The 71,797-nt window shown below is 44.3% G+C and overlaps 4 protein-coding genes across 6 annotated transcripts; all 4 read left to right on the top strand.

Annotated features, from left to right (window-relative positions):
• The first annotated feature begins 29,729 nt into the window (after positions 1–29,729).
• On the top strand, positions 29,730–37,472 carry HOXD11 (homeobox D11). Of its 2 annotated transcripts, XM_069616130.1 has the most exons (3): positions 29,730–30,159; positions 32,513–33,420; positions 34,115–37,472. In XM_069616130.1, exons 2-3 carry the CDS (start codon positions 32,823–32,825, stop codon positions 34,345–34,347), a joined length of 831 nt encoding a protein of 276 aa, XP_069472231.1. In that variant the 5' UTR covers positions 29,730–30,159; positions 32,513–32,822; the 3' UTR covers positions 34,348–37,472. The 2 variants fall into 2 exon arrangements, with proteins under 2 accessions (XP_069472231.1, XP_069472232.1); XM_069616131.1 differs by lacking the exon at positions 29,730–30,159 and having other exon boundaries at positions 31,158–33,420.
• A 4,286-nt stretch (positions 37,473–41,758) lies between these two features.
• Positions 41,759–45,965, top strand: HOXD10 (homeobox D10). The gene is made up of 2 exons (XM_069616129.1): positions 41,759–43,487; positions 44,922–45,965. The coding sequence occupies exons 1-2, from the start codon at positions 42,728–42,730 to the stop codon at positions 45,197–45,199; spliced, it is 1,038 nt and encodes a 345-aa protein (XP_069472230.1). The 5' UTR covers positions 41,759–42,727; the 3' UTR covers positions 45,200–45,965.
• A 108-nt stretch (positions 45,966–46,073) lies between these two features.
• On the top strand, positions 46,074–53,475 carry HOXD9 (homeobox D9). Its single transcript, XM_069616132.1, has 2 exons — positions 46,074–49,601; positions 49,954–53,475. The coding sequence occupies exons 1-2, from the start codon at positions 49,013–49,015 to the stop codon at positions 50,193–50,195; spliced, it is 831 nt and encodes a 276-aa protein (XP_069472233.1). The 5' UTR covers positions 46,074–49,012; the 3' UTR covers positions 50,196–53,475.
• A 343-nt stretch (positions 53,476–53,818) lies between these two features.
• On the top strand, positions 53,819–58,135 carry HOXD8 (homeobox D8). 2 transcript variants are annotated; one of them, XM_069616133.1, is made up of 2 exons: positions 53,819–56,408; positions 56,817–58,135. In XM_069616133.1, the coding sequence occupies exons 1-2, from the start codon at positions 55,898–55,900 to the stop codon at positions 57,107–57,109; spliced, it is 804 nt and encodes a 267-aa protein (XP_069472234.1). In that variant the 5' UTR covers positions 53,819–55,897; the 3' UTR covers positions 57,110–58,135. The 2 variants fall into 2 exon arrangements, with proteins under 2 accessions (XP_069472234.1, XP_069472235.1); XM_069616134.1 differs by having other exon boundaries at positions 54,671–56,408; positions 56,814–58,135.
• The last annotated feature ends 13,662 nt before the right edge of the window (positions 58,136–71,797 follow it).

The raw sequence follows: 71,797 nt of genomic DNA, 5'->3' as shown, positions 1-71,797 counted from the left end.
GGAGGAGTTTGGGGGGGGTGGTGTCCGATGAGGCGGGGTTTAGAGGGGGCGGAGCTGGCAGTTGACCTCCGATCAATGGAAATGTCCAAAATAATAGTTTAAAACGGCAATGTCAAACATTCTGGCATAAAAGGAATGAATGGCCACGTGCAAGTGTGGGCCACTTTTGCATTGGAGACGAGACAATTTTACTCCCCTGTCCGACCCTGGCAGCCAGTATGCAGACGCATAACATTTGCCCACAGCATCACTCAGAATTAGGGGTGTCACGGTATCAGTTTTATGGCGGTACAATGACCTTCTTGCTAAATGACGGTATATCATGGTTATCGCGGTATAGCAAGTAGCGTTAACTAATCTTAACAAATATTTTCTAAAAGGTCATAAATTGTCAGATTTATCATCACAAACAAAACCAGGCACCCAGGGCCAGAATTGGGCTTTTCAACATACTTTCCACTGAAATGCCACCCCTTGCTTCCACCAAACACAAACACATGTGTGGAGAGGAGGAGGGGGTGGGAGGGAGCCCTACTGCGACTGGCAAATCAAACTGAATAGCTTTTCTTAAGTGGTCATTTAGGCTTTTAGCTCCCCCACTGGCTACTGGTGACAATGAACATGTTGCCCTCTTGATAACCTGTATGCCACAGATCAATGGAGGCTGATGGTAGTATACGCTTGTGCGCATACACACACACATACACACACATAAACACTCTCTCTTTATGTTGCAGCCTTTAGTTTACTTGCGGGCCAAAAGGTGTTCAGTAATCACGGACATGTTACCCTTTGGTACGGCAGCAGGGAATACCCACAGAGATAAGTACATTTCACAGTGTGACTTATTACATGTAAATTCAATGATAGAACCAGGAAAATCCCCCGTTGTCATATGTTTAGAAAACATTATCCATTATAAATATATAAACCCCAAAGCCGCCAACCCAAAGTAAACCCTTTTCCTTCTTGACACTGTATTTATTCTTGCTATTGCTAACATATTGATTTTATGTCAGGCACGTGTGGTTTATGGAATGGCATTAAAAACTGCTCCAACTGAAACTACTTGGCAGACGGCACATCCAACAGTGCAAGACCAAGACTGTGCAGCACTTGCTTACTGCAGCCTTTCCAAATCAGATTGAAAAGCATACTTAACGGTATGAACGTTATACCGGTATAAACAATGTGACGGTTATTATTGTTCAATTAAGTGGTTCACGGTATCTTTAACCCCGTTACATCCCTACTCAGAATCCCCACTTTTACTCTGTGCATGAACCAAGACAAGACACATTACACAGGGTCATCAGCACACATTAAAATGTGGCCTCTTAAAATGCAGCACATCACATAATATATAACATATCTGATGTGCTGCATTTTTTAGAGGTCAGATTTTAATGTTTGCTGGGTCCGTGTCTCTCTGTGTTTGTTCTTAGTTGGTTATACAAATAAGTATAACCAACTAAGAATAAACACCAGAGAGACAAAGGAAACGGGTGCACAATGAAAATGAAAGCACCCGAGGGGAGCGTACAATATAACAAAAATGCTCTTTGCACTGTGCACAGTCTGCTTGCACCATGGGGGAGATTAGACTCCGAGATCTCTGCCCTGTGCCAGCACTGTGCACAAAGAGTACAGGGCAGATTAGATTGCGGGCTCTGCAAGGAGCTGCTCCACCCACCCCCCACCCCCGCTGTCGCGGGTGCTTAAGTAACCCAGAACAGAGCATGGGTTTGGGGGCTGACTCTGGCTGGATCCCAAGATCCAGCTACACATCTGGTGCCGGATCTCAGATCCGGCGAGAGCTGGCCCAATGAACTTCGCTGGATCCAAGACAATGTTGAAGCGGTGTGAATTCTGAAGGGCTTGTGTATATACTGTTACTATTCACAACAACTGTGTGGGCAAGCAACATTGATACCATGTATATAAAGGTGACATATGTCATAAAAATATATAGCTTTGCATTTTATCTTGGGGAAGTATACTTCCACTAGACTTGCATTTTAACATCTGTCTTGATTGGTACATATGAAGATTTCGTGATAACTGCTAAAGTACCCCCACACACAGCACATGCACACTACACCTCTATACAGGAATTCACTATTGTGAAGTGTTTCAAAGCCTGTGTTGCTGGTTAAATACAGATTGTAGCTGCGGGCACCTTGTCTTATATTTGGACCATACATAATACTACCCCTTGGTTTAAGGTGCTCTGGGCTTTTCATTACTTCACCCTGTCACGTCTTGCGAAACCATGTGTTCTGCTGCTTTTTCAGGGCGTTCACGTGTCTTTTGTTCCTTGCTACACACGAGTAGTTTATTATAATGCTCACGTGGCAAGCTTACGAATACCATCTTCATCCTTGTCATTTTAGGCATGTGTCTCCCTATTGAAATCTGCCGACCCTTCTCTCATACCCACACACACAAACATGGTTTGTCGTTCCCCTCTCACATAAACACACATGGGCCCTGATTTAAAAAAAGCGTTTTATAATGGTGCACTCCCATTGAAAAACGTTTTGCAAATCAGACCACACGTTTCCTCCCACTGTCTCTATATATTTGCCTTTCTCCTTGTCTGTCTCGCTCTCTCGCGCTCTCTCTCTCTCTCTCTCTCTCCAACTCTCCGCCCCGCCCCCACACCCTCTCTCTCTCTGGTTCTGGCCTGGCTCCCTCCTACTCCTCCGCCTTTCACTAAAAGTTCAGGGCAGTGCACAGCCCATGCCTGGCTCTGTCTTTCTGCACCCCCTCTTTTGCTCTCCCCAACACACAGAGCCTACATTAATTTCCAGTTTACTGGCATTGTTCATAAGAGAAGCATGCCCTCCCGTGAGACAGAAGGGAAGTAACCATTCCAAAAAAATATTCAAATATACATATTTTACTATGGACAAGGTTCACCTAAGAATCTGAGAAAAAAAGAGTATGCGGTTCAGTGAGTTATCAAAAATTAAATCTCTGAAAAGCAGGTACTGCCTTACAATAGCACTTGGTGATGTCATGCCAAAGTTGCGCTGTGGAATACCACTTTCCATCATACATTATTATTAATGACATATTTGCCTCTCTTTTTGGTGTATCGAAGCCCGCTTTAAGGTTACGTTTTTTTTTCTATAATTGTGTATTTCACTTTAAATACTGAGTTTGACATCTACGGTTGTACATATATTTTTACTGTGTTTCTATCACGATATATTCATAATAGAGGATATGAAATAAATAAACCACATATAATTGCATAGGGTAAGCCTACAGCGGTCGAGGGAGCAAGAATGATCAAAACAGAATGCAAAAGTTCCCTAGGAGACGAGAATGCGGAAGGTTGCACGCGTATCAGCGAAGTTTTCTCAATCCTGCACAAACATTCCTACAGTACTCGGATACATTTAATCTATCCCATCTAAAATGTACGAATTTCTCCCCACTCCTATAACAATCACCGACTCTAGTGTGTGTGCAATTATTCGCGATAGGAAGTCCATCCTCCACTCTCACGACATTTGATCCTCTCAATAATCTGAAATTTGTCATCGCTCTTATAAATATTGGTTATGGACAGCTGTTTAAACGTGTCTGAAAACTAAAACGGAGAGGTAGAATTCCGCACGATACAGCAATGTGTGACGGGTTATCAAGTGGAAGTATCGGATAAATAAATCAACTATCGAACGGTACCTAGACTAATTATGTCTGTGTATAGCTCAATTCACGAGAAATGTGTAAAAATAAACCCGTAACACCCAGATGTAGTGAATTAGCGTGCTGCCCGCAGTACTGGGGCTGGGGTGACAAACGTAGATAATCAGCAAACTGTAGCGGTAATGGCGAGAAATAAAGAGCTATTCAGAAACAAACTTTACTTTTTTGGATAGTATTTGCCCGCTGGATTATGCATTTTAAAGAAGCAGCTTGGGTACGGCTTTTGATTCCTGCTTTACACATGCGCTACGTGTGCAGATACCGCCACCATATACTCGCTAAATTAATGGTACAGCGAAATGGAACCGCTGTCAAGTATCTGCCTTCAATCGCCTAAGGTGCATCCTCGCGGTTCCTTTAATCTCACTTAAAGCGCTCGAGGCTTCTTAGGTTTATTGGCATTAGAGTTCTGCTGGTCTCCTCAGAAGCCCTAAGAGATACGGACACGCACTTCGCGTAATTTCCTTCGACCAGAAAACATTGTTTAATAAATATATATATATATATATATATATATGTGTGTGTGTGTGTATTTTCTTTACGACAGCAGCTTCTTTCCGTCGGTTGTGATTGTGTCTCTCGAGTTGTTGGCTTGTGTCGCGAGGAAGTGCGAGTTATTGTTAGATGCGTCACAGCCGCGCGGCACCGGGCCGCCGCCGCCGCCGCCTCGCGCCCACACGCGGCCCTACGCAGTTATGGGCCAACGGCAACGGCCGTAACCCGGAAGCGGCCGGCGCGTGACGCAGTTGCCGGCTCGTCGCGCTTGTGGTGTTCTGTGTGACTGGAACCTTTTCCCGGCGTCACCTGTGCCTGGATTCGTTTCGTTGGGGGTTCCTGTGGTAAAATAACAAAACCTCCACGGCATCTTCGATTGGTCGAGTTCGTTTTTTTTTTCTTCCGTACGGCGTGCCCACGGTAATGTAAGAGCAAGGAACAACACTTCCATCCGCTCGAGTTGTGCGCATCTTGTGAGAGGTGAGGAGTCGCACACGTCCGAGCATACCATAAATATTGAGAAATGTAGATAAAGCATCCATTACAATTTCAGACGCAAGAGATCTTTCACATGGGTGTACTTATTAGCAAGTAGGTAACTTTGAATCCACACAGGTGGGCCGTGATAAATACATACGTTTGCAGAAGCGCACCCACACAGACAAACGCAGACATCAATGTGGACCCTTTTCAATTTTTAAATAGGTGTGTACCAGCCCGCTTTCGAGTTTATGTCTGTTGGGAGCAAGTATTGTAAGCTGGAAGAGAGGGAGAGGGAGAGTATCTATAGGGCTCCGCAGGCGTTAAAAACACATATTTAAAGTTACCTAACATCACTACCTAGAAAAATGTGAAGTTTGCAAATGTTGGGAATACAAAAATAAAACATTAGAATTGACAATGTTAAGTGTTAAAGTCCCAAAACTCAGTCCAAGTGAACTGATTTTGTAATATAAAGCAAGCTACGGATTTAGCCTCAGTTCACTCTATACCACTACGTCACAAACCGGCTTTCACTGTATCCTCAACACTTGTACACTTCACCTTTTATGTGAGTAGTAATCTTAAATCTTTTAAAAACAGATTTCCAAAACAATCTGTAAGACATGAACATGAGTAAAATGTAGAGCATAAGAGTTTAATGTTGTCAAATGCTATGTTGTATTTGCTTATATGCCTTCGAACTAAAAATAAACATGGTTAAAAAAAACAGATTTCACTGCTATACATACATGCTGCAGATGAATCAGTCTATTGCCTTTTGTAACATACACGCATTGGAGACTTCGAAACTCTAGCAGATCAATTTGTAGACGACTTTTTCATGAGCAAAATCAGTGTTGTTAACTCCAAATCTAGTTTCCACATGCAAATTTATTGAACCATTGTTTTTTTCTTCAAAGGTTAATATCTGAGTGTCCGTGGAGTGTGTCTCCCTGCAGTCGTTCCATGCTTATGCTTCAAGAATATTGTTGCCCATAAACATGTATGGTGGGTGCATACGTTTTTCCATGTGCAGTATTTATTGGTTATGATGTCTGTTTTTGTGGAAAAGCCTAATCCCCGATGCACGTATTGGTGACTCCAGACCACCTATGCATATAGAAAAATATAAATACAATTCTTCTTGAAAGTACATATTTCGAGTTTGGCTCATCCAATTCTGTGAATTTGTGTGCCCTTTACCAGTTCAAGGTAAACGCCAGGTGTGTGCCAAAAAGTCTCAAACATCAAAAGTCGAATTTTGAGATTTACACCCCGAAACTGTGCATTTTTGGAGGTGTATGTTAAATCCAATGTCAAAAAACACCTTTTACTACATTACTTTCTCTACGTGAATACTTTAATGAAATGTCACCAAATTTGCCACTAGCTTTTGTATGAATTACATGCCAGATTTGGTGAACCTTCTTGGGTGAGTTAAATAGTTGCAGAGGAATATGATTTTGTGTTTTCCTATGTGAACTGTCAATTGCCCTTAACAACAGTGTTACTACAGCATCACTATAACCAATTTTAGGCACAACTTCTATGGGCCTGATTTACAAAAATCTTTTCAACTGAACTTTCCCATGTTAAAACATTTGTGTAAATCAAGCCCTATGTCTGTGGACCTTGAGGCAGGTCACAGTGTGTGTAAATATAGTCCAAGGCCGCAGGCTGAGGATTATATATTCACAGTGACCTCTTGGGTCAAGCACAGACCTAGAACAAATGCCAAAATCACTGTCATTAATTCATTAATGAAACCCCTTAAGTTATTAATAAAAAAGGGCAATTCTTTTCCTATGATACCTTTTCTACATACACTAAACTTAAACAGCACAATACATTGACACAGCCATTCTTCTCCCATTTATGCCCATTGTTTTGATCCCATTATAATATCCCAGGTCACACCCCTGCTACATGTCCATACCTGCCACAACGGACATTCCTTCTCTGATGGCGATCCTTTCATGAGGCCTACTCCTGCCCTGGGCATCAATCTTTAACAGAGGCCATCTCTGCTCCTATGCCTATTTCCGCGAAAGGCCCATACCTGCTCTGATTTGCATCCCTTCTTCAATGCACATACCTGCCCAATCCCTTTGCATGCCCTGAAGCCCATGCCTGCTCTGAGGCTCACGCCTAGCCCTTCTGCGTACCCAAATTGAACTGGTAGTGATGGAGTATAAAAGTGGGTGTGATGAAATCACTACTGCATTGCAGTAGTACAGGTATGCATAGTGGCTAAAGGGCTGACTCATCCCCACACTTCTACTAAACCAACAGGGATCCCAATCATAAAGGTGAAACAGGCACAGCACAATAGATATACCTCCTTTGCCTCTTTTGGTAATGTAGGCAAAGGGCAGGCTGTACTCACCAGGAGGGGTGTGAGCTGGCGCAGTAGCAGCCTAAAAAACAATAGAACAGTAATGCCAAATAAAAGGAATGCCCACTCCAAAGTTCTATAAAAAATAGAGGCCTTTCATTAGAGTAAACATTCATCAACTAATAAAAACATGAATAACCCACTCCTATAATGAAAAACACAGAAAATGCACATTTTTTAATAAAGAGGAGCTCTGAGTTCAAAGACAGGGGAGCACACATGCAGGAATGTCAATAGCAAAGGTACAATGAAGAAGTCTTTTTAACATAGCAGGTGGGGGTTAACAAGTCATTGGGCTCCTTTAAGGCAGGCCATGGAACCGGAGCACTTCAAATATCTTTAGTTCTTTATCTGGGGGCTCCGGCCCCACAGCGGTTCTTTGACATTTGGGTGTCCAGAGTCTTTGGGGCCAAGGGTAGACCTTGTTCTGCACTTCCAGTGCAGGAAAAGTTACCTCAGAGCACCTTCAGGAACACTCGTTCCAGTGATCAGGATCCTGGTTCAAATGGTCCGGCCATGTAGGTAGGTAGGCCAGGCCTTAGTTCGCCAAGCAGCTTCACCCCCAATATGCCTCTGGAATGGTTGGAGACAAGAGCTTGGCTCTTTCTTAAAAGTCTGTGGTCTTCACCTCTTTGATAGAGTACTTTGGAACAGGTACTGCTACCACCCAGTTTTCAGGTGAACCCCTCTTCTTCAGTAGCCAAAGATGAATCCCACTGAGGGAAGGGCTTACATCAAAAGGTCCCAGTAATCAGCACCCTGCTGTGAAGTAGCAATTGTATTGACATCACTTTCTCTGAAGCACCGATTCCCGGGGACCTCCCAAGGAGTGTTCCTTTTCACTGGAAGATGGTGTCAAACTTTCTCGGGCTGGTGAGGAGCTGGGGAGGGTAAAAAAGAGGGCTGCCTGGGCTAGACCCAAGAGGGTTCCTATGAGCAAAATCAGCAGTGTTTAATTTGCAGCAGCCCCTGTGTCACTGCTCACCAATCTGACAAATAACCAGGCCCGGCTCCAGCAGGGGGGCCAGGGGGGCCAGGCCCCCCCAGAGCCAGCCCCTGCCCCCCCCTACAAAGGAGGTCATGTCAGTGGTGTAATACACCATTAGTAACCAAGGTAGTGGAGGGTGGATGTCACTCTAAACATTCATCAGCAACCTCAGAGACATCATTCTGAGAGGCTAACTGCAGGAGGCCCAGCCAGGATTTGTTTTCTTGCCCTAAACAATGATTTATGCCCCACAGCTATGAAAGTACAAATGACCTGGGAGATGGAGGGCCATTCACATAGCACACATATTCAAGCAGGCTGCCTACAACTATTTTCTCGAACCTAAAATCACAATTTTGGTTTCTGTAATTTAAAGTATGTTTATTTTTTGTGGGAACATAGTGGTTTTTCACATCATGCTTAATAAAATGGTTAGTTATATCAAAAAATATAAATGACAGTTAAAGTTGCTTGAACACAGATTTCTGCAGAAGGTGTGTCAACTGACTGGTGGCTCTTACAAATTAAATTCAAAGTATATATTCTGCTGTATTAACTACTTAAGTACAGGTGAAAAGATAAGATTTGTAGTAACACACATTTAATTCTGGAGGGGAAGAGTGTAGTAAAATTAAAAAGTGATAGATGCAAGGCTTTGAATTAAACATTACCACTACCGTTTCTCTGCGCAACATTCCATTTCATAATTCTGTAGTATGTATGTGCCATTACAGAAGGGGACAAGCCATTCGCAAATTACTTTTGGTGCTGCCACCAAAATGTGCAGTTCAATATCAATTGCTAGGCTGTGTTCCATCTGCACTGGAACACAAGTAACCACATGTATTTTTAGGCCCTGTGGTCTAGCAGTTTGGGACGGGCTTCTGATATTAGTGACAGGGCCAAGTCTGATATGCAAACAATGGTATGGAAGGCTGGCCAGAGCAATGACAGTGGTTCTAATTGATTCAGAGACCTTTTACCTGTTAGGTGCAATCAGAACACATGCTGTGAAACACAGATAGGATTGCAATAAAATGTGAGGAGAAACGCACGCTCTATGGGGGTGTCTGGTCATTTACTCACCTAATGACTAGCCATGTTAATGCCTCATCAACAAAACCCAACCTTTCTAGAACTCTTTGAGCAAGCTCTATCACAAACTAACACCAAATGTGTTGCTGTATAGGGCCTGCCAGTGTTATATCTAAGCATTCTTTTGAGTGTTTAATTACTTAATTGCCTCTGTAAATGAACTCCTGGTTCTCTTAATGCATGTCTTCAGCCAGTTGATTTTCAATATATTTGTCAATGCCTCAGTGACAGTGCACTAAAGTCCTATCTTAAACAAGCAATCACTTCCATCAGTTTTTGCTTGTGCATAGGTATTAGCCGACATTTGCCAGGCAATGCAATCATATGCCCAGTTACTGGCACCATTTTCCAGCTGTTGCCATTTATGGCCATTTGGTACCCGCATGTGGTACCCTTATGGCAGTGCCTGGCAAATGCCTATCCATGCCTAATCAAAATCCCAAGCTGTTGGCTTTGCCAATGCATGTGGCTTCCATTTGTCTCCCTAAGTGAATGTGTATATGCCCAGATGTGGGTGTCTTGCTTGCTATGCCTAGGGAATCAAGCTGCACCGCACTGTGCTGGTCCAACAAGGCCCTACCTGAAAATGATAAGGCTAGATTGGCAAGTATTGACCAGTTTCAGATATTCTCATGCATACTTATCAGTGGGGCTGCGACTTAAATAGAATGTATCTTTGTTTGGAAGCCTAGTCTATTCTGCCAGAGCGTTTCGTGATTCAAACTGATAGGTACTGACTTCATAACCTCATTCTGTAATCTGTTTGAGTAACTTTACAGAATTTGCATGCAAACAGAATATGTAATGCTTGTTGTGGGATTTGTTTGAAAAGCATGATGTAAATCCTGGGTGCTAGGTGTTTATGCAGTGCCGGAAATGAAACATGAACACCCGTAAAATAACATAAAAGACGAGCGTTTTCTATAATGTTGCGGGCAAAGTATAAAAGGTCTTTATAACTAAAGAGCAGTATTTCAATATTTTCTAAAGAGTGCCATCAGAGGTGAATTTAACCTCTGGACAAGGTTAAAATGCCAATGCCCCCCACCCCCTGATCCACCCTCTCCCCTTAAATGCAAATAGCATGGATGAACAGGCCCTACCATTGAGATTGTTTCTTTTTAACGTGCCTCAGAGGCAGATTATTTACAACAGGAAGTGCTATGATATGCTGATGATACTGTGCCTTTTCCCTTTATCAGATGACCACTCCAAAGACACTGAGGTCATTAATGCCACATACAGCTAAAATCCAGCTGATGCTGTATAATGGCCTAGCCCTGAATAACTCAAAAACTGAGGGGTAGGCAAAGGAGAATTCAATTGTCTGCAAGTTGTGCAGAACAACGCAGTGAGGGTCGTTATTGGTGTGCGTAAAACAGATCATATTTCAACAGCACGCAGAGCATTACATTGGCTCCCCATTAGAAAGAGAATCAAGTTTCATACCCTTTGCATTGCACATGCTTGCATGTATGGACTAAGCCCTTCTTATATGGCAGCACATTTGAAGTGGCTATCTAACAGGCGTAATCTAAGATCCAATAACACTGGGTTGCTTTTCACCCCAAAGGCCAAGCTTGTACAGGTGCAAAATGGATGCTTCCCAGCCGCAATTCCTCACTTGTGGAATACTCTTCTGCCTGATTTGAGGCTGTTTGCCAGTCTTCCCAGGTTCAAACGTGTCCTGAACACCTTTCTTTTCAAATACATTGATCCTTGGCCTCCACTAGTTTCCCTCAGGTTTCTCCTGTGGCCTCTCTGAGCTCTGTTTTTATTGTATGTAATGTCAGCGCTCTTATGCCTCCGGGGCCACTGTCCTAGCGCTTTAGAAATAAATGAAAGATGAAAAAAAGGTAAAAAGGCAGGGATCATTGCTGTGGCACATTAAACAAAAAAAATTATATAGGGTTTTAAGAAGCTGTTTGGGTGATTAGTAATTAAGGGGATACAGAACAAGCTGTGTGAAACAATAATCTTGTTATTTCATTTCACTTTGTGGCTGTATCAGACTTTTGTACATTCTCATTAATTGCTATGCTGGAGCTTATAGGCTTCCATTCAGGATGGGGAAAATAAAGCTACAGTCATAGGGGATTATTTTCCAGGTCAAGCGGAGTGGAAGAAGTGGCACTAAATGCATTTAGCTCCACTTTTTATAAGCTGTAGGATTTTGTATGATTTGATAGGTGAAGGTGGAGAGCAGATCAAGCTTAACAAGGTCCCCCTACCAAATCCGATTGGTATTCCACCAGCATATATTTTTATGTTGGCAGAAAACCAATGGATTCCTATGGGATCTGCCTGACTTTTACACCAGGCAAAAGTGGACAGAGTCAAAAGGAATCCATTGTGGATGGCTCCCACAATTGTTAATTGTGGAAGTGATTTACACTTTTCCAGACACGTAGTGGTAAAGTAAAGAGCAAAGGCGATTTTCGCCTGTGTTTTACTCTTTACTTTTCCAGTACTTGGTGGAAACAATTAAAATTAATGAATGGCCCCTTTTGCAAAAAAGTGCAAACAGGAGAATTCTGCTCTATGCAATTTATAATTCAAAACAAAATGCCCCCCTTAATCTTTTCATCAACATGTTTCTACAATGATGAATACATTGTCAGGTTGTTTTATCATGTGAGTTGTGCATTTTTAAAGTAATCTGTATATAATTGAGCATTATTTTAGGTATTCAAAGCTAAAATTCAACATATATTTGTACCAACTTGAGCTCAGAAGATGTGTAGTATCTAAATTTCAGGATAGTCTGAAATTATGGCTTTACCAATTAACCAAAGTGTGTGATCCTGAGCATTTTATTTTTCACTATGCCTTGCTTGTTAAAATGAGGTGCCCCTAGAAGTGATTCAGTTCGCATTATAAGCTATTCCAAAAAGCCTCACTCATGGTTTAATGGATGGGCAGAACAGGCATTAGGACACACACACACACACACATCTTACTTTAAAAATATCCGGGCCACATTTATAGAACAAATTTGTATCATTCAATTCCAAATCAAAGTAAACACATCAAGCAAAGAGACATCATGGACAATTGCATATTATAACCAGTGTATAAACAGTATGTACCAGACAATGATGTACACGGCCATGGCAGGGGAGCAAGGCCCTCTCCTTCATGCCACGCCCCACCAGGAGGGATACAAGGATGCCGGAAACCCCTCAACCAGCACCGTCTGCCTCCTGATGCAGCCCTAGCACTGTCTTGCACTCTCAACTCAATTAAAATGTTTGAAAAAATGCAACAAAATCTAACATTTTATGTTTAAAATGTAATAATTCTGGACATGAACCATTGATGGGAAACATTCAGAATGGGACTACTGTAGGGGATCAGTTGGAAAGGAGGGGGGGGGTTGTGGACTGGGTGGGCGAAGGGAGGATTGTATACATGTGTATCCTATTGGAGGATATGTTTTTGTGCTCTAAATATTGTTAAGATCAACAAGGCTACCTGTATTGATTGGACATGGTATGTTCTGTTCTTGAAAATAAAAATTAGTTTGAAAAAAATGTCATTTTGTAGGAAATAAAATCTCCTATTCCTTGCTTCAGTATTGTGGGGTTTATGGGGGTATATCTTTAACATCAAGATGGAGGGAGCACAAGCATCTCCTCCAGGGTCTGCTGGGAGTAGCCACAGTGCTCAGGAAGGTTTTGTTGGGCAGACACAATCTGAGATGGTACAAAGACTGGGGCCTCACTGCTCAGCCTCTCAGAGGAAGATGAGGAGGCATCACCCTCAATTCTCCCAAGCCAGGCCAGGAAAGGTGTGCTGGGTGCTATTGTGAATAGGTGGAAGGTTAGGTAAATGGGAACAGTGTTTATGCAGCTGTAGGAAGGTGTCTGGACGGTGAAAGGTGAAGGAGGATCAGATATAACAGAAAGGGGAGAGCAGATGGGAAGGGAAGATAGGTAGATTGAAGTTGCAACACTATTTGCCTTGCTTCTCTTTTGCAATCTGTTTTTTATAGAGCAGTGCAAATGGGAAATCTGGATTCACGCCAGCACTTTGATTAGGGTACTCCTAGACCCACACCCAATGAAATGTGGGCCCCCCTGGTCAGAACGCTGGCCCTCCCAGATGAAAATTCCTGGAGCCGGGCCTGCAAATAACAGCAATGCTTGAAGCCGTATAATTGTGTAATCTCAGTAGCCACCATGTCAAACCGGACACAGCGTATATTTAGACATTAATAACTACCACCAGGAGGCTGAAGTACGCAATTATTATATTTTGAACCAGTGTTGCAAATGTTTGAAAAGCCACCTGTGCATGTTGGAAATTTGTGTTCCAGCAGCTATGTTCAGGAATGCACATATGACCGTTGAACCTGCTGGTGGGAATGTAAGTAGACTGTCACAGCAAGGTACATGTGTGAATTATGCTTTTTGGTATGGATTAGCAGATCTCACTTTCAGAAACAGAATAACCCACTTCATATTAGGAGTAAAAATCATAAAAGGTCAAGACATACTGCCCTTACCAGATGACATTCTGTCACAATGGGACATAGCAAGGAACTATGTCACGGCATGTGACAGTGCATGAACCAATCGCAGACAGAGGACAGGTCCAGGGGCTTTATGAAACTGTATAGTCATCTCTGTTATTGCATTTGTTTATATGTGGCTTAGTTATGTAATACAATAATGGACCAAGCTGCTATAGTGACACCCCTCTCCAAACTTACTCAACATTTTGAGGCCATACCACGGCATTTCAATGCTTTAGAGATGCTGCATAGCAATGTATGTATACATAGCATTACACAATGCTGGGTATTATGGTCTTGTAATGCCATCTAAGGGGTCGGTAATATGATAAATTAAAATTATAAAAGGTGTGTTGTAAATGTTGCCTGTACAACAAGATTGCACTGTGGGATTTTGATACCCCTTTTACCAATTAAGCATTTTTATGTTGAATGTTCAACATATCTAAGCTTCAAAATGGTGGACATCTTTACTTCAGAGGAATTTTCTGCAGTAAGGTATTCCAACAAGTGATATACGGTGTGATCAAGCGCCGTGTGAGGCACGAAACGTGTTGCTTGTGTGTTTTTCGTGCTTCCTGCAACCTGCAGGCTATTTCTGCCTTAATAAAATTGCAATGCATTTGCATTTTCCCGTGTGTTAGTATACATATATTCAAGAACAGGATCGGAGCTGTGGTGTGCTGCCCCGGCGCCTTTGGGTGAATTTATGTGTGTTGAGATATATATATATATATATATATATATATATATATATATATATATATATATATATCCTATTGCAGCACATTTGTGCCATTGAGAATAATTATTATTGTATAATAATATTGCATATTGCAGCACATTTAAGAACAATGATCAATCTGATCTATGGCCAAACACTTAAGAAAAAAACATGTAAGTGAATTCGCAAGTTTTATGTTTATTGGATTACTTAGCATACCGCAGTCTACAAGACGTGGAAATTACAAACTGTTACTGCGTCAGCAGAAGACTAAAACAATATTAGATAATGAAACACAGTTTCCCCATGGACACCACATAGAGGAACAACTGTATACTTTTGATAGGCAATTATGTGTTAAATATTGAATAGGTATGACATGTGGTGATCCTTTTGCATCTCCATATTGTTATTTAGCATCAATTAGTGCCTGGTGAAAGAATATTGAATGTATAGTACAGACATGAGATATGCATAGGGGTTTTCGCTCATTCGAATGTGATTTTCGTTGTTTTTCTTTTTCTTATTGTTTGATTTGTTTGAGCTTCTATGTACATTGATACTCCACACCAATCTATGGTTGATATATACTGTGAGTGGGGTTGTGTTTGATGAGGTGTTTCCCTGAATGCTATTTTATATGTATGGATGACTGTGAGTGAAGTTTGTCGTGTGAGCATTATATGGTTTTAGCCCGATTTACCTTACAGGGGTTGTTATCAAATTGTGGTCAGCACTAGGCACTTTAAACAGAAATATGAATAATATTTATGGTCATCCTCCTCATGATTAGCACTATGCACTTTAAGTTGTATGCATTCTCTGATGTTGCAATGTTGGGTCACCATAAACCATGTGTTCTATTGGGGCAACATGTCTATGAAGCATCATCCCAATTGTGTATATGTGGAACAGCAGTTTTGTAAATCTTTACGACAGAGTGTTTTGTTTGCCCTTGAAAATCTCCCTATGGGCTGCATGCACTTTCAAGCTGGATGTACTCTTGTTTGGAGAGACATCCTATTGTTCAGCACTATGCACTTTACCATGCAGTTAGTTGCAAGCTGCGCCATATGCACTTTAAACCCTTTTGCAGTATTTGCACATGAACATGGATTGAACTGTTCATTTGAAGTTTACAACACTAGGCACTTTATCGAAATGTTTTTTTAGCATGATCATGTTGCATGATTAATAATGATCCTATATACACTGTGCAATGGTTTTTAACATTCATTACTATAATGTGCAATGTTTTATTGTGAGAGATTGTGTCATTATTTGCAAGAGCAAACAGACATATTTATATATGTTTTATAGATTGTTTGTTGGATTTTGGATATGTATGAATCAGGTTTTATCCAGTATATATAGACATATAATTACCAAATTTCGTTGCACAATGAGGCTTACATGTCAGAAATGCAATGAAAGTGTGAACAAAAACATGGGCTAAAATGGCCGATATTGTTTCCTTGTGTTTGATGTGAAGACAACACCAGTGCAAACACTAACAAAGGACAGTGGTGAGCAAGGAGGGAACCATAGAAATTGTATAAATGCTACAGGCAATCTGTTTGTATTCTGTATGTGATCAAGCTATGTGTTAGTAGCGAAACACGTGATACTTTTTGCTTCTATTTTTAACCCTGGGCTTGGGGCTTGGGGATTGAATAATAAAGTACCTTGTGTACCAACTTTATGTGGCTGTAGTTTTGCTCATTTCAACACGGATGCGGTGGTTGAGTGCTTTTGTGCAGTACTGGTGCACCACTAGCAAGCACTAGCAATATTTTTATTTTCAAACAGCTGATTTTTTAGTCTGCCATTTGTTCATGAAATTTTGTTTGAAATCGACCAATTACATATTTATGTATATGTGTATGTCAGAGGAGAGGAGTAGGGGCAGGGTGTAGGGGTATTGGCTGGGAACGGTGTTGAGGGGACCCCTGATAAAAAAGATGGATCAAATTTCTGTTCACCAAAAGTGCACGAGGGAAGGGCAGACTTTTAAAAAGTAGTCTATTAAATCACGTAAAATTGCAGCAATTCTGTTTAGTCTCATCTACACATATTTAAAAGTGGTATGTTTGGTCTCGACAAATTGATTGTTGCATTTTCAACTTTTTTCCTCTTTCTTTTAAATAATGGGGGTCATCCCACCCTCCCCTCTGCCCTGCCAGCCCCTTAGCCACCTTTTCCCACCATATATACACATATATCAGTGCATAATTATATTTTACTGCAACGATCAATTTACCACGACCAATTTACCCACTTCTAATTTTTTGTAGATGAAACCGCTGCATAGACTTGCAGCAGAGTACCAAAGCACATGGAATACATGAGTGCACTTTCAAACGTATGACAGGACCACCAAGAGTTGGGCCCTGGAAGATAGGACCAGCTAGCAATACAGCGGAATCAGGATGCACCAGTCATGTAGGCAATTGAAAGCACCAGTTTTTCCAAGCAGTTGAAGAATGCCAGGAGAACACCAGAGCACCAGGGTGCGTTCCAGGAGGCACCACCATGTGTAGCTGATTGCGATAGGAGTGTACCAAATTAATCCACCCTATCAAAGGGGGATTGTGTGTGTGCACAGTGCGGATGTTTCATGAAGCTGAGACCAACCAGGCGACAAAGGGTTGGACTCCTTCTTCTCTCCCAAGCACAGCCTCAGAGAGCAGTCCTCAGCATTACCCAGCCACTAACAGCAAGGTGTGAGGGTTCAGGCTGCTGGTCTCAACCAAACCAGGGGTGCACAAACATCCTCCAAATGGTAGATAACCAATGGGAGCAAAAACACACCTGTCTCCCTGGAAGAAAGGGGAGATTTAGAGGCACACATAACAGATATAAAGAACTGTGATATTTCGTTCTATGTTTGAAATAATGTAATGGCTTCCTGCTAAACCGAAAGACTGTCCAATGTTCATATTTTTTCAACTTTCATGAATTAACTTCAGTTGGCTGCTGTATTAAGGTTTATTGCAAAACCTCATAAGTCAAAATATTTGCCAGAAAAGGTAGAACAACAAACTTAACTCGTTGAAAATTGGGTTTGAAACCTCGGTTGCAATGGCGCTGGATATGGCGGTTGGCAGTTGGTATATTGTTACCATGGGTTAGGTCACCAGTAACTGCTGGACACATTTGTAGGCTTGAGGTTGCTCGGTTTTAATGGTGCGTTGGTTGGATTAAAATAGTTCTCAAGGTTTGGCAGACATGATTGAATACAGTTCCATATACACTATATGCTATTTGACATCAAGAGTGAACACAGGGAACTGGAGGGGGTAGGGGGACACAGGGACATCATAGGGACTAGAGGTGGCAGGGCATACAACGACAGCGTGAGGAACCAGAGGGGTACACAGCGACATCACTGGAAACCAGAGGGGGCTGGGTATGAAGCAACAACACAGGAACTGAAGGGTGTAGGTGCACACAGGGACACCATAGGGACTAGAGGGGGCACGGCATACTGCGACAGTATGGCGGATCAGAAGGTACACAGCGACATCACAGGAAACTAGAGGGCAGGGGGTACACAGCGACAGCACGGGGGGCAAAGGGGCACACAGCGACATCACAGGAGACTAGAGGGGTTGGGGTCTAGAGGGATTGGGAATACAGCATGGGTGACCAGAGGTTACATAGCGACATCACGGGAAACCAGAGGGCAGGGGGTACGTAGCGACAACACGGGTGACAAAGGGGCACACAGGGACATCACAGGGGGCTAGAGGGGTTGGGAATACATTGACAGCATGGTGCACCAGAGTGCGGGGGTACACAGTGACAACACAGGGGGGCAACGGGGCTGGGGGGCACACAGCAACAGCAAGGGGGGCCAGAGGGGTACACATCGATATCATGGGGGAATCAGAGGGCAGGGGGTACACAGCGACAACACGGGGACTAATGGGGCACAGAGCAACATCACAGGGACTAGAGCGGGCAGGGCATACAGCGACAGCATCAGGAACCAGAGGGGTACACAGTGACAACACAGGTAGCTAGAGGGCAGGGGGTGCACAACAACAACACAGGAAACAGAGGGGGCTGGGGGCACACAGTGACATCACGGGGACCAGAGGGGTGGATACACAGCAACATCACAGGGAACCAGAGGGCAGGAGGTACACAGTGACAGCACGAGGGACCAGAAGGAGGTTGGGGGCACACAGCGACATCATAGTGATAACACAGGGGACCAGAGGGGCGGGGACAAATGGCGACATCAAGGGAAACTTGAGGGGGATGTGGGCACTCAGTGACAACACAGGAAAGCAGAGGGGCTAGGAGGTACATAGTGACATCGCTAGATTAATGAGCGTATTCATTGATGACAATGTTGGGAGTTTCATTGAGCATTAGTCATTGGTTGCCACGGTTTCAATCTCTTCAGAAAGTTGTGGTTGGTATTACGGGAAGAGCCATGTTTTTAGCACTTTGTAGAATGTCATATAGTCTTGGGTGTGTCGAATATGTGGGGAAGCGAGTTCCACAGAGTTGGGGCCAAGGTTGAGAAGGCTGATCTTCCAATCCTGTCAGAGTTAGAGGTTGGAATCACTAAGAGGAGGGCAGTGCTTGATCTTAGGGTGCGGGAAGGGAGGTATGGTTTTATCTTTTCTTGCAGGTATAATGGGCCGGTCTTGTGCACTGCACGGTGAGTGATGCACAGGAACTTGAAAGTGGCCCTTTGTTTGACTGGGAGCCAGTGGAAGGTTCAGAGAGCTGGAGAGATGTGGTCTCTCGGACCCAGGGCAAAGAGCAGTTTGGTAGCAGCGTTTTGTGCTCTTTGAAGTTTGTTAAGATGGTATGCTGGGGCTCCTAGGTATAGGGAGTTGGCATAGTCCAGTCTCGACATCACAATTGACATAACTGCATCAAGTCTGTTTAGGAAGGAGAGATAGGGAAAGATGCGTCTGAGAAGTTTGAGATGGCAGTGACAACATTTTGACACATTGTTGATTTCACGGGAGAGGGTTAAACCTTGGCTGCACCAGAGTCCATGGTGCAGCCAAGGTTTTTTTACTGTGTCTGAGGGCGGAGGGGGTGGGCCCAGGGATGGGGGCCATGGGAGTGGATGAGGTAGAAGGGCAGTGTTGCCACACACCATGATTTCGGTTTTAGTGGGCTTTAAGAGGAGGTGGTTAATTGTCATCCATCAGTCAATATCGCGAAGGGAGGCTTCGAGTTCGGGCTGGGTGTTGGTGCTCGAATTGGGAATTCTTAAGATGATTCGGGTATCGTCGGCATAGTTGTAGCACAAGATGTTGTGCATGCGGATGATTCCAGGAAGGGTGGTCATATAGAGGTTGAACAGGTGAGCAGAAAGGCATGCGCCTTGCGGTACTCCAGTGTTAACCGAGCAAGCAGCAGAGACAAATGGGGAGAGGAGGGTTATTTGTATCCTGTTGCTGAGGAAGGAGGTGATCCACTTGAGGGCAGTGCCGCGGATTTCAAGGGAGTGGAGGCAGTTAAGGAGGATTGAGTGGTTAACCGTGTCAAAGGCTGCAGAGAAGTTGAGGAGAATTAGTGCAGTGCCTCCTTCAGAGTCAGCAATGACCTTAACATCATCCCAGATCGAGGACAGAGTGGTTTCAGTTCCATGTCGTGGTGTGAAGCCTGATTGTGCAGGATTGAGAAGGTTGTTAGATTCTACAAAGGCGTTGAGCTGGGAAAAAAGCATTTTTCCACCCGCTGTGGTGAGTGCTGCATGACACCTGGTCTGCCCAGGATCTGTAATGTATGCTTTTTATGACTTTTTTGCACAACTTTTGATACAATAAACACATTTTAGAACTCAGTATTGGTCGCGAGTGCTTGGGCATTTTTGGCTGGTGTTTAAGTTGACTTTATCATCTCACTTGCACCCTAACCTGTCTTTTTAAATATATAGAGCTTAGCCCGCTCCAGCCCTGTAGCACCAGCTCAATAATGAGGTTGAGCGCATTTAACTGGCTAAAACTTGTTTTTGAATGATATATATATATATATTATTGACTGCATGTGAGGTATATGGTCCACATCTATGGTCAGTAGTGGAGTTCACAGTGAGCATATAGTCCTAGTAATCACAGTCAAGAGATATATACTTACCGTCAGATCCCGAAGGGTCTGCATACAAGCAAACAGCAGTTAATATTTAATTGATAACTAACATTTAGCCATTAATCATAAAAAATGTGTCTTTGCTGCTGGTGTGATGTTTTCAGCTGTGTAATACTTTAAAGCTGCACACATCTATTAAAAGTTAATAGGTGCAGTGCTTTCCTATATTATGGTGTCCATTGTCATGACAGGTAGCATTGGTATGAATTGTATTGCTGATAATGGATTATATATACTGGTACACATTATGAAACTCTGTATGTTGAGTGGAATAACCATAAATTGATGCCCATAAAACAACCAATGAGAAGCTTAGATTATGAACATGATAATTTAGGCCCATTGATCTGTAAGAATGATACTCAATAGAAGCACGCACACCCCGGGTGTCCTCCCACTGTTACCGATCTCTTCGGTTCATGCTGGCCAAGCAGAGAGCACTTGGCGGACAGATCAATATTGTCTTTGTGCCCAGTGCTGCCCCATGAGTGTGGAAGGGCATATGTTGCATTAACGCAATGTTTACCTTGACTAGGAGAGGGGGTCTGCTTGCGTTGGGAGTGAAGAATAGTCGATGCCTGGCTTTTTTGAAAAATGCGTTGCTCATTCCTTTAAGAGGTTTGAATGGGCGGTGTATAGTTTGTCACACTTGTCTGTAATCGTGCAATGTTTGTTTGCAATGTGTTTGTTTTATGGTGATTAAATGCAGCCTTTGGCCTTCCAAGATAAGTGGTCTTGTGTCTTTAGTTTCCAGTGGGAACATGTGCAAACCTTTGCTACCCATTTAAATAATCAGAACACGGTATGTTGTTAGCTCTCCGTGCAAATAGCTATCCTTTGCTGTACATTATGAGATGAACATTGCAGGGAGAAATTGTGGAGCAATGTAATCAATCTCATTCGATTATTAAATAACTAACCTTCAGAGAAAAAGCAAACAAAGGAGGCAATGAGCATCACGGGAGGAATGAGTCTCAGATAATGGAGAGGTTGTGGTTCTTGGTGGAAGGATGGGATTCACTGCAGGACTGGAGCTTCTGGCAGTGGTGGATCTTGGTGCTTTGGGCAGGGCTGGGCCCCAATGAGGAGCAGAGTAGGACTTTGGGTGAGGAGCAAGGTTGCGCTGCAGGTGCAGTGCAGGTTATGATATGATATGGCAATTATAACGCGCCTATACACAAGTGTTTCAAGGCACAACGAGGCAAGGGAGGGGAACAGGGGGAAGGCAGAGACAACGATCTTACTAGGCCAGGTGACATTGAGAACGCACAAGTGCAGGGGAGGTGTTGGAGGGGGAAAGTATGAGGGGGAGGGGAAGTGCAGTACATAGGATAACAGTAAATAAATAGAAACAATAAATAGGCACAATAAATGAGAAGTGCGGCCAGCTGGTGTCAAGTGCAAAGGTAAGTGCAGACATCATGTGTCAAGTGCTGGTAGGGGGCTGTAGGGATACAGAAACAGCCCCAGAGTGCAGGGGTCGCCAGTGGGCAGTGCAGGTGTGCAACTGGAGGGGAGGAGACCGTGCCCCGAGAACAGAGCGTAGCCAGGTGACCAGTGCAGTTTCAGTTTCAGGCAGGAGTTCAGCAGGGGAGAGGAGGAGAGAAACAAAAAAACAAAAGATTTGTCGGAATGCAGTTGTTAGACAAACCTGGGAAAATCCAACCCACCTGTTTTAACCCAGCCGAAGAAAGAGATCTACCACCAACTTGTTGCTTGGAGAAGCAACTGACCCTGAGGGATTGGAGGCGGATGAGCGGAGAGTTTGAGAGGGAAGATATCTAGGAAAAGAGAGTTAAATTATTGAGGCCACAGGCCCCACAAGGCCTTGTAGACAATGCAGAGGGTTTGGAGCTTAATCATCGCAGCCACTGTGAGCCAGTGCAGAGATTTCAGTCCTGGAGAGATATGATCCCTGGGCTTGAGGCCAAGGACAAGTCTTGCATTCCTGTTCTGGATGAGTTGTAGAGGTAGGCAGATTTAGAAAGAGGCTATTGTAGTAGTCCAGCCTAGAGAGAACCACAGCTCTGGAGACAGTGAGCATCTGAGGGAAGGAGAGGAAAGGAAGAATACCTCTGGGGAGGTGCAGCTGGTAGTGTGACTTCTTAGAGACATCATAGATGTGGGGAGAGAAGGAGCGTGTGAAGTCGAAGATGACCCCAAGGTTTTTAGCCTCACAGGTGAGAGCAGAAAGAGGGCCAAGAGATGCCAGCCAGAGAGAGACAGGAAAGGAGGCAGCGGGTGTGTCGATGAGGAGAATCTCAGTCTTACTGGCATTAAGGCAGAGATCATTAGCAGCACACCACTCCTGGATAGCAGACAGACAGTCAGAGATGAGAAAAGAAGAGGTGGCTGAAGGGAGCCTGGAAATGAGCTGAGTGTCATCTGCATAGCACTGAAAGTTGGGGCAGAGAGCGGCAATGCTGTGAGCAAGAAGTGCCAGGCATTAGTTGCAGCCAAGGAGAGAGGTTAGACCCCTAGGGAACACCACAGGTAGAGATGGAGATAGAGAAGAGGAAGGGCGCAAGTTGGACCTGGGAGGGTCGATCGAAGAGAAAAGAAGTCAGCCAAGCCAGGGCCTGATCAGTGATACCGAGGTTATTCCGGAGATGGTTGAGCAGGATGGCATGGTTGACGGTGTCAAAGGCAGAAGAAAGATCAAGTAATATGAGGACAGAGGGGGTGTTGGAATCGAGGTTGGAGAGCAGGTCTTCATGGATGTTCAGGAGAGCAGTTTCTGTGCTTCTGGCAGCTCTGAAGCCAGACTGATGGTCATGGAGACAACCAACTGATTCAGTGTCAAGATTAAGCTGGGAGATGGCCAGCTTTTCCAGGACTTTGCCCAGGAAAGAAGTGATGGAGATTGGGTGATGGTTATCCAATCAGGTGAGTAGTGGGGGACAGCCGTTGATTGAAGAGTGGGACAGTAATGCCACCTTCAGCTGGGGCGAGCAGTCAGATTATTTATCTATGTGCAATGAATGACATCGAAGTCACTTGATTATACCATAATTGATCAACTCTGACATCATTAATCAATGATTATTAGATTTCCATTGTTAAATCGCATATGGATTATAGACTACTTTTTTTTATAGAGAATATCGTAATAATACAGTCCATAATGCAGAAAAGCGCTGCACTTATTTGCATTCAATGCATGTGCTGCTTAAGTACATCTACAGGCAAATACACCCCACAGACACAAAATTGCACTTTTCTCTTGTTGGATTAGTGACTTCTTAAACAAAATGTTGGCTGCAGTTTTGGACGCAGCCCACATCTATTGTTCCTCGTATGTAGTTCACATCTGTCCACAAGAGGAAAAGTGCCTTCTCGTAGCCCTTTTAAGTCCTTAGACTTGCTAGCATTAAACTTTTATTCCCAATGCCGCTCCCTACTCTCATTATTTCTCTTCACTCTTAAGAATCATGTGGGCATTTGGCAATTTACAAAATACTATTGAATACATAAATATATGATGCCATGGCCGCTCATTGTAATGGTATGTCTGGTGACCTGCTCACTAGTTAGATAAGATGCTCAGGAAGGCACGAGAAGGAAAAGGTGTGGGAGCTATGTGCATAATTGGATTGAATTTATAGTGGGACTCAATTTTATTGTATGGGGGATGGCGGCGAGAAAGCTGGAGAGAAGTGTCAGCAGCACCATGGGGTAGGTCTGGAATTTACTCACCCTGTTGAGCTTGTATGTTAAATTATGCTAGCCAATACTTAAACTGTGCCTATCACAACCGTAGTGCTCTTATGGTGCCTGGCCTTGTCCAAAAGGGGGCATTTTGTGACTCTGCTAGGGTGTCGCCAAACCATAGTCTCTGGAAAGGAAGGAGAGGGTTGGGGAGGAGGTGATAGGAAAAAGAAATCAGATAATAGAGTGACCAAAACCAGAGAGGAAAAGTACCCCAATAAATTAGGTTCCTGTGGCAACTGTTGTGACTTTCATATTGTACCTTTTGAACTAACGTGGCACAAACAATTTGTAGATATTGCAATATCACATTTACCTTAGTGTCCAGTGGGGGGCGAGACCTAGAAAGTATGCATAGCTTATTAGTAGTTATCCATGGGCCTAGCCTCAAAGAGATTGTAATTCGAGTTAGATATTGCTCAGGCAGAGGGAAAAGTTAATAAAGCAATGTAATTTAGCCTGTGTCACAGTAATACGTATTGTTATGTTTGTGCGGATTTGGATGCAGTGTGGGTGCGTGTGTGGGTGTACACGCATTAGTATCTATGGTCTATGCATGGGGCATCGCATTCACAGTAAACACAAAAGCCACCGTGGTGCATTAGGGATATAACGTTTCCAGTATTTAATTCGTATTTCGGTTACTGGATGCGAAATGTGAAGTAAGTTCGTGTGGGCGGTGATGAAACCACCCTGGGGCTGTAAAACAAATGTGCCGAATTCCATCCAATAGCTGTAGTCTGTCCTCTTCCTTCTGCGTCCTTGTTTGTGTCTATTCATCTGTCAGACCAGCAGAAATCTCCTGATGGCAGTGTGAGGCGGCAGACTCTGGCCATGCCCCGTAGCGTGCGAATGTCCACTCCCTCCAGGCAGTGTGTGCCACCATCTTGGAAGGCAATGTCTCGTGTTTCGGCCTTGTCTCCCCTCGCACTGCAGGGGGGTGCACAGGGTGCCAGGGTCTCCCTCGCGTTCGTGTGTATCATAGCCCCCAGTCCGGCTCCCAACGGCCACTCGCACCTTGGGTGGGAGCAGGGCGCAGCCCATCAATGCCACCCCCACGCCCCCTGGCACAAAGAGCGCCTCCACAAGACAATGCTCACTGTGCCCTGATACAAGCTCCACAGAAGAACCAACCAGACAACGGCAAGGTCATGCGAACGCCTGGACCACTGCCAACCATACCGCAACACGACATGCCCCGTGTGGCTGGCTGCATGGCAATGGGCAAAGCTGGTCTTCTGCACCTTCTGAAGTCAAATGGCAATGTCGGGCTTCTCTCGGCAAGCCAAGAATCCCCTTCACCTTGAACATGGCAGTTCAGCCAGACGCGCCCACCCTACCCCGGACTCTCCCGGAATCGGATTCATGGTATGCATTAAACATTGACAGCTATTCCATAGGCAAGAGATACAAAAATGCTCTCCCGCGCAGACTGTAAAGTGAACGAGTTCTCGGCAGAAAGTATGTCGATGCTATTAATTTAGTCAAATGTCATATATAATTTTAGCTGTAACAATATGTAATGTTTGACATATATGTCCATGTATGTGTGTTATATAGTAAACAGTGTATTGTATTTATAAACTATGGCATACTATATATATTATATATTTATTATATATATGTTATATATATATGATATATATATATATATATGTGTGTGTATATATAGGTTATGCATATATATGTTTATATCGATGTTCAGTTATATGCAGATAGATATATTCGTTATGTTTTCTATTATTCAGACTGGGAAGGATAATATTGGCAAGCCTCGGCCGATTTAAGATAACCTGCACAATAGTTTAGCGTAATATACTTTGCATAAAGATTTTCGTTCGTAATTTCCTTAGAAGAATTGATATAAATCAATACTTCAATACCAATTTCCCAAGGTAACTTTTGATTACAGCGTAACTAATCGTGTGGTACGAAGGCAGAGGTAGGCACTTTTGTGAAGAGGCTATCATTTTGGAAAGCTTTTTTTGTTAATAGTGGAATGCATGTTTTGTATTCGTTTATCAAACTCGGGGAACGATTTTCGTCAAAGGAGTATTACTAAGAAATGTGCCAACTATTTGAGATCTTCGCATAGATTCCCCGGGATTTTTTTGTTATTGAAGCAGATTTAGTAGACTCTTCTCATTACATATTGGGACTGATATACAGAGTGTTTTTAACTGGACTTTTCTTATTGAATTTCGCTTTTGTAAATCGGGCCCATGGTGACGGACGTGTCTGCAGTTTAGCACGAGTTCGTTCGCTAAGTGGTTGACGTTTTCCCGATCGAACACCAACACATGAGAATTTGACTACGCCTCTTACCGTGTCCTCCGCACGAAGCTACCTCAAGCAGCGCCCAGTGTTTTCAGATGTGGTCTAAGGCACTGTGGACGCAGCTGCATTTCCGCCCATGCAGCCGTGGTGCAAACACATCCTCCTGAAATTAAAAGGGGGGTTCTGGCCCTGCCTTGCCACCGTTTTTGCGACCTCTTTCGCTTTGTCTCCAAGCTTCGCCTTTTGTCAGAGCAACATTCGGATCCCTTGGACATTGCTAGTCGCGTTTGCAGACGTGTCTGGTGTGCATTCCTTTGTGTCGTGCGTTCATGGTCAATTCCACTCGGACTGCCCGGCCTCTCTCCGGACGCAGCTCCACTTGCAGCCTTGAACCAGTTCTTCATTCTTGTCTGCAAACAAAGTATCTTTAAAAAAACACATCGACAGCCACGCTATGCGTGGGTGGGTCTTGGAGTCGTTAGCTTGTATTTAAACCTAAATAACAGTGGCATCTGTTCGATGCGAAGCACAAGGGAGCATTTTGACTCGTGTTTGTAAAGTTCCTTAGTTGGAGATGTGTTCGAAGGGTGCATAAACTGAACATGCTCTGGCCACTGGAACAAGTAAGAAACGCTGCATGGGTGTCATGTCATATGGCTTGACCGTTTTTTTTTTTTTTAATAAGCTTGTTATAGGGGTTCCTTTCCGAAATCCCACTTTAACTTAAATATCACCCCAGCCTTCAAATGTAATTGTCCGGCACACATTTCACATTTATCTATTTAGCTACCTGTGCAGCTGCTGTTCTTTCTACCCGTACCAAGAGCGACAGACTGACTAATAGAGTGAGAGAGGAGTATTGCATGGGCGAAGTGTGGGTTGACTGGAATGGATATATAGTAAATGGATAGTGGGGCAGTCAACCCATCAATAGATTGATCAATAGCGGTCGATAGATGCAGAGAAGCGTTGATATAATTAGGTACATAGATAGACAGATAGATGCTAGATTGATAGATACATGGGTATATAGACGCAGGGAGGCATCGATAGATGGAGAGAAGCAAATGGACAAGAAAAAGAAAGAAAGAAAGAAAGAAAGAAAGAAAGAAAGAAAGAAAGAAAGAAAGAAAGAAAGAAAGAAAGAAAGAAAGAAAGAAAGAAAGAAAGAAAGAACCGAAATAGACATATATAGATAGGTAGATAAATACTAGAAAGATATTTAGATTCAGAGAAGCATCGAGAAATGCTCTGTATAGATCGATAGATGCCGAGAGTCTTAAAGGACAGGCGAGATAGACAGGTAGGTAGATATATAGAAATCATTAGATGCAGAGAGCTATTTGCATCGAATTATCTCCAGAAGCAGAGAGGTATTCAGATAAATAGATGCATTGAGAGAGACAATGAGACAGACCAGTCGAGAGAGGGAGAGCGAGAGATAAAGATAGAGATGTGGATAGTTAAATAGAGGTAGATGTATAGAGATATAGATAGACAGATAGATGGATGGATAGGTAGATAGAGAGAGAGAGAGAGAGAGAGAGAGAGAGAGAGAGAGATGTGTTGATGGTCGAGTGTGCTCTATGTGCGTGCAATAGGTGGATGGATGGATGCATAGTGGTACACCCATGCGGGAGATAAGGGTGGATGGGTGAGTGAAGGCTATGGGTAAGTGAAGCCAGCGAGTGAGTACATGACTGGTTGGGTAGTCTGATGTAGGTGGATACAGAGGGCGCAAGGATCGATGGGGTGTAGGAGTTGGGGTGGAAGGATGAGTGACTGGGGATATAGACATACCTACAACACCCAGTGGCAGATGAACAAGGGATAACAGGCGGACAAACGAATAGAGAGGCAGACATCTAAGCAAACCGAGAGACAGACAGAAGAAACCCTGCCACACAAAGAAATATGCAGGTGAGCAGATAGAGAGTATACACCGGATAAGACTGATACGCTGTGGAGAGAGGGGGAAGAGTGTGTGAGAGATTGATTTCCGTCCACCAAACTGTTATCAGATTCCATGTATCTACATACAGCGTTAGTTCATTAATTTAAACAGTCACCATGTTTACTGTGGCATTTAATGCTGCTAAACGATATCGAAGCTAACTTAATTTCTCTCTTTCTAACTCGGGAGGTCTAATATCGCAGCATGGCCACACACAATGAAGAAAACCAAACGAGCAGAAAGCTCGCCTCTCTTTTGTGTGTGCGCGCGCGCTCGCGCACACAAACACACAATGTCCCTCCACAACCTCTTGCGAAGGTGGTAGCCGTGTTTCCTTTGGTGAATTATTTTGACTTTCGTGTCTATATTTATGCTCAACGTAATGACACTTAGGTGAAAGTTGGACTCCTAACAAATCATAATCCTAAAATCGAGGGGCTGCGTTGCAGTGGAATAATGGATCGCCGGGTGCATGTGAGCGCCCCCGATCGGCGTGCCCGGAATTAAAACGAAACAATGCAAACAACTATTAAAGCGAAATCCAGCACTGCAGAGATCATTCGGCAACGTCCTTTGTTTGTATATGCTTTATAAAGGATCATATGAGGGCCGATTGCTGTCTTCAAAGTCCAATATATTATTGTGCAACTGTGCCTGGAAATTGTATCACTACCGTTAAATTAGCACAGTAGGAATAAAAATGTGTAAGTATGTCTTGTTCATTCGATGTGTGTATGTTATGTTATTGTTGCACCGTAGGTCTTGGTGTGTTTTATTACTGAAACTATCGACGGTTCCGAAACAACACTTAAGTGTGAATTAACAAAGCCGAACTACGGTGGAAAATCGAGGTCTAAAATGTAGGAAGACCTTGACTAAAAGTGGGGCGAAAGTTGCATTTAGTGCTCCCAGCCACCATCTCTCTCTGAGTTCTAAATACCTTTACAAATGAGATTTGAAATGTGCGGAAACTGATGAGGGTTTCCGCTGCTTCGGTTGATGAGAGGCACATGTGCCCAGTGTGGGGCATGCAGCCCGCCTAAGTATGGTGGCCGTGTGGTTGTGTGTGGGCGCACTTGGGTGGGAGGGGGCTGGTGTGTTTTGGAGTTGTGTGTCTGTGTAGATATGTGATGGAGACAAAGGCGGGGGGGGGGGTGGTTTATAGAGAGGATGCGCGGGGGAGGGGTACATAGAGTTTGGGTATATGCCCCACATGCTCACATTTTACATTGGCGTGTTTGTATTGCGACTGCAGTGGTTTGAAGGAGGCTGGGTTTGTTTATTTATTTCGAATACCCTGTTGTGTGTGCCGGCTTGCCTCCCTCGGACCAGCATACATAATTTAGGGTTGACGGGGAGGGAAGCGCTTCCTTGCAGAACTGTAGTGGCAATAAATGAAATGACTCCTCGTCCCCTCCCCAGTCGGTTTTACGAGAGCTGCCAGACAGTGTCTGCTCACGTTCTGCAGATACTGGGGGGCGCCATAACAAAGTTAAGGTCAAGTTAGTGGCTTATCACGGGTGGCACAAAAATGCCGCATCGCCCCTATGCCTCGAGATTTTTAAACAGGGGTGTTTTTGCAGAAGGCTTAATTCTAAGTGGCTGCTTTTGGACTTGTTACTGCCATGGACGACCCGGACCACCCGTGGAAACCATTGTAGGGGTTGCCATTCGCCTGACGGTAAAGCACTGTGTTACTGTTTCTCCTTTTTTGGGGCTATGTGGGCGCCTTGCTGTGCTGATTGATTTTGATATCGCAACATTGAATCCGGGCGTGACTCACTGGGGGTGGGGGGGGAGGCTATTTTTGCATTCTATGTCAGGTAGTTTGTACTGAGCCATGATGGTGATTTCGACGGCTCCGTTTGAACTTCCCGATGGTTGATGGCCGGTACGATGAATGTTTTTCACGAAAACCAGGGCCTTTCCTGAGATTGGTTGCATCATTATATTGGGGTTTTGTTTTGATATGTGATTGCATGTCTTCCATTGGCAGATGACAAGGCGGTCCAACGTCCTCCATTCCACGCCAGGGTTTTCGGTTCGGTCTGAGGGACACGACACATTACAAGCGAGGCCGGGGCACCCCGGAAAGGCTTTTTTTTTGGCACGAGAATGTCGGCGGATTAATGCATACCGGCCTTCTGGCAGATAACACCACACCCATGCACTCTGGACGTGCATACAACAGATAATGTTTGCATTGCACTTGCATGAGTGCATTCAACCTATTTGGGAAACATATCAGGACGTGATTACCCCCGAACCTTTTAGTGAAGCCTACGTCATGTATTCGTATGGGTCTTGAACGTTTCATACATATCCGTTAACTAGTCCATATATTATCTATTGCAGCATATTTTATAAGCGGTGGTTGAGTCAATTACACACACACACACCTAAATATATATGAAATATACATCTATATATGAAATATACATCTTGGAACTACATATATAAATGTTCGCTGTGAGCCACAGAGAACAACATATATAAGTATATATTATGTACGAAGTTGCCTATTTTATTTGATTCTTAAATGTTTACTGTTACACGTGATATATATATATATATATATATATATATTTAACGCCACTAATAACATAGTTATATTGCTAGTATATAGATAAACAGCAGACGCGGCAGCGGCGTGTATGTAGTTATGAGTGATGTCCGTATTTCCCATCGGAAGGCCACTTATTGATTTTACGGATTCGTATTGTATATGTGTGTGTTTAAATACCACGTTTGTTAAAGTATGGAACTATACGTAACTGATCGTTGAAGGAGTGCTGGCCTCTCCCTGGCGTCTCTGAAGATGTGGTCGGTGGAATGGTATGAGGACATCATTTCTTAAAACAGAGGCGGGATAATCTGCATCATTTCTTGATTTCTAGATGTATACTCTGCACGAGCTGTTTCAGTTTTCGCTTTAATGTTTAGACATATCATGTAGATACGTGATACAGCAATATGTATGCGGGTGTGGCTTGTATCGACACCAGTGACATTACATCCTATGAACGGTGTTTGTGTGTATATTATATCCGGATAAGTTAGAATTGGAGGGATGGCAGAAACGTTTTCGCAAAGCTCCGCGAATTTTGGGATTTTAAAAACGCGTCTTGTGTTATGATTTTACCACACCTATGTAAGTAGGCCCTGTTACGCGGACATTGCGTGGCATGAACGACGTTGTACGTGTGTGTGTGTGTATTTCCAAGTAAATGTGAGGGAAACAATGTACGTGTTTTTTGCTAGACACGCCCGAAAAATAAATAAGACGTGTAATTGGGAAATTCGGTGTTGCTTGGGATGTCAAATTATATACAATATATGTTGAAATGTATGTTGAGGGATTTCTAGGTTTCGCTTTGTTGAAATACCCTAATGCATGTGCTCATCCAGTGGAGGTGGGAACCATTTTGGGGTCTTATGAGAATTACCGCATAGGTCTATGAGCGCCGCTGCCAATGGTATTAAGAACTGAATATGAAAGAATATGGATTTACATCCCTCCATTCTCCGCTGAAGTGAAAACGTGTTGCTTCCCAAAACTCATTTATCCATCACGTTATTTTCTTTCATTCGTACACAAGACTGATTTAGCGTGGCTGCCTTATTAGAACTGAAAGCGAGAGGTTGATTTCATGGGTTCCATTTGATAAGACCTTAGTGACATGCGTGCTGCACTGGTATTACCAGTGTTCCTTCTTTCAACTGCAACTCTACAACGAGCACAGTAAGCCTTGCCGTTACCTCATATTCAAACGGGAGCATTAACAAGGGCGTAAACAGCGGCATATTTGCAGTGATGCTTATAACTGAGGCAAAGTTGCGGGCGTTCATGCTAGCCGTGCTGGGATTCGAAAATGGCTTTTATTGGTATGAATCTGCATGCTCTTATGTAAAACGTGCCCAAAAATCGATCGGGGAGCTGTTTGTGGCAGGGAGGTACATGTGCATTGCTCGTAGATTCCACTCGTGTACGTCATACATGCCTCCGATCACTGTGTCTTTCTGTTTATAAACAGCTCTGCTCCGTTCTGTTAAAGAACTACCACTGAAATCGTTGTTTTTCGCTGCCGTGCTGTGGGGGTTGTCCCCCTGGAAGAGAGCGCGCCAAATATTTCCGCAGGACTGATATAGATATAAGGGCATTTCTACATTGGGATCACGTGACATAATTACCACTAGAATCAATCAAGATGAATTGCACGTCAGCACGCGCTCCGGCTTTTTTTTCCCTTGGTTGATCCTGTCCAAACCCTCTTGAGCAATAGATGGACCTTGCTCCATGCACTGAAACCTCCCGGCTGCCGGCAATCTCCAAAAAGCGAAGACATGACCGAGTTTGATGGCTGCAGCAACAGCGCGTCCAACATGTATCTGCCGGGATGCGCCTACTACGTCTCGCCCTCGGATTTTTCGTCGAAAACCTCGTTCCTCTCCCAGAGCTCCTCCTGTCCAATGACTTTCCCCTATTCTTCCAATATACCTCACGTGCAGCCTGTGCGGGAAATGGCGTTCCGGGAGTATGGGCTGGAGCGGAGTAAGTGGCAATACCGGGGGAGCTACTCCTCCTACTACCCGTCTGAGGAGGTGGTACACCGAGACTACATTCAGCCTGGCAACCGGAGGACGGACGTGTTGTTCAAATCGGACCCACTTTGCAGCCATCACGGGACGCCCAGCGCCTCATCTAACTTGTACAGTACAGTGGGGCGGAACGGTGTCCTGCCCCAGGAGTTCGACCAGTTCTATGAGGCAAGCCAGGGGAACTCATACCCGCCCGAGAACGGAGTGCCTACGGAAAAGACAGACTCGAAAAACCAGCAAACACCCCCCAAGACTGCCCCCAGCCCGGAAAAGAAAGTGGGAGCAGAGGGCAGCACAGACTCGTCTTCCGGGGAGGTGACTGCAGACAAGAGCAACAGTTCAGGTGGGTCTTAACAGCAAGGGGGTAGAGTACAGGGCTGCGACTTTGTCTGACGCGTTTTATGTGAGATTTTATAAGCATCCCAAGCTTTTTACACATCCTATAAGCGTCCTTCTCTATAGTAAAGACTCTTTACGACAGGGAACTAATTTAGACGACCTTTGCATGTTGTAACGTTGCAACCTATAATTGCGCCCCCTTTTACATTTTAGAGAGGACATTTCTTGACGGCCTTCTAGAGATAACTTATATTAAGTGTATTTTCTGTGTGCTTGAGATTTGTTTTAATAACGGACAACTCAAACTGAATTTACCATTTCAAATAATGTACCTAATCCTGCATACATTTTCCTAGATGTTGCCGAGAGCTTTTCGCTTTATAGACAACAAATGAAAATATGTATAAGCGTATTTCTTCCTGTCTTTCTCAAACGCCCCATATGTTAATTCTGCTGAACAGACCAGTTCTAACTACTGTCTTTCTCCAGTACAGTCTCCTTAATGCCACAGCTGGCTGCGAATTCACAAAATATCAGTATTGCGTGGGTGGTCGCGCGAAATAATAGCAAAGAAGCAGTTTGTGAAAAGCGTGTGTGGGACGGAGGAGGGGGCCGGAGGCTAAATGTAACAGCGGTATCCCCGAAGGCACGCACTCTTTAAATTGTGTCGTATCCCCTTGTCTCTTACTTTTCTGCAGTTCCCCAGCGATCAAGGAAAAAGCGGTGCCCGTACACCAAGTATCAGATCCGTGAACTGGAGAGGGAGTTCTTCTTTAACGTGTACATTAACAAAGAGAAGCGCCTACAGCTGTCCCGGATGCTGAACCTCTCCGACCGTCAGGTCAAGATCTGGTTCCAGAACCGGAGGATGAAAGAGAAGAAACTCAATCGGGACCGGCTACAGTATTTCACTGGGAATCCGCTCTTCTGATGCCAATGGGCGACACAAAATGTCCTCGAACCGCGAGATGTTTGAACCGACGGTCCACGGACACGTGGTCATCGCCGGATTTTCTTGGGGGACCCACCAGATCCTTGGAGGGGATTTCAAGTTCTAGGCCGGCCGGATGATGTTGACCCGTGGAAACAATGGCCTCTTTACACAGACACAGGGTTCCGGCCACCGCCGTGTTTTTCTTGCTGGTTTTACAGTCGCGTCCTACTTTGAACGTTGGATTTGGGGATATAAAAACAAACGCGAGTATTTGCTTCACCAGTTGAAAGCAGCTTTAGTTAAATGTGGACATGTGCATTCATTATAGAACACTCGATGTAAGTCCCTTTTATCCTCTATGGAAGCATGGCTGACTTTTTTTTAATATTGTGAATACATGTTTTATACGTCATTTCCTCCCCTGAAACTGATTGCATGCATATTAAGCTTTAAAATAACGTATGAAGTCGTGTACAATCATCTTCGGGACTGTAACAAGGAGATTGTTATCAAACTCAAAGCATATACCGAGTTCCTCACGAGAGTTTTTTTTCTTTATTGTGTTTAAATGAAGGCCTACTGCAGTTTATCAGCGGGCATCAGCTGTGAGGTCGATGCTCTGGCGGTGTAAGGGGAACAGGTTGTAAAGTGTTCAGCTTTTGCTAGTAGCCAAAAAAACAAAAGATTTGTCGGAATGCAGTTGTTAGACAAACCAGGGAAAATCCAACCGACCTGTTTTAACCCATAATAAATGACCCAGTTATATATAAAAAAAAGACACGTTTTGTAAATGCTACAAAATACTTACAACTCTAGTATTTTTATGATTGAGTGTGTTGCGGATTTGAGTGTCTCCTGCAATGAAAAGCTGCAAAGGCTAGTTGTTTAAGAAACAGAACACGGCATGCATGATGTGTGTTCTTTCCAGTGTGGGGTCTTGTGGCGAGGCTCTGCTTGGAGATTTTATGTGGCGTGACCTGCTTAGCTGTTTACAAAACCTTGAACTGTCTAGACAACATGCCATAAAAGCCGGAGCTCTAAACAGTGTAATTGGTTTATATTGTACACCTTCTGGGATGCTAAAAAAGAGATTTCCGGAAAGTGCAATAAAGGAAAGAAGGCAGGAAAGAATGTTTTTTTCTCTACCCTGAATAGAACTAAGGGGACCTGGTTACACTTGAACGAGTTTATCGATGTTGGGAACCTCGACGAAGATTTAAACAAAAAGAAAAACACACACACACACACACACACTCTAAATGGGATTTCTGGTGAAAATGGGACATTTTAAGTCAAGACCAACGAAAACATTATTTTATCTGAAGAAAATATCAAAGCAATTTGCCTTTGAACTTCCAAAATGTCAAGGTCATCACCTTTAACCTTTTTGAATAATTAGGTGCCTTAAGGTGGTTCTGTTATGCTTTATCGCCACCCGGAATCGGCCGAACATTTGTCATTCGACTTCGGGTGCCATCAGAACCGTGCTCTGAAGAATGCCTCTTCCAGTAAATGCCCCCATTATCTGTTTCCTTGCAGCGAGGAACCGGAACTTTGGAGTGGCGCTGGCTGGGCTTCAGCATTCCCCGAGATTCCTAGCGCCATTTAGCAACCGAGGACGCATTCTTGCTACACCGAACACTGAACCACCCCTCTACTTGTGTGCGGTAAACGCACAAGAACAAACGACAACAGAATAGCACATAGGAATTGTGACTGTACTACGGTCAAACTTGCACCTCTCTACGTGCAAGTCATGCGACAATAGTGGGAAGCAGATAGTTTATGTACGTAATGTATATCCCTCAAAATAACATTTAATACCCGAAATTGAATACAAAGTCCTCCTGATATAATTATATTAAAATGGAAGCCATTTTAAAAATTGGCAAACTTCAAATTGACATATTAGTATAAAACATTATAACCATGAAAAACAGCTCATCTAGAAAATGAAACAGGCACCCGAAACATAATGGCTCCTGACAGTATCATTAAAAAGCATGTAAAACATAATAAGCTATTGCGTGTACGTTGTGCAATAGGAACACGGCGTAATTGCGAACATAAAACCAGTGCTCATCCTGTCGCGTTACCACCAAAGACCACAAGAGGGCGCGTGCGTTCACGAAAACGAACATCTTAGCTCTGAAATTGTAGTTTTTCTACAGCTCTTAGCTTTATAAAGTAAAAAGCGTTTAATTTATTTAACATTGGGCTATTCGTATTTTTTTTAAGGAAGCATATCACTGCCTTCCAAAGAGTTGCTGATAATCGATCCAAACAAAAAGTAAGCATTTGTTTAAAAAAAAGTTGCAGTAGTTTTGAAAATAATTTTCGGAACATCGGTTGTTTATACAAGTTACTGACTGCGTTTCCGTCTTTTTTTAACTGAGGGGCGCAATCTGTGTTCTCACAACCTCGACAGTAATAAAAACGCAAAGAATAACAGGTAACTAGAACTGTTGAGTTTGTTATTTCATTTTAACATAGTTTTCGGATTACGATATATCTTTGCAACCACTCTGTGAATTCATGTTTATATTGTAATCCGCCCAAAGCAAAAATACACGTTGAATTGAACCCTATAAATGTGCATGTTAGGAACACTGGGCGAGCAACACGCCGCCTGCTTCAATTCTAAATGCGTGTATGAAGTGCACATGCTTAAAATTAGACCCGAATTCGCAAAGTAACTTTTATTGGCGTGACTGTTGCAGCAACAACACGAGACAGCGGTGAATGTTCGTCACTAAACCACGAGGCTTCCAGCGGCCATTGTGACAGTAATCTCCACACCTTGATGGCGACCTTTTAGGTTAATCCTTGGGTCACCACCTCCCGGGTGGCCATCCCAGCCTCTAAGGCAGTGGCGGTCACTGAGTCCAAGAATGGCTGCTCTTAGCGATGGGGACTGCCATGGAGTATGGAGCGGGCTGCAAGCACTCTCCATCAGTGCTCAATGACCTTTGCCTACGACCGTTAGCCCTCGTGGTTTTCTTTACTTAAATCTGCACACTTCATCGGCGTGGCTACTTACTTAAATTGCAGACCTGAAGAAAACAGTCACACGTTTGTATAACCTGTATAATATGTCACATCAAATAAATATCTCTTCACAACTCCAGCTGTCAAGTCCACGTTTTTGTACCTTTAAAATGTAACGGGCTGCCCGTGAAATGCTTCACGTGGGCACACAATCTAAAAAGAACTCTGCTTCGGTCTGTTTGCTGTCTGACTGTGCTGTTGGCTATAGTTGTGTATATATCGAACTAGGTGTGTGTGTGTGTGTCGGTCTGTGTCCATTGTATCACCCTCTCAGCTGTCACATCTATCCATCAGTCTATAGCTCTATGTGTTGAGCTGTTTCTTTCTGTCTAGCTGTCTGCACATGTCCCAATGTAGTGAAAAGGTACCTATGTTTAGTTTTAAAAACATGTCAAAACCTATTCCATTCACAGATCTGAAATAAATTATATTCGCTAATCAGTCTAAGCATGGTATAAATGTATGAATCAATCTGCGACTCTGAATCAATGTATCCAAATATTCATTTGATTTTCCTTCGATTATTGCCTCTATAAATGTGCATTAAACAGGTGGGCAGGCATTCAGATAAATAGATTGATTGATTGATAATCATTAGAAGAACAGACAGACACAGCGATAGACAGACAAACAGATAGATCAGTAGACAAATAGACAAGATAGACAGGCAGATATAGATAATTAGGAAGACATGCAGACTCACTCATAGATAAATAGACAGATAAGATAGGTAGATAGATAAATAGATAGATAGATAGATAGATAGATAGAGCATTAGGAAGACACGCAGACACCGCGAGATATGATAGGTAGATAGACAGATAGATAGGTAGGTAGGTAGGTAGATAGACAGACACACACCACGGCGTCTGTCTGTCTCTTTCTGTCTGTCTATGTTTCTGTTTATTTGTCTGGTTATTCTGTGCAATTGGCCTTCCATATGTCTGTGGATTTAATTCCGTGTCTGCCAGCAGGTATTGTTCACTGTGCACACATACGCGTCCTAGCACAGGCGCACGCTTCCATCTTTGACTGGCCATCAGATGCAAACAAACATTGCTTTGTATGACGATACAAGAGGAGGGAGGATTATTTAGAAAACAAGACTAGTTAGGCGGTTGGAGGTTACAAACAATTACATTTTTTCAGATTGGATATACAGGGCGGGATTTACAAAACGCTTTTCCATGAGAAAATCTCACTGAAAAGGTTTTGTAAATATGGCCGCTCGGCCGCAGGACTGTGGATTGAGTCTCGTGTTCATTTTTATTTGAAACGGTTTGATTGCTACTGAGCAGGAGGTGACGGCGATGCGGTAGCATATGCAAACCCACCTCACGTGGGAATAGTGTCTCTACAGTTTCGTCTGCTATGCAGGGTGCTTGCACTTAGAGGTCAGATGAGTGCATTTTACAGCGGTGCGCTGGTCTACCCTAATTCATGTGCATTTGTACAGCTTGATATATAAAAAAAAAAAGAGACACGCTGAGGTGGACACGAGTGCAGCTTGCAGACGGATGCACATTCGGATGTTTAACAGGCGTCAAAGACATCGTTAGAATGTTAGAATATTAATAGTTACACAGGTGTGCCATCTGTCTTCAATTCACCCTGATTACCTCAACCCTCCTTAAATGCGTGTTTTTGTATATAAGTCATCCGTTGGATAATGTAACTATGCTGTTTCTGAGCTAAAAGATGGTTTATTAGTTTCAAGTCACATGCATGCAATCAGGGCTTGATTTACAAACATGTTTTAACATGAGAAAGTACTATTGAAAACATTTTTTGTAAATCAGACCCTCTGTCTTTAAAGGCCAGTTATTCTGCAGTTATTCGTCACGTGAAATCATAATGTTGCTATGTTCTAATCCACCCTTTAAGGACCTAGAATGCCCGGTGCCTGGCAATTAAAAGCTCGTATACCCAGAGCCTGCGTAAATATCCCATTTAATTCGTCAACAACTAATATTCCAAATGCATCATCTTGTCATGCCGAGAAGATATGAAGGAAATAACCAACTATTTAATTGGTCAGCTTATTTTCCCTCGCTACAAACGTTGTATTTTGCGCTTTCTGCAATGATATCATAAACACAGCTAAAATACTTCGGGGTTGCAAATTGCACCCATTTATTTTGCTCAGAGTCTCCTTCTATTCTTGTTTGGGTACTAATTGGGACTCACACCCAGTGGATGGGGATGCCCATGTGTTTACCCTCACTGATCCCATGGTCTTTAGAAAAATGAAAATGAGTGCATTTGTATTGCTGTTTAAGGAACAAGAACTCCGGAATCTGAAAGGCGAGTTTCTCGGGGAATTCGGGTCATTTACATAGTTGAATGAGACTTAGGAGTATCTCGTATTTGCTTTGAACTTGGGAAACTAGCCGATGGAAAATTGTACAGGTTATACGACGTTATGTCTGGGTTTCATAGAGGGAGAAGGCTCTCCGTGAACATAACACAATCCAGGCCAAACACAGCCCACAACTTCATTAAACGTCTGTGCAATTGCAAATGAGTCCCCGTCGGCCAACAGCCTTCCCTTTGTGTTATCGTGCTCGTAGAACAGTTTGTTTGGCTGCTTGTCAAGGTATTGCGTGTTCTGTTCTTTTGTGTTTACTCTGCTTTGGGTGCAGGCATTCGCGTTATGTTTTCTCTTTCTTGTTGTAAACTGTGGAGAGGCATTTTTTTCAGCTTGAAAGAGAAGTCCCATGTTTAGGCCCATGCTCACCGAACTTCGGCAAAGTGCCGGGAGGGCGAGTTCTTAGTTTCGAGGCGATTTCTGGCATTGTAGGCGAGCATCGTGCGGGGTCTCCGAAGCCCCGACCAGTCGGGTGCAGCACTACTTGTTAAACTTGGGCTTACGCGCCTACGCCCTGCTTTAGAAGCACCCACGTATAAAGCAAAAATACCCAATAAAAGCCGTCCAATTTAAATGCCTGTAAAATATGGCTTCAACAAAAATGGGTGGTCAGTATTTCCGGCACGCATTCCAACCTTGATTGGGAAGCCGTGAACTCGAGTCCACATTGTTCTTTTTGTATTTTTTTTTTTTTAGAAACAACAATGGATGGAGGGTTGCTTTAGTCGGGTCTGGGGGACCTGCTTGCCGCCAAAATAGTTCCAAACGCATACTTATATTTAAAGTGCTTCTTTGCGTATTTGTACTTCGCTAAATCAGAAAACACACCTAATGGGACATCTTCCTGTTTGGCCGGGCGTTAGGCTCTTAAAAGTCTAGTGTTACTGGGACAACATTTCAGCGCCTCGTCGGCCCAGCAAGGCTTCTAAAAGGGAGCCGTAAAAGATACTGGCCCTTAACCTGACAATGATGTTGTATTTGAACAGCTGCGAAGAGATTTTAAAAGGTCTGTCTCATTGCCACAGCAGCAGACGTTTTATTGTTTACGGCCCTTTTTTGGAACTGCGAGAGGAAATCTGCCTCGCAAAATGCTTAGAAACGAGGGGACTTTGTGCAGCATTCATTCGGAAATTATAAGCCGGGGGGTTGCGTGGAATTGGGTGATAAGACGTGGTTGGGTCTTCTAACTTCATAAACACACACACACAATATATACATATATGCATCACTTTTGCAATGTACCCTGGGTATTGTGCAACTATTGTGTGCTCTCTATGTCTATAGGCTTTTATAATGTGCCACTGTACGGGTCTCAGAGCACCTACACTTTATATTATAGTTGTCTGTAGCACCAGGCAGAGGTACAGAGAACAACATATATATATATATATATATATATATATTCTGTACTAAACTGCCTATTTTATTTAATTGGTAAACGTTTGGTATTGCATGTGTTTTGTGTGCCTGTTGTTGTGTGTATCTATATTTCTATATTTCCTATATATGGGTGTATATATATATATATACTTGCATGTTTTGTCAGGAACTACCTCAAGCAAGTAGGGTGCACTTCCCCGGGGGCACAGGCTCCCCGAGGTAAGACAAATTATCCTTCTTTAAGAGGTACGAATTAATTCACGTAAAACCTTTTGGAGTAGTTTCAAAGAGCCAGCTGAACTATAAACATTGTCTTGTGACAGCAGGACTGTTTTTGATATAATTTTAGACGATTACTGTTCAAACAAAAGAAAACTTTCTGGGTGAGCTAGAGGGTGTGCGAGATCAACTGTGTAATTCCCAATAATTGATAACGCTATTAGGCTAAATCCCATCTATTAATCTCCTCCGTTACTAAGTCTCGATTGATTTGTGCATAAAATATCTACTCGTTTGTGGGAACAGTGGGGCATAACTCTTTTAAAAGCCAGAGAAGCAAGAAAACGACGGAGGAACCCCATAATGCAGATGAGAGCCGCATCGATTGTCCGGATTCTTTTTAATTTATATTAATAAATTGCACCACCCTTTGCACCTGACACTTGTCAGGTGCCAAGGCTTTTTACAAAGTGAATGTGATGGAAGGGTGGCGGGAGAATGCACCTTTAAGGGGCACAGTGGACATCACACATTGGATTGGGAACGTGCTCTATGCGATTTCTGCGGATGTATGAAACTTTTTAAAGAGTATAGGGGTCTGTGTTGAGGTCGTGTGGGTGCAATGTAAATGGGAGAGAACACGCGGGAGAAGTAATCATGGTAGCACTCAGAAGAGAGGTTTTGCAGCAGAAAGAGAGCGAACGTTATTTACCCATTGATATGGTGCAAATGTCGGCATTTTGTAACATATAATTGGAGGCAGCGCGTAAACGAAATATGGTCAAGCCCCTTTCGGGTAAATAGAGCGTGGGTGTCGCTCCTTCACGTACGTCCTGCCTTGGGGGTCGGTAAGGCATGAGGGACAACAGGACTCGTGTGTAGGCTTGTAAACAAACACAGGATGCGCGTGGCAGTGTGTGTGGTAATGTGTGTCCTGCCTCTACATCGGCGTGTCCGATGCGGCAGTGACTGGGAGTCCCGGGGCTCTGGAGGCAGCTCTCGGGGGCGAACCCCGGACGCCCAGCGTGACTCTGCTCACACCGGGGAGGAGGAGGCTCTCCGACCAGCGGCGCAGTGCGCCAGGGCTGCTACTGTCCCAGCAGCCGGGCTGGGCGCACTTCTCCTCGGACCTGCTAGGGGTCGCTGTTGGCCATCTATGAGCCGCGGCCCGTGGATGCCCCTGGAGCACGTGACCCGCGGGGTGTTGGGGAGGGTGGCGGCGGCTCAAGGCCACTTTCAAACCCCATTGGCTCGGTTGTCAGGTGGTGGTGCCGAGGCATCCACAATTACACCGGGAAATGTTTTCCTAGAGATGTCAGCCTACAAAGGACTCCATCCCTCTCCCTCAAATTCCTCCCCAAAATGTCCTTTCCAAACAGCTCTCCTGCTGCTAATACTTTTTTAGTGGATTCCTTGATCAGTGCCTGCAGAAGTGACAGCTTCTACTCCGGCAGCGCCAGCATGTACATGCAGCCCAGCTCAGACATGGGGGCTTATGGAATGCAAACCTGTGGACTGCTCCCGTCTCTGGCTAAGAGAGAGGTTAATCACCAAAGCATGGGCATGAACGCACATCCTTATATACCTCAGGTAGACACCTGGACTGACCCCGGCAGATCCTGCCGGATAGAGCAACCTGTTACACAGCAGCAGCAGCAGGTATCCGCCTGCTCGTTCCCTCCAAATATCAAAGAAGAAACCAATTGCTGCATGTACTCCGACAAGAGGTCCAAACTCGTGCCCGCCGAGGTGCCCTCGTACCAGAGGCTGGTGTCTGAGCCCTCGTGTCCCGCCGATAACCCAGAGGTGCCCGTACCCGGCTATTTCAGACTGAGCCAGACCTACGCCACTGGGAAAGCCCAGGAGTACAATAACAGCCCCGAGACGAGTTCAGCCGTCATGCTGCAGCTGAACCCCCGAAGCAGCAGCAACGCCAAGCCCCAGGTACCCACTGGCCAACTTCAGATGGAAAAGAAAATGGGCGAAGCCCCGAGCGGCCAGGACTCTGCGAAAGGCCCCCGAGCGGATAGTCCGGAGCCCAAACTGTCTCAGCAGGAGGAGAGGGGCTGCCTGGCCGAGGGCTCCGCGTCCAGCCCAGAAGTGCACGAGAAGGAAAGCAAAGGTCGGTATTATAAAAGTTGATACCGTAGCTGTGTGCGACTTACACACTCCAGCCTCATAAAACGGGCTATATTGTTAACAAGCAGCGCAGCCATAACATTTAACGAGACCTAGGCACTAGAGTGCTAAAGTTGAAGGTACGGCGTCTTCCTCGCAGGCGTTTGCTGAACAATCGTAAAACATGTACCGAAATATTAAGTTTTGAGGTACATGCATTTAAATCTGCCCCTTTATTAGTACGTGTCCTAATGAAAAACATGTTTGCGGCCATTAGTAAAAGTAAAGCATTTAAAATAATCCTGCGGATTGCACAGTCCATACGTTAAAATATGGGCCAAGTATTGTTCAGTTGTCTTCAAAATAAAGTTCAAACGATAGCTTCCCTCTCTCTCTCTCTCTCTCTCTCTCTCTCTCTCTCTCTCTCTCTCTCTCTCTCTCTCTCTCTCTCTATATATATATATATATATATATATATGTGTGTGTGTGTAGCAAAAGGCTACACTTCACGTCAATGTGCTTAACAAACCTATATGCACCCTGTAGCAGGACACACAGTGTCCTTAAAAATGCAATAGCTGTGGCATCCCGCGAGGGATTTACTTTGCATATTATTCTATAACACACCATATGTTCCCCTGCAGTTTTTAAAATACATCAGATGGTGTATGTGTTTCCATGTTGAAGCAAATACGTGTGACTTCGCTTTCGAATTTTGTAATGGCGAAATGAAGGGAGAGAATGTGCCACTAAAAGTGTTAATTTGCATCATTCTTACCCGTTATAAAAGCAAATTGACAGATGAAACCAAGGCTAAATATTGCACGCCCAGTTTCCGAACTATTGTTGTTATGGACTAGTTTGCGTAATGGGGAGGTTTCACTGCTAAGTTCCATAAACACACGTTTAGGCCACGAATTATTTTCGATAATGCACCCGCGAGACAACCAATAAATGTGACCACGGGGCAACCCTCTCGAACGACAACAAATGCATTGTTTTACATAGAGGTTTCCAAAATAAATGTATTTTGGAACAGTCTGTGAGATTTGGTATGCGTGAATGCGCTGCCACGTAAACAATCGCAGCTTTCCCCGTGTGCGTGCCATGGAATATTGACAAACGGCTATTTATGTTAGTATTTCCACAAGAGGACGAAGACACAGTCAGAAATAGGTAAACTTGACAAGTCAACTGCTCCATCTATTTACATAGCGAAAGGGTGCGGATATATTCAGGGTCTGATTTAGACAAATGTTTTGAAGTGGGAAAGTCCAATTGAAAACATCTTTGTAAATCACGACCTTAGTGTTAAGGGAGCATGGAATGAGTGGTTCGACCCTGAAATGTCTTAAGTTCGTGGCCAAGGCCAGAGTGTGATGAAATAAGATCGTTTGCTATGAACACATATATTTTCTTTTTGTTTTAATTTCGATAGAGGAAATCAAGTCTGATGCTCCAACGAGCAACTGGCTCACTGCAAAGAGTGGCCGGAAGAAGAGGTGCCCTTATACAAAGCACCAGACCTTGGAGTTAGAGAAAGAGTTCCTCTTCAATATGTATCTCACTCGAGAGCGCCGCCTAGAGATCAGTAAGAGTGTGAACCTCACTGACAGGCAGGTCAAGATCTGGTTTCAAAACCGCAGGATGAAGCTCAAGAAGATGAGCCGAGAAAATCGGATCCGCGAACTAACCGCCAACCTGACTTTCTCTTAAGCAAGTGCTCCGAATCCCCGAAATCTGGCCAACACCAGCAGGTGCGAAACACAACAGAGACTATGGAAGAACCTCCCATCTCAGTTTCCTTTCTGACATAGAATGTGACCTTTTGTTATTCTCGTACTGCTGTCGGGTATATGTATGATCATGAGAATGAATATATATACATATATACACATGCATATATGCAATTTATGTTGTCATCGTAACGCAGGGTACCGTTTACTGACTTTTATAATTTTGGTCTTAACTTATTGGAAATCATTTCAGACCATCCAAACAATGTGACTTGTTCATGTTTTTACTACAAGAGAAATGTATTTATGTGTGTTGCTACACAAACTATACACACGTTTCACTCCTGAAGCAAAAAAAAAATCCGTGTCTGGAAAAAGCACATTATATGTAACTATCCGCTCAACTGATCTGAGACAATGTCCGTGGTAGGATAGCGAATATTTAAGTCGAATACTGTGTAGATAATTTCCTGTGATAAACACAGTTTGTGGTGTAGTTAGTAGTCGTGACAAGAGCAATGTGTCCTTTGCGTGCATGGTCTCCCGCATGTATACTGCAATAAACTCCGTAAGTACAGCCGCTTCTATTAACTGAATGTGTCATTAAAGTGTGCATCCTGGTGCTTTGTATCTCTCCGCCGGAAGGCTGAGAAGGCATACCCGTAGTTTGACGTCTGAATATGTGATTTTATGTACATCGTTGGCATTTTTCAAATAAATGTAAATAAAGTAGCTTATTGGTGGAATATTGGTGCAGTGAAGGCCATACTTTCCCCCGCTTGGCTGTATCGCTATTTGGCTATGAAAAAAGGATCGTGTACTCCCGAGTGCAGTGTGGCAGGCAGAAGAAGAGTATGTGGTCCTGATTTACAAACCTGTATTTCCATGGGAAAATCCCAATGAAAACGCTTTGTAAATCGGGTCCTGTCGCTTCATTCTGCATTAGTAGGGACAGTGCTTGGATTTGAACGCTAACGTACTTTCGAGCCCAGCATAACCACATTTCACGAATCCTGTGCATCAAGGGTGTCCCCGAACCTCTTCGTTATGCTCCTCTGGCTCGTGTGTGATTGAACGTCGAGGCGGCTGTGAAAAGAGTGAGGCAGTCCCGGGCCTGCTTCTCTTTCCTGGCAACACTTCATAGCTTTCAGTGATTCATTCGTACAGGAAACGTAGACACGCCGATTGCAAGTTCATTTCCTCGCACGGGTCTCGTGCCCCCTCACTAACGAACATGTCAAAGCTTAGCAAACAAAGTAAAGGCTGCACGTACAAATTGCTTGTGACTGAAGTAGCTAGGAGGGTGTGTGGCGAGGAGGATATGAGCACTCAGAACAAAGCTTACATGCAGAGCACATGTTATTAAATCCTGCTGCCAGCAAACAGCACAACGTGCAGGTTTATTCCGGACAGATTTCTCAAAGTCTTTGCTTTTATCGCGTTTGTCGTTTCAAAAATGATCGCTTAGTTTACTGTTGGCGAAATTTCGAAGGCGGATTGTACCAAATTTCGAAAAATATGTATTTTTCCTTCCTAGTCGTACATAGGTGAATTACAAACTGCACAATTCAAATAAGTGGTGTATGTAAACACATTTTGGAGATACATGTAAAAAAAAGTCAACAATGTGTTTGAGTGTGTGTACTAGGACACACACCTATAAGGATACATTCAGTTGTTTGAGTGTGTTTGCGCGCGTGTGCAGTCGAAGAAACACAAATAGCTGTGTTCATATGGGTGTGTGGTCCCACATGCTTATTGACAATTCTTTCTACGCGTTTTTTTGCAGTCACTATTTCTTCAAACTGAACCACTTTGCCATGCACGCGAGAAAAAGTCAGCATGCGTGTATGTAAACGTATGTATTCGTTTTCAAAAACGATCTCCAAAAATGAACCAAGCAGTCCTTTTGTTCAAGTCTAGTCACAGCATTACACCAAAATAACACGTTTCGAAATATATGTGTGTGGGTGTGTGTGTAGTCACGAATGCACACGTATATTCGTGAGTACACAGACACACACACACACATGTACACACAAACACACTTACATATATTTCAAAACATGCATAGAGATCTATTGATAGTTGTGTATAACAATTGTAAAAATATTGAGAATCAACATCAAAACACACAGACACGCAGACACACATACATTATACTAAAACCAAACAACCAAAAACGAAGGCCTGTGAATAATGGGGAAACCTCACAGCGAGCATTAAGGCTTCCCATGCAGAACATGTGTACCTGGTTGTGTGGGGATTGTATATAAGAAACCGCGGGCTTGGCATTAACCTTGGAATGAAGGTACGGCGCTGGCATAGCAGATGGGCAGGATAACACCCAGCGCATCAGAGGGATATAGTAGAAGAAACTACGAGATATAGCTATTGGGGTGTTTGGTGTGGCCATGTGCAATGCTGGGCCACGCGAGCCGCATCCACTGGTTCCAATCATTTACTGAAGCAGAGTCCCCGGGTTGCATTCTAGATCCCTATTTCGGTCAAGACCACCGACATTCCTGCTCCATGTCATGGCGTTACTTATTTGGAGAGTACATCATGGCGGAGGGTGACACCGCCGTTCATATAGTCCCATGCCCTGAGTGGCTCTCTGTGGCCGGCGCGAGGGAAGGTGGCAGCTTGTCGGGACTTTGTCGAGGTCTTCAGGGAAAGTGGAAGTCAGAATGATAGACAAGGCAGCACGCGGAATCCTCGTCGCCTTTACCTTTCAGGTCGCACCTCAGGCATATAGCACAGAGATGATTGAGTGGCACTGTGCTTTATATAGTCAAACATGGGTGTACATCGCACCAGAGCCATGTGTCTCTTGTGTCTGGTTCAAAATATCTGCTGGAGCGAAAGACTTGTCTGACAAAACAACAATTCACAAAACAATGCTAGAATATCTACGAATGGCACCTTTCTGGTTGCAATACCCTTCCTTATATGTGTCAAATCCGTGAAAATGACTTTGCAGAAGCACTGACCAGCTCTGTACAATAGGGGATTGCCTATTACCTAAGCTCTTGCTTTATTTTTTTAAAGTCACAGCAATCCATAACCAAATGCACCTCGTAAAGTTTTTATTGAACCCATAAAATCATTACAGCTCCCTCCACCTGTTTCAGCCCCTCCTTGTTTGAGACTATGCGCAGTTTAAAACAATTACACACATGCACAACAAGCACACAGGTTTTAAAGCGCTTTAATACGTTTCTGAAAAGGGAGCGTTGTTATGAGGCGATTTGATTGTGATACCGGGCGCTTGCATAGAGAATATTGCATGCCCCTGTATCACTGATGACTTTCTTGTGTACTTCATTAAAATGTCAGGCGAGCCCGTGCGCCATGGAGGTTATCGACGGGTGTTTCCTCTCCTTCTGTATCAAATGTGCTTAAATAAAGCACATTTCCAATCGCTCAGTTAGAAATGAATGGGAGAATTTTCTGAAAAGGCGTAAAGAAATAGTCCCCCCACAGGCTCGCGTCTGCCGGCCACCCGCCTCGAGGAAGTCCCTGTGAATGCAGGCAGCACCGGTCGCCCTAACACCAACCTGCATGTCCAATTTAGACGCAATTGTATATTTGTTCTGTGCCAGTGTGTGTTTTAATCACTGTATCTCCGTTTAGCGCATTGATTTACTCTGTATTGGTAAATATGATCACGTGGGTGCCGCGACCAATGGTTGACGGCTTCAGCCTGCAAAATACTATGATTGTTCCCGGGGAGGGTACCACATACAGTTAACAGTGTCACCTTTTATATGAGTGCGAGGGGAGACGGAAAATGTCCTCTACTGGCACCATAACTAATTATTACGTGGATTCCCTCATAAGCCATGAGAGCGAGGAGCTCTATGGAGGCCGATGTGTCCAGGGGGGGCACGGAGCGGCCTCCAGGCCCCCAGGTGCCGCGGAAGCGTCGGATTTCTCCTCTTGTAGCTTTGCACCGAAGTCCGGTGTCTTCCCGGCCGCCTGGTCGGCGGTTCATTCCCAGCCCCCGGCGGCGGCAGTGAGCGGGCTTTATCAGCCCTACATGGCCCAAGCTCCGTTGACCGGGGGCGGCGGGCGCTACACGGTGCGCTCCTGGCTCGAGCCCCTCTCCGGCTCCTCTACTGCCTCCTTCGCCACCTTTCACCCCGCCTATGCGGGTGTGAAGCCCGAGAGCCTGCCGGCCAAGAGGACCGAGTGCTCCTCCTTCGAGCCCCCGGCGGTGCTGACCCTGGCCGAGTTCCCATGCCAGCCCTTGGAGAGCAAGTCCCCTAGAGCCGAAGAGGAGCCTCAAGCGACCGGACCAGGCAGCGGGGGCAGCACCACCACCGACTCCAGCGCCGCGCTCAAGGAGGAGAAGCAACAACCGCACCAACTTGACCCAAGTAAGTATAAAAAGAGGCAGTGAAACGAGCAAAGAAATAGCCCCTGATTTACTGCTGCAACCAGCGAGGATCCGAATGTGCAAAACTGATAGTTTTACTAAGCTATAAAACCGTCTAGACGCCTAGCATATAGCCGGGCGGCATCAAGCAGCTATAAAGCAGTTATATGACTGACATAACCACCTTCTGCCGGCAAGCCGCCCCCTGTACAGTAAACACGCCGTCTGCTTTAAGGCTTCTTTTTACGATAGTTCTTGCAAAGTTGTGAAATCCGAGACTACCCGCACTGCACGTTTTTTTGTTGTTGTTAAATTAATATTTCTTTCCCTCGCCTTCCCCTTTCCCTCCTCAGATAATCCAGCAGCAAACTGGATCCACGCGCGTTCCACCAGGAAGAAACGCTGCCCCTACACCAAGTACCAGACCCTGGAGCTGGAGAAAGAATTCCTCTTCAACATGTATCTGACCCGGGACCGGCGCTACGAGGTGGCCCGGATTTTAAACCTCACGGAGCGGCAGGTGAAAATCTGGTTCCAGAACCGCAGGATGAAAATGAAGAAAATGAACAAAGAAAGGGGCAACAAGGAGCAGTGAGGGGCAGCGGCAGTGCCTTGCACACACAACACACGCGCACGCATTTCCCCCGAACTGCCGAGTCCCACACATCTGTTTATGATGGTAGTATTATGCTGAGCTTTTTTGCTGTTTGCATTGCTTGGGTGATTTTTTAGAAGCTGCATTTTTATTCGATCGTTTTAGTAGATTGTAGTTTAAAAAAAACAATATGAACGCACGTTTGATTCGCCAACTACTGGCGGTTTTAAAAATCCCCGAAATGTTATGGAAAGGCTGCACTGCATTACAGATGTGTTTTTGTCTGAGAAAGGGCGAAGGACCGATAAAGGGTCGATTTTTAGGAATGATGGTGTTGATTCTATGGTCCGATTGTATTGTCCACGCGGCGTTTAACACATTGAACACACATAACATTTAGCAAACTGTATTTTTGCAGTGCAATGTCACTTTTCTCCGTGCTAAACATTTTGTGAAATAGGCCCTTGGATGTTTAGCTTTGGTTACCTGGTGAGAAATGGTAGCATGTCGTGATGATAGTATTTTTTTTGGGAGTGGTGGGGAGGTCTGTTATTGTGCTAATAGACTCTGCTTTCTGTTCTGCTGGTGTTTGAAACGGATTATAACAGGCCCAGCACTCGGCCATAGAGGCATTACATGGACTATATTTCCGCATAGATCTCAGACAGGAGAGGACTTGCCGATTTTCATCTGATGATGACAGCGCGATCACCCCCAGCTTAAGTAAGTCACCCATAAATGGAGGCAGTGTATGCAAAGTGCTGGCTCCGGGAGCGAGTTATCCGGTGTCACTTAAAGACAAACGGGCCGGTTTTACAAAGCGTTTTTCCAAGGGACGCTTTGTAAATCAGCCCCACCTTGTCCATCAGGGTAGAAAGCCTAAGCCGTTATTATTCTTCAATTGCATGGTCTGGTGTGAAGATGGGGAATATCTGGTACAATATAGAAGTTTTCCTGCATGAACGGACATTCTTTAAGCATTATGCACGAGCGCGCAAAGACACACAGAAGAACACAGAAACTCGCACATACTTCATTGAGCAGAGGCTTCGGTTTCAGAATTGCGCTTGGAGGTTCACCTCCATACAATTCACATAGGTGGCCCTTTCGAAAAACAGTCAATCGCGTGATCAAAATGGTTAACTTTTTATTGACTCGTTTAGGAAGTGTTCCTTTTTATGTTCACTCGGTTATTGGTGCGCATGTGCAGGTTCAATCCCAGTCCTCGGGCGCACATGGCGGCTTTGTGGTTCTGCCCGCAAACCGAGGCGACGTCTGCAGGCAATGGCGCTTTATCAGGTCCATAGCATGAAGTTCATTGTGGACATCTTCCAGAAAATTTTAGCGAAACGATTAAAACAACAATTCCAAAAAAGGTGGGTGGCATTTAAGTGTGAGTAGCCAGCGTTAGATGCGGGCCTTGTCGTTGCTACTACTCATTTCCATGTCCCGCAAAATGTGAATGTTTGACTTTCTCGAAAACAATGTAGCCGTGCTTGAAGATGGAGCAGCAGCGCCCCATTCATTGCCAACTGTATACCGCCATTTGTTGCAAACAGGAAGTGGCCGGCCATAGTAAAACAATTGAGGTGGCTAGACGTCTGGGCCTAATGACTTTACGACAGGCCGAGGGGCTATTCCCCGAAAACAGCCCTATTTTCATCGCTCTATTTAGAGACACAAAAATGCAGACAAATCCCAGCCTCTGGAATCTGCACAATAAAAGCTAATGTTTACACCAGGTCTGGGAAGCAAAAGGAAGGGAGACGTTTTAGGGGGGCCCTAAACCTGCCCTATGCGTCCGCAATAAGACACAGAATGGACTCTCATTTACATGTCCAAGTTTCTTGATGTGAACATTATCACTGCAGGAGGCCGTAAAGACTCTGTGCGGCTGCTCTTTTCAGTCCAGGTGTTTGAAGTTTGCTTTAGATGATCGTTTACCCTGATTAGTGGATGAAGGAAAGTGGCTTGAAATTATGCCATTTGATGACAATTCAGGTTTACTGCAAGCGGGGGAATTAGGTCAGGTTTAAATGTAATGAATCGTGTAACTACAATATAATCAAATCTCACCTATACATAATGCTAGCAGTGATAAATGAGTGTGTCTGTGAACCACAAATGAACTGATTTTAAATGCTATATATATATATATATTTAATGTATATATGTTGCTATTTGTGGCGCCGCGTGTGTGCCTATTACCACAGTCCATTGAACATACAAAGCGCAACATATGAGCTGTGGTACTGGGCATACTTCCACGTGGTGCCACAGAGAGCAACAGTATATATATATATACCGTTCCAAGTTCTCTTATTTGTTTACATGACACACACACACACACACACGTGTATATATTACTCTACACGTTTCTAAATACATAACAATGAGAACTATAAAACCAGACAACGTCAACTGAGAATACTACGGAATGGAAAATTGCGTGTGTGTGTGTCAACAATCGAAAGTGGATTTTAAATACACAAATATAACGGTGGACATACGAACGTGTATGTCTCTCTGTGTCACACAGGCATGTGCAAAACAATATGTATACAAATAGGTCTATACGCAGTGTATGCATGTATGTGCATACGTGTGTCTCCGGGCCCGTTTTACAACGCGTTTTTCAATGGTATTCCGCCATTGTAAAACACTTTTGTAAATCAGGTCCTCTGTGTTTTGAACTTGTACACACGCATATAAATAATCACGTGTATGTACGCGCATATATACATGAGTATGTATTCATTTGTGAAATAGGCGTGATTTACTAAACACAATTGCAGGATCACCTACTTATAAAACAGATTTTCAGATTGATTATGAGAACTATATAAAGGATGAGTGTATATATATATAAATGTAGAGACGGACAGAAACACTAATGTATTTTTGTGTGTCCATGCATACTTGTATATTTATTTTCACACACAAACACATATAGGGCCTGATTTACAAAAGCACTTTGGAATAGGAAAACCCTATTGAAAAGGGATTTGTAAATCCGGCCCATAAATTGTTAAACATGTTGCGTTACTCAGATAGCTTTATGAGAAAAACATAGGGTGCTTCAATAGTCTACCTCTCATGTAAAGATTTTTATTTTGTATATTTTGTTTATTTTGTATAGTCTGTATTTCTTGCTTTACATGCTCATAAATATGTATTGGAAACATAATTCGTGTAATTCCTGAACTCCTTTCGAAAAAAGGAAAAGTATCCACATTTGAAATGTTTTGCAATAAACATATACGAACACTGTGTAGAAATATCTGAGCGTGTAGTATTTATTTGGCCGCTAGAGAGCGATGTTGTTCCATTTTTAAGTAATGTAATATTGATGGGCTCGGCGCCTGAAACTGTTCTTTTTTTCTTCGAGCGTCTGCTTTGAAGTCAAGCCCCCAATAATTCATGAAATATAAAATATATACCCATAATCTGGAGGGTTTTGGAACAGAGACTAATAGGGTCCGAAGAAAGTCTTCAAAGTGGCCAGTGTTTACAAACTTTTCCGCGACCTGCAAATAATAGAAGGGTCTGATTTACAAGCCCGTTTTTCAATGGGAAAACACCACTGAAATATGCTTTATACATCGGGGAGGGAGGGGGGGTTGTTGTACAGAAAAAGTCCATGGCATTGCAAAGTAGCGTTGCGATGAACTTTACTCACGATTCACACCGATTCAGAAACATAAACCATGTTATTTCAGAAAATAAAGCGGAGAAACAAAGCGGTTGTGTGTATATGCTGCAACACTGGGACCAGAGGTACAAAGCGTTTAGCAATGGGATTGCGCCACTGTAACGTGTGTTGTAAATCAGGCCATATGACGTTTTGGCTGGAGACGCTGCATTCGCCCAGAGGCCTCTTAGCACAGGCTTCCATCTCGATGCTGGCCGATAAGCCAGTATTACAAGTGCTTATGTGTACGTTTAGTCTTTGAATTTTCCGACCATCCTTTTCGTTAGTAATCCACAACAACAATAAAAAACTAATACACATTCACATTTTCAAAGATCAATATTTGAAAATGTGTTTAACATCAGCATATAAAGTTGATAAAGGCTCCAGCGTGTCGAAAGGTTTGTACACCTCGCCATATTTAAATGAAAAACAAAGGCCGTGTTTAGTAGACAAGGTACGTTTGCAAATACGTCATTTATTTATATGCTAACTATTTTTTTAATTCTGAGGGGGGATAAATCAACACCCCTGCTATGAATTATCTGTGTTAATCTGTAGGATCCGTTTAGCATATTTTAAGGAAGCTGTTCTCTAATCTATTTAACACACTTAAAGCTCAAATTGAGTCCGCATGTTAACTTAAAGGGAAAGGGAAAACAAAGGAGCAACAAGACAAAGCGAAAGAAACGCAAGAAAGAAAGAAGGAAATTAAGGAAGGGGGGAAGAAAGAAAGAAAGAAAGAAAGAAAGAAAGAAAGAAAGAAAGAAAGAAAGAAAGAAAGAAAGAAAGAAAGAAAGAAAGAAAGTCTATAAATGAATATTGGAGGGAGTTAGGGCGAAAGCAAGGGTCAGGAGATAGAGAATGGCGGGTGGTACAATTCGTTGTTTGTCTGTTAATATGAAGAGTATGTCAAATTGCAGCTTTACGCCTCACGTTGAACACACCTCAGCGGTACGAGATGACTGTTCTGAGTAAATTCAAAGAAAAGAACTGCAAATCCTCCACGAAAAAACGTTCCGTTTTTTACCGAAGATAAAATCTTTATACACACTACGCAGTGGCCGGGCAGTAAACAGCACAGCCTTTCTTTCACTGGCTGGAATTGTGACAGAGCAGTGCAATAATACGGTGAACTGTTACGATTATTGGGAGGGCGGCCATTGAACTGATCTTTCCAAAATGTGCTTTCTAAATATGTACTTTCATTTCGAGGCCCGTCTGTTTGCTAGCTTTTTTGCGGCCCTTCTCCTGCCCGAGAACTGCAGCCTACCAAGTGTGAAATGACGGAAAATGTATTCATGGCCATGATTTTCATTAAGCGCCAATTAGCCCTGAGTTCCAGCCAAGCGTTCAGAGCGTCAAGGGTAAACGTGCATTTGATTTCCCAAAGAGCTAGCGAGCGGTGTTGAGGCAGAGCTGCACATATTGGGCTTGTCTAAATCTCTAGCTTGGGTGTTTTTTGTGGACAATGAACAAAGGAATACCCAACAAATGTGGCCTTTTTCCTAAACGGCATTCTCACAGCCTGCCTTTCCATGCCCTGTTTACCTAGTGGCATGCGTGTTTCCACTGGCACTCACACCGCATTGTTATATCTGCATGAAAGCAACGGGAGTCGTGGCACAGTGCACTGCAGCGCGATGCCCCCGGGCTGCGGCACGGCGTAGGTCTCGCTCTATCCGCCTGGGTGACGCGGCGTGTGTGCGGTTGACTGCACCCTGCGCTAAGGTTCCATATCCTTCCGCCACTTATCTGGATCCAATCTCTATGTTAAACCGGGTCCTCCTAAATGTATTCAGAGCACAGAGGGGGGTCGTTTCTTGCCCCGGGACTGGCAACTGGAAACCCAAGCCAAAGATTCCCCGAACTCCACGAACATTTTCACAGTGCACCTAATAGGAAATGGTAAAAGCGGCCAAGCTGGTCACTGCAGAGCGATTTTTACCCAGCACCGGTCAACACAAGCTGCCTGGGAGCACCATGAGCCCTGCGTAGAGCACTGAGCTGGATGACAGCAGCCCCGTGGCTTTCGCTTTCAGGCAGCTCGCTTTTCCAACCTAGACTTTGTTTTAAGGCTTCAGCGATGAGTTCGTATTTTGTGAACCCGCTCTATAAGTACAAAGCAGGAGAAGCCATGAACCCGGGCTTGTACGAGTGTCCCTTCTCTGCAGACGTGGGCAGCAGCCGGCACGCCGCCCTGTTCTACGGCAGCGGCGCGACCGGCTTCCAGCAGCAGCAGAACCCGCCTCAAGTCCAGGACTTCTACCATAGCGGGGCCCCCAGCCCTAGCCCGGCTGTCTACCCGCAGCCTGCGTGCGGCATGGCGTGTCATGGAGACCCCTCCCGGCTCTACGGATACGATAACTTACAGAGGCAGGCGCTTTTTACGACCCAGCCAGAGGCCGAGCTGCTCCAGTATCCGGACTGTAAATCGTCCAGTGGTCACGTTGGCGAAGAACCAGAGCACTTAAATCAGAACTCGTCTCCCTCTCAAATGTTCCCCTGGATGAGACCACAAGGTTGGAAGCTGTAAAATTCGCTCCTCATCGCGACTATAGCTGTAAAATGTTCATGGAGATGCAGAGCTGCTGAATAGAAAGTATACATTCACATCATGGAAGAATAGTGCTCGCAGACAAAGGGTAGTCCTCTGCACACACCCTCGCCCACACGACATGCACACTCCACACCTCACAACAACACCACACTACGACGCTTTCACTGCACACCCATGCACACTCCACATAAACACCACATTGCGTCACTTTAAATGCACACCCATGCCCTCAAATAGCACACGCTCGCAATTCTACACACCAAACACACATATGTTGTATGAACACGGGGGCAAAAGTCAGACGCACAGAGAGATGGGGGGACTCCACTGTACTCTATACCAACGATGTCTGTTTTTGTTTTGGTAGCAGCCCCTGGACGGCGGAGAGGAAGACAGACATACAGCCGCTTCCAAACCCTAGAACTGGAAAAGGAGTTCCTTTTTAACCCCTATTTGACCAGGAAGAGGAGGATCGAGGTATCTCACGCTCTGGGACTCACAGAGAGGCAGGTAAAAATCTGGTTTCAGAACAGAAGGATGAAGTGGAAAAAAGAGAACAACAAAGACAAGTTCCCAGCTTCGGAGGAGGAGGAGAAAGAGGGGGAGGCGAAGGAGGAAGCGCGAGACCTGCAAGAAGACGTGGTAGACGCCCGGACGAAATAACCACCCTCTTCTGAAGTTTGACTCGGACTATTGCAATGCGGCTCGACTGGAAGTTGTAAGCATTACCCGACCTTCTTTCCGCAATGGACCTTCGGGGTCTCAGACTACCTATTTGTGATAACTGCTTTCCGCTTTCCAGGTTTCTGGGCACTGTGTTTTATATGCTATTATGCAATTACTGACACGCACATCTACACTAATCGAGATGTCAACGTGTCCATACATCACAAGTGCAATTATATTTTAATCTTAAAACTTGACAAGTCTTCCCTGCCAACACTACTTCTTATTGACTGCACGATGACAGCGGCGCCTTAGTAGGCGGGGAAGCAGTGCCCGTGTAGTGACTGTAGGGTGTGAGTTCACGCACTTGCGCAGCGCGCCGGGCAGTCCTTTACAGCTGCCGTAAAAGCTGCTCCCTTGAGCCGCCGTGAGATAAGCAGTACGTCCTATCGATAGAATATGCCTTCTGAATGTGGGTGGCTCTTCTGCTCTGCTCTTATCCATCTAACGTGTGCCAGTGCCTTTTACTTAATGCTACCATCTTCAGGGGCACGCATACCGGCACTTTGATGTCCTTTTGACAGTACAACCACCGAAGAAATGGTTGTTTGTATTCGAGAGGTGTGGGTAGTAATGTGGACTTTGTTCGGAGCTATTTTACAGAATAAGCATTCCAGAAATAAAAGCAGACCGTCTATACTTGATTTTCGTTACCTTTGTCCTTTGCTAGGCCCTATTCTGCAGAATTAGCATTCCAGGAATCAAAGCAGACATTACTTGATTTTGCTGCAAAATGTTGTTTTAGCCAATCGTTACCTCTGAACACCCTCCATTTGACATAGAATGTAACGTGGAGGCCTGCTATGTTTACCTCCATTCTGATTCTCTTCTCACCATTCTTTGTTAATACGTTAATATTATAGTTTTGCAAAATATCTTCATTCTTCGAAATTAATCACATGACTAACATATTTTTAATTTAATTTGAAATGAATGCTTCCTAGAATAAACTGCTATTCTCGATATCGTTTCGTGCCATTAACTTGTTTTCATTTGATAAACTGAACGCTGGAATGATGTCCTGTGTCTGTCTCCTTCTTGGAGCTTGTACTTGTTTAATCAGCCTTTGTTTGACGTGTGTTCCCTTTCATAAGGCTGTATGATTTCATGCAAGCGCTCCCCCACCCCCTCTCCCAGCTCTACATCTATACACACCCGGCAGCTCGCCCTTCAGGAAACTGGATGCATCTCTGCTAAGTATTCTTCCTATGTGTGTGTGTGTGTTTGTGTATGTTATGTTTCCACACACTCTAAGAATACTAAGCAGCGATTATAATATATAATGTATACCTCCCCACACACACAGACATTGGACGAATACTAAGCAGAGATTATAATATATATATATATGCACGCAGACATATAGATTATTATACATATATACTCAGATCACTTTAGCTAGCGTTTGCTTTTCCACAGGGAAGAGCAAACCGGCAGCCATTTAGCACCAGTGAAGGCGCAGGAAGCATTTTCAAAATACGAATATAACTGACATTATAATTCTCTTGCTTTTCACGCCGCTCTTCTTCCACTTGCATTTTCTAATTTAAAATGTACATTTTCATGTGTTTGTTCCTTGGAATTACCTACCTCACATCAACCCGTGCACGTAATTCAAATGCACACTGTGATGTGTGCGTGTGTTTGTGTGTGTTTGAGTGGGTGTGGGGGGTATATATGACAACATTGAGGTTCAGTCATGTAGTCTGTCTCTGCCTATGCATTTCTTTTTTACGACGGTCCCCCGTCCCGTCCTTGCGTGGGGGAAACCCCGTCGCTTTGTCAAGGGCACTTCCGTTATATCACCAATAAACGTGAACTGCCCAGAGTTATTGACCATGGGAATACAAAAGGAAAACAAGGCGACAGTCATTTCCCATCGTAATGGTGCTATCCTTGCGGGCGAAGCCTGGTTGTCGTAGCACAGACGCCGGGGACGGAGTAATAACAACAAGAGGGAAAATGGGTGCAGTACAATGGGAAATGGGCGATCACCAGACATTTGCGGGTTTGCTGCGCTTCCTACTTTGTATCGTGTCCATAAAAAGCAACCAATAGCACCCTCAAAGGATCTGTGTGGGTGCCCATGTTGTTCTTCTAGACATTGTCCTTTTTCACTTTTCCCAACCCATTATTTCTGCAATATGGCTAACACGCGTGGCGCCGTTGTAGACTAGAACTTTTGCTTAAGTAACTGAGCCACTATGTACGCTACTGACCCACTAAAGGAATATTGTCCTAGATTATGAAAAGCAGCAAAATGCCATTTCCACGCAGGTCAGGCGCCCGCCGCCCTAAGCTCTGAAGGGCCTCTTCTCACTCGCTCTTGTCCAGCTTCAAAATAACGCGGTCAATAACATGCTTTGTTTGTGTACAGAAAACCACGTTTCCTGACCCCAGTCCCACCACCCCTCCTACACGCGGGGAATGAATGCCCTGTTGAGGCCTGCGAGTGAGATGAAAGGCACTGTTGCTGCCCGATGCCTGTAAACCTCGTAAAATATATGGCCGCTGTAAAACTGAAACTCTGCAGCTGCTGCTTGCAAGAATGCAGAAGGCCGGGGTAATCTGCAGGACGCATCTCGGACTCTCCTAGGCGACTTAGATCAAAAAGCTCCGAGAGCAGCCACCAGCACTGGCTATCATCCTCTTCATATGCTCACATACGTGTATTCTATGTTCACTGCGTGAGTATAAATGTGCCGTATGCGCGCGCGTGCGCACACACCTACTTTTACCATTTTCAGTGCCTTCGAACCCCATAATTCGTAATGCAGGAAATTTACACCGGTCTGATAAATTACGGGGTTCAACTAATGTGGCCTAGAAACCATTACTTTCTAAAAGTAAAATGAAAACTATAGAGAGGGTTTCGTGTGCGCTATGATCCAAAAATTATATTTCAGGGGTCTTGTGAGCTTTACAAAAAAAAACGCCTTAATTGGCATAGTTATACCTTGCACCCAGAACACCGCAAATGTGTCATGGGGCGATATTTTGGCACCCCTTTCTTTTTTAAAAAAACGAGTTTGATAAAAGTAGAAAGGCGAATCATTTACAAAACTATGAATGCAACAACATTAGATTTGCATCTTTTTGGTTTCAGTAGCCACATCGCCCATACGTTGCTTTGTCCAAGTACATTGCAAATAATGTTTTTTAAAATAAAAAAAATGAAAAGATGTGCATATTTCAATAAAACACATTTCCACGAGCTTGCCTATGATATATTGGGCCTGATTTATGTTTTCAATGGGAATTTCCCATGTTTTAAACATGTTTAGTAGTTATAGATAGCATACGATCTATTGGGGAGGATGGGGGCAAACCTTTCCTGTCCCATGAAATCTACACCCTTGCTTTAACTATCCCCTTTAGGGCCAATCGCAATCTTTACCCACCAAATTCCTTGGAACACCAACAACCATCAGCTGCCCTTCCACAGTCAACGTCGGCCAACAGTCAACACCTCCAGGCAAAAGAAATACCCAAGTCTGTGTGTTCTGCTACGAAGGCCACCCTTTGCACAGGGGTACTGTTTTGTTGGGTTCCAGTAGCGTAACCTACATAAGGTGTCATGCAGCCTAAACTAATATGTAGTAGTGCAACCAATACTTGCTTTCGAACAAGGGCTTCTCTGCTTTCCTTAGCTGTAGCGATTATATCGTGACTTGAAAATATTTGTTGACATTTTCCCAACGCTTCCGCAGGTGTTCATTCTCCCCCATTGAGAGAGATCTGCTAGTTTCCCGAGATCCTCCCGCTACCGACATGGGCGTCATTTTAGGGGTGAACAAGGGTGTTTGTCCCCCCTCCCAACTTTTGTGGCACATCATTTTGTTTGGCCCCCTCATTTGGCAGGGGCCCCTTTCCTTTAGATGTCATGCCCCTCCAACCCCCCAACATTTTTAATACATTTACTCCACTGGCTATTCTACAAATATCCTGTATCCTCCATTCTCAAGAAGCTCCCAACTTCTAATTCTTTAAGGAAATGTTGTAGCTGCGACCCATACTTTGCTCTGACATAGTCATAGCCATGGATAGTCTGGCCCTTATAATACTGGCCCAGTGGAGGAGCCAGGAAAATATTTGGTCAATTGGTGTTCGTCCACATTATCATATGTTTTTATGAATTTTAGGGAATAGGTGGGAACTCTTGTGTGTATTATAGTATCACAGCTGGGAATGTTTACATGTGCCATAGAGCGAGAGAAGGGCATCTTTACGTGTGTTTCTGTCTAAAATGCTTCCACTGAACCCACGTGCTCCAATGAAGGAAACCAAGTAGCGATGAACTTCCCAACTGTGAATAGGTCTGATGCGTGGGGTGGATGGGGAGTGGGTGTCAAGGCTGTTTCTGCACTGTAACTAGGGAATTTGATGACCTTTGAAGCCGTGCCACTTTAATGTCCAGGAATGCAAGTGTTTTCAGAACATTTCATGTATTTTTTGTCCACCAAATTATGAGAAATGTTCTGCATTCAGCTTTCATAGGAATGCATAATGCAGCAAATACCACCTGATTAAGAAGTCAAAATCCTCATAAAAATACCTTCCGCCATCTAAGAAGTGAGGTTAAAATTGGAAACGCCTTTAGAAGGTTTTGAAATGTTTTTCATGAAGTGAAGAGATACACAAGTGCCTATTTTCAACTTTAAGGTAAAAATCTTTGTGGGGCCCTCAAAGGAGATTAACATTTGAGAATCTCAGATGTTTCCCTTCTCAACTCTTTAAAATGTGATGTACCGAAGGATCAATATTGACAATTCTGTGAATTATCCAAATGTGTATCTTAGCAGCATTATGTGTGCTACTGGACCGAATTGAAGCAGGGGGTCTCAAAGGGATTAAAAAATAAGAAAAAAATTATGCATGCATATTCTCTTTACCACGGTATCACATTGCTGGCATATTTCTCATAACGAGGCTGAGACATACCCTTATTGCATGCAGTCAGTGTTGGGTCAAAATCTTCCAAACACACTGAGGGCCTGAGAGGGTTTCTATGTTTGAAGGGCAATCATCTACCAGCACCCCCAGAGACTTCCAATAATGTCACTGTCGACTCAAACTACATAGCTTGTAATCAGAGTTGCTCTCTGATTGATCCAACTTCTCGTGCAAGGTCACATTGTTAGTTGCCGAGTCCCATGCCAAAATTAGATTATATTTACAATGGGACTTTTTTTATGCCACCGCCTCCTCCCCCAAGCCCCTGCCGGAAATACCAAAAGTTCTCTCTCTCTCTCTCTCTCTCTCTCTCTCTCTCTCTCTCTCTCTCTCTCTCTCTCTCTTTCTCTCTCTCTCTCTCTCCTTAGCTCCTCTTTTCTCTCTTCGCTTTTCCTCTCTCAGGTCAGAGAGCTGTCACATTTGAGTTAGTAATCGCCATGAATTCAACATGCCATATAACTACTCCATTTAAATATTTGTAACAAACTGGCACAAACAGTATATCTAATTTGCATACATTCATGAAGTAACACACTTACAAAAATAAATGTCTGCAAAGTGGGTTGAAGGCAGATGACAAGGGAAAACTTGCGATCCAGGGCCCACTGCACCCTTAGCAGGGGCACACAATTAATGTTGCTCTATTTGCAGATGTATATTCCACTCGTATTTCTCATATTTTTGGATAATCACGCTTTGCCGCCTGAATAATGGCAATATTGCAATGTAGCCCTTGCTGAATAAGTGTAAGATGTTCTTCTCGTCCACTCCTGATCCTAACATAGTGTGAGATATAGTTAGATTCCAACTCCATCTCCTGCCACATTATCTTAGAGGTACTTGATGTATACTCTCACAAGTTCAAGATTGGATTTTCACTGACTGGAAGGATAGTGTAACCACCAGCCTTCAGATTTGATACCCAGTTGTAATTGCAGAGACAAACATTACTTCAAGAATTTAAAAATGCTTGTGACGAAGACAAGCAAAGATTGGTGCTGAGACGTAAAGGTAAGCGCTAGAGATTGCTCCTGTTTCCTGTGTCAAGAACAGGAAGTGATATGGCATGGGTGTTGTCTGCTTGGCCTCAGCTGCCATTATATACTGTGACTCATGTTTAGTTTAAAAAATGTGTTTCTCAGCTTTTCAACTTCATTAACATAGTGGGTGTGTAACGTTATGGGGGTTGGGAGAAGAGATTAGTAAGAGTCCCTACCCTCGTTCTTTGAATCACAACTGTTGGTGCACTTACTATGTATGACAACCGAGTGAATTGACTCATAATTTCTGAATAAAAGTGTCCATTCACTCTTCTCCGTGGTACTCGGTCGCCGAGCGTCCAGGTTATTTTGGGGTTAGTGGAGGTAGAGTACCCAGCCCCCTTCCATCCCGAGTGTTTGGAAAAGTCAGGCAAGGTTAGGGGCTGGTTCCCCAACACCACAGGCTACCTCCCGGTATTAGTGTGGTGGGAAGGCAGTGATGAACACTGGGCTGGGAGGTGGATGGAACAACAAAGATAATGTGTCCCAAAGGTAGCCAACTGAAGGGTATCTCAGGTTAAGAGGAAGAGGCAGAAAGAATCAGATAAGGCTCCAATGGAGTGAAAGAAGCAAGTACTGGGACGAGGAGGATCAAGGTAAAGCGACCAGGAGGAGCAGGCCCCAAACAGGGCAGAGGAGGAGGTTAGCCAAATGAGATCAAGACACACAAGGCAGGAAAGGAAAGGGGAGCCCCAGCAGCACCAAAGGAGGAGAGAATGGGCCAAGCGCTGGTCAAGGAACAAGAAAGTCGCGGACCAAACAAAGGAGCGTTAAGACACGCCGAAGAGCGACCACATCTGCTTTCTATGTGTGCACATAGCGTCCATACCCTGGGCAGTTGCCAGGGCTTCTGGAAGCCGTTAGCATGGTGCACTGTCACATGATCCTGGGCAACCAGGTGCAACATTATGCTGTTGGCGCTTTACATCGGCGAACCAGGAAGCCCCCGAGGCAAGTGCAACGCCCACTGCGGCACTCTGAGACCCTGAAGCCAGGAGAGTGCCCAACCACACCACTGTGGGTAAAGGTGCCAGGCCCTGAAAGGTAAGCAGGAGCGGCAGTTCGTAACACCCTGCCCTCTCCGAAGGGTGATCGGTTACCAGGCTTTCAGGGGAACTGTCGATGAAAATGACATGCCAATTGTGGTGCATGAACTTCCGAGGCAGGTTCCCAAGTGGGTTCTGAGGCCGCATATCCTTACCAGTCTATTAGATAATACAGCCAACCTCTGTGAAAACGTGAATCACAGATAGAACGGACCTCAAATTCCAGGACACCATCAATGTCTAACGGGGCTGGTCGGGTATCTGGCACAAAGGGTTTCAGCAAGGAAACATGAAAAACAGGATGCACACGTCATGTTGCAGATAGCAGAAGCACCTCAAAACCTTTTGCTTTGCTTCTGCTTTTTCTCCTCCTCTCCCCTGCTGAATTCCTGGCAGAAACTGCACTCGTTACCTGGCCACCCTCTGATCTCGGGCCCAAGTTCCTCCACCGCCAGTCGCACACCTGCACTGCCTTCTTGGCAACCTCCCGCACTCGGGTCTGTCCCTGTATCCCTACAGTCCCTCTACCAGCACTTGACACTGGATGTCTGCACTTGCCACCAGCTGGCTGTACTTACCTATTTTCAGTAGTCTATTATCCCATGTGCTGCACTCCCCCCCTTTCCTTTGCACTCTCCCCCTTCCCTTTCCCATGCACTTGTGCGATCTGAATGTCACCTGGCCTAGTAGGATTGCTGTCTGTCCTCCCTTTGTTCCCCCTCCCTTGCCTCATTGCGCCTTGAAACACTTGTGTATAGGTGCGTTATAAATGCCATATCATATCATATGCCACAGGAGGGATTTTGCGCAGAACAGAAACATTTCCCAGACATGTGGTTGCAAGTTTGGTAGGTAGATTTCAGAGGAAGGTTTTTAGATGATAACCATACCCGGACGCCAATTTGATAGGCGGGTTTAGGCTTTCAGTGCCAGTCTGCTTGTTGTTTCAGTCTGTTCTTAGTGTCCTGTAATATGGGTACTGCAAGTTGATGCCCATGCTGGATCTGACATATCATGGGGTCTAAAGAAAGAATAGGACTATCAAAAAAGGTCTCCATCAGCATGATTTTTGGGTGCTGACCATACTTGACAAAAAACGTTGAACGCTGAATGGAGGAATGCCAAGAAGTGTTGTACACTGCTTTGGTTGTGTCCAAACAGGAGGACAAGTTATCTTGTGTGGGACGAGCATAACAGCAGAGTTACTGCTCAAGGGTTTCATTGGTCCTTTCTGTTTGGCCATTGGTTTGGGGGTGATATCCAGAAATGAGTCCACATTGTATGTCTACATGTTTGCATAATTAGGACCAGAATCGAGCAATAAACTGGGACCCATGAACCAGATAATCTTATCAGGCAATCCATGTAACCAATATATCTCATGGAGGAAAACTTCAGCCATCCAAACAGCAATAGGCAGACTTACCATGGGTACAAAGTGGGCTAGTTTGGAGAAACAATCATTCACAACCATAATACAGGCAATAGTATGCCACGGTTTTGATGGTATTTTAATGGGTTGCAGAAGGCCTACTGTTTTCTGTCTTGATGTTTTAGTCTGGGTACACACAGGACACAATGCCACACATGAGACCACTTACATGGATAGCCCTGGCCACCAGAAGTAATGGGTGATCAGCATTTGTGTGGTTTTTTATGCCCCTATGCCTGGCTTGATGAGCATCATGTAGGGCAAGAAGGACCATTTTGCATAGTTCAGTGGTTGGTAAGTACAATCGAATGGAAAAGAATATCAATCCATCCTTCATTGTGACTTCCTGAAGCCTAATGAGTTGGGTTCTCATCGGGTCCGTAGATGTAGCTTCGCGGATTTGGTCCAAAAACGTTTGTATAATACCCACAAAGTGTTTTATGGGAAGTAGAGTAGTATGGTAATGTTCAGGCAAGGTTTCGGGAGTTAACCATCTGGACAAGACATCTGCTAATACATTAGATAAACCAGGAATGTGTGTTATGAGATAATTGTACTAGGCAAAGAAAAGGCCTACAGGCTTGACGACTGTTCCAACACTGCAAGGATTGCAAATGCTGTAGGTTTCGATAATCAGTATGGACCATCACTGCATGTTGTGCTCCTTGTATGTGGTATTGCCACTGCTCAAAAGCTCCCTGGACCATCAAAAGCTCCTTCTCAATCACTGTATAGTTCACCTCACTCTGTGTTAATTTGCGAGAATAGTGGTGACCGGGTGTTCTACTGATGTGTTGGGATCGGTTTGTAATAAAACCGCCTGATTGCTCTGTCTGAGGCATCAGCTTCAATGAGAAAGGGTGCAGTGTCATCGGGATGTCGGAGGATTGGTGCTGACATAAAGGCCCTTTTCAAGGTCTGAAAAGCTTCTTCAGCAGTTTTATCCCAAAGACAGGGCTGGTTAGCTTGTAGTAATCAGATTATGTCCAGACATATAAGGGCAAAATTGGCGATAAAATCGCAATAGTAGTTCACAAAGCCCAGAAATTGTTGCGTGGCCTTACGGTCACATGGACTTTTCCATTTTTTGATGGCTTGGATCTTAACAGCATCCATTTGGATCCCATGGTCACTGATTGAATGACCCAAAAAGCCGATCTTCCGCTGGTGAAAAACACACTTAGTAGGCTTGGCATGTATGTGACTGGCCTCCAAACAACATAGAACCTGTGACAAATGCTGCTGATGTTCTTCGAGGGTAGCAGAAAAGATGAGTATGTCATTAAGATACACCCACATACACAATCCAAAAAGGTCTGCAAACACAGAATCCATAAATCTTTGGAAATCAGATGGCATTGCACAGCCCAAATGGCATAACCTGGTATTCAAAATGCCCATGGGAGGTCCTAAATGCGGATTTACACTCATCTCCCTCTTTAATCCGGACAATGTGGTATACCCCATGTTGATCCAATTATGTGAATAGATTTGCATCCTTCACGGACTCCAGGAAATCCTGGATAAGGGCCAAGGCTTAATGATCTTTTCGGTGATATTGTTCAGTTCCCAGTGCTCTACACAAGTGCCTTCCCTTTAGGGCACAAAAACAGTGATGCACCTGCCGGGGATTGAGGCGGTACGATGTAGCCTTTCTGGTGGCAGCCTTTCATACATTTCTGGAGTTCCAGGCATCCTTTAGGGGACAAAGGGGAATATAGGCCTGGGTCTTTTGGTTGTAGCCCCGGATAGAAGCTCAGGGGCTACAACCAAAAGGCTAGCTAGCCCTGAGTCCCGATAGTCCTGACATTAGCGTAACCCAGATCTTTTTCAGACCTAAGAACACCCCTGCTGAAGCTGATGAAGGGTCGGGCATATAACATTTCAGGGCAGTGAGATTTACATATCATTGGGACACCTCAAATGAAGGATTGGCTCAGTGTCTGCTGTTTCTTGAGGTGAGGCATTCCTAGGTGGAGGGTCTCCTAACTGCAAAGGACAAAGTCCTTATGGCCAAAAACTTCTGCAATTCATCTTGCCTATAGTGCCCCTCCGGCTAACTCAACCAGCAGTGCTTGATCACCTGCAATGGAAGGTAATACACGCTACCTGCACCACTTTTAATGTACTTTATTGACTCTGAGATACAGCGCTCTCCTTACCATCTATAGTGCTCGCCCCCAGTTTGCTACCAACATGCTCACCTGCAGCACCCCTGTTTAACACCTGCCATACTGCCTATGCTTTACCTGCTATGCTCCCTTATTGCGCCTGCCTCAGACTAATGTGCGCGATTCTTGAGTTAGTGTGTCTACCATCAGAATATGTGCGCAGCAGGTTTGGATAATCAAACCTGCTGCGCACATATTCTGATCTGCTTCACATGTATGCTACATCGCTCTTCTGCCTGATAATGCTCGAGGTGCAATGCCTGTTTGACGTGCCACACTTTTGAATGGTGCCTTGTGTACTCTGCACTGCTCCTTACTTGATGTAAGTGTAGAGTACTTGCATAACCTAAGCTGCTGTGCCTCACTACTAATTGGTGCCCCATGTATGTTGCATTGCTCTTTGCCTGATATGCCCACATTTGCTGCAAGCCTGGTATCTGCTTTGCCTTTTGTACCTCTGCTATGATGTGCCCACTCATTCACCCAGTACTGCCTAGACTGCCGCATTGCTACAACTGTACCCTGTGACCTTTTTGAGACCCTTTTGGTCGCCTACCATTGCACCCTGTGACCTATCCGAGACCCTTTTGGTCGCCTACCATTGCACCCTGTGACCTATCCGAGACCCCTTGGTAGCTTGCCACTGCATCCTGTTACCTACTGAAGGCCCTTGGGTCGCCTGCCTTGCACGTTGCTAACTACTCTAAGTCATGCATTTTAGTTCATATTGTGATTCTTGAATATCATGATCCATATCACTAGATTAGATGAGCCCCTGGCTATAACTAGCCACCCGCAATCTATATTGCGACACCCTAGCCAGACATCCTAGCGAAGTAAGGGAAGTAACTTTACCATTTAACTACTCTAACTACCATGAGTAGAAACCTGACCTCCCTGACCCTCTTAACTACAGTCATGGCCTTTGCTACCTACAGCACTAGCCCCCCACAGACAGAAACCTGAGACTTAAGGCAAGACTACCTTGCATTTATGAACCCAAAAGAAATAGCGCAAACAATACTGTTAGATCCCCAACTATACAGATGCACTTGGATAAGCAAACTCAAGCCACGAAACCCTCAACTCTGACCCCGAATCCCAATCACTTTCATAAAAAGAAACACCTGAGTCGAAACAAGCACACAGATAAATCTGCAAGCTATCCTATTCCTAAGAATACTTTATCACTTACTGGATCCCTTATCAACGCCAGATCCATGGTAGCCCATGCAACTGAAATTGCTGACATACTAAACAACAGCAGCATCAACCTCCTTGCCGTAACAGAAACTTGGCTCCACGAGGCAGCAGGACCCTCCCTGATTCTAGCCAGACCTGACAATTACCAGATCCACAAAGTAGATAGACCCAATGCTAAAGGCGGTGGCCTAGCCATCATCCCTAAAACTACTTTGCCTATCAGACTCACCACCTCACCTCCCTGTGCTTTCTGCGAAGTACTCTCAGCAAAATTGCAACTCTCTAATAACCGCACGCTATCTATTCACTTGATCCATAGGCCCCCAGGTCCCTTGGGAACCTTCGAAGATGACCTTACCACCCTCATAGCTAACAATACCCAAAATCACTCGCAAACGCTGTTGCTGGGCGACTTTAACATTGGCTTCAATGAACCAGATAATAAAAATGCCCTCTCTATAACAGCTATCCTAAACGACCACGGCCTTACCCAAAAAGTCCTCACCCCCACACATGTTAAAGGTAGAACCCTTGACTGGGTATCTGAACTTAACTGCAACATAGTCATTACTGATATCATCCCTCAACCATGAACCGACCACTATCTAATAAATTTCACTGTCACACTTGACCTCCTCAGCCCTAAAACTATCAAAATGATACCACCACTCCCCACCAGAAGTAAAAAAGACATTACTACAAAAAAACTCATCCCCCTCCTCCTGCCTACTATCAATGGCCTGGAGAACAATACTGACCCAGATACCCTAGTAGACACCTTTAATAAAGCTATGTCTCATGCACTAGATACTATTGCACCACCCAAACTACGCAAAGCTAAACAAGAAGCCCACCTTAATGCTTGGTTCACACCCCAACTTAAGGACCTTAGAAAGCAGAAACGAAAACTCCAAACCATCTGGCGCAATTCGCCTACTGGCGACAACAAAGTTAACTTAACCCAATTCACCAAATATTACAAGACAGAAATGATCAATACAATTTTTTTTTAATTCAATGACAGAATTACTAATGCCAAATCTAATACCAAGGAACTTTTTGCCATCCTCCGGGAAATGGAATCCCTCATCCAACCAACGGACACGGTCCCCAAGGGCAAGATATGGTGCACTAACATACAGAACGCCCTATGGAATAAAATTTCCACCCTCCAGCTTAAAATAACTAATAAAAAGGACGCCCTCTCTCCTACTGATCAACAAGCACCTCTAGTGACTGAACCTAATACTATCCCCCCTTTTAGCTTCAAACCTATCTCCATCATCGACACTGAAAAGGTTATCCTCTCACTGAAGCCTTCCAACTGTAAGGGCGACAGTTGCCCAGCTCAAATAATAAAGGACGCAGCCAGAGATTTAGCCCCGTTTATCTCGAAGCTCATTAACTCCTCTTTCAAATCCAACACAGTGCCAGCTAACCTTAAAGAATCCTGGGTCCTCCCCCTTCTTAAGAAACAAACCCTTGATCCATCCATCCCAACTAATTATAGGCCTATCACCACTGTACCTTTGCTACTAAAAATCATCGATAGAGTAGCCTATCTCCAAATTCAAGATTACTTAGAAGCTAACCATCTACTAGGCTCGCGCCAATAGGGCTTCCGCCCTCTCCATGGCACTGAAACAGCCTTGATAGATCTTAAAACTAAAATTGAGGAATTCAAGGATAGTGGGAAAACAGCGCTGCTACTCCCACTGGACTTGTCAGCAGCTTTTGATTTGGTGGATCATGCAGTTTTATGCAACCACCTCAAGCTCGCTGCCAATTTCACAGGGGAAGCTATAGCATGGGTCCAATCCTTTCTAGCCAACCAGACCATGAGAGTCTTTTCCACCTCTACCTGTGCCAATCCCATCCAAATTACATGTGGAGTCCCACAGGGCTCCTGTGTCTCACCCACTATGTACAACATTTTCACCAAGCCATTGTTCGACAAGTTGGACAGACTGGGTGTCACCTACACAAATTATGCAGATGACACCCAGATCCTCATACCCCTTTCGGGCAACTATGAAGTGGACCTGGCTATGGTGAATAAAATATACATCCTCATTCAGGCATGGATGGCCACCCATGGCCTTTGCCTGAACGACGATAAAACTGAAATCCTGTTCCTCGGATCAGACCTTAACCTAACTAAACTCACCCCGGACTATGCCTCATTTAACATCGACAATAATACTATTAAGGTTATGCGAGAGGTTAAAACTCTAGGTTTTTACCTCGACTCAGCTCTCACCCTTAAAAAGTAAGTGAACTCCCTCGCCTCTACAACCACTTACACGTGTAAACTCATCCGTGCTGCCAGACCATTCCTGTCCAGTGCCAGCTGCCTCACCTTGGCCAATGCCTTTGTCATGTCCAGACTGGACTATTGCAACGCCCTATACTCGGGTGCAAATAAGTCGGTCATTGACAAACTCCAGAGATTACAAAATAATGCCCTAAGAGCAGCTTTGAATATCCCACATAGAGAGCATATCTCCAAACACCGGACTGAGGCCCACTGGCTAAAGATAAAGGGCAGAATCCTCCTTAAAACTATTTCTCTCACATCCAAATGCCTCAACAATCAAGCACCCCCCTACCTAGCTTAAAGAATCAACTGGAGACCCTCAAACTGACTGACAAGATCTGCCAACACCTTCTCACTTGAAGTCCCGACATTCAAACTTACCACAGTGGGTGGATCTAGCTTCCCTGTTAGAGCTGCACAATCATGGAACATACTCCCACCTGACCTCAGACGCCCATTACCC

This window comes from Ambystoma mexicanum, chromosome 9, assembly GCF_040938575.1.
Source record: "Ambystoma mexicanum isolate Mex_15411 chromosome 9, UKY_AmexF1_1, whole genome shotgun sequence".
Taxonomy (NCBI): domain Eukaryota; kingdom Metazoa; phylum Chordata; class Amphibia; order Caudata; family Ambystomatidae; genus Ambystoma; species Ambystoma mexicanum.
This window is presented reverse-complemented; position numbering and strand designations above follow the sequence as displayed.

What these genes read in the sequence shown, in the direction of transcription:
- HOXD9 (XM_069616132.1), top strand. Translation starts at nt 49,013, where the DNA reads ATGTCCTCTACTGGCACCATAACTAATTATTACGTGGATTCCCTCATA. An exon ending in ACCGCACCAACTTGACCCAA is followed by an intron (nt 49,602 to 49,953) that starts GTAAGTATAAAA and finishes TTCCCTCCTCAG; the next exon opens with ATAATCCAGCAGCAAACTGG.
- HOXD10 (XM_069616129.1), top strand. Translation starts at nt 42,728, where the DNA reads ATGTCCTTTCCAAACAGCTCTCCTGCTGCTAATACTTTTTTAGTGGAT. An exon ending in GCACGAGAAGGAAAGCAAAG is followed by an intron (nt 43,488 to 44,921) that starts GTCGGTATTATA and finishes TAATTTCGATAG; the next exon opens with AGGAAATCAAGTCTGATGCT.
- HOXD8 (XM_069616134.1), top strand. Translation starts at nt 55,898, where the DNA reads ATGACAGCAGCCCCGTGGCTTTCGCTTTCAGGCAGCTCGCTTTTCCAA. An exon ending in CCCCTGGATGAGACCACAAG is followed by an intron (nt 56,409 to 56,813) that starts GTTGGAAGCTGT and finishes TTGTTTTGGTAG; the next exon opens with CAGCCCCTGGACGGCGGAGA.
- HOXD11 (XM_069616130.1), top strand. Translation starts at nt 32,823, where the DNA reads ATGACCGAGTTTGATGGCTGCAGCAACAGCGCGTCCAACATGTATCTG. An exon ending in AGACAAGAGCAACAGTTCAG is followed by an intron (nt 33,421 to 34,114) that starts GTGGGTCTTAAC and finishes ACTTTTCTGCAG; the next exon opens with TTCCCCAGCGATCAAGGAAA.